The following is a 72,089-nucleotide window of genomic DNA, read 5'->3' as shown; positions in this document are numbered from 1 at the left end:
TATTTCCATATAAATTCACGGATCATTTTTTATCTAAGTTATCATGCTTTTCATTGAAATTACAAGTTCATGACATTTCCTCATATGGAGTCAGTTCATTACGTTGCATTCGGAGATCGACTACTTTTGACTGACACAATTCCAGTCACCGGAAACACTAACTGATAAAGTCGTACAAAACCTTTCTTTTTAGTAAACTTTGTGTACACAAACAATGTAGTCAATGCTGGAGTTCATGTGTAGAGCCCCTGGTGATACTTCAAGCACAGTTTCATGTTGTGTCGAGCCTTCTTAGTGTTTTAAAAATAGCGATTTTGATGCTATCATAGAAGTGCCCCATGCACCCCCATTCACAAGGCAATTTGACCTAAAACGAAAATACGGTCAATCTTAAAAGTGGCGTTTCCATTCTAACTATGCTTTTACACGAAAGTTTGACTCGGGTAGATTAACAAAAAGAGCCTAGGTTCAATTTTGGCGAGAGTTCTCCTTTAAGGCAGCTTTTGGTAAAATAAATATAAGAGACATGCTGATATTCAAAAGTCTCAAAAGTCAGCTCTTTGCCTTTAGAAATTTTCTTGAATTTAGACAAAAAAAAAACAAAAACAAAAAAAAAAAACCCGTATTGAAGAATATCTCTACAGGCTCAAGTTATTAATGTGATGGAAACAAACACCGCAATGTTATCTTGATCTAATCTCTTTACCCATCCAGTAGATGCATCGCCTCACAATGACACTTTGTTACCACCATCCTGATCAACAGTCCCTAACAATAAACCATTCAGCATGAATAATAGCAATTACCTCCAGCTAAGGATCCAGTTATGCTCCATTAAGACGCTTATAAAACCAGACTGTAATAGCTCGAGGAAAGCAGCACTGTCATAAACCCGACTCCCTGTTGCTCGTACAAATTGTACACCTATACCGGTTATTATCCCTTGGCCATGACAATCCCGAGAATTTTTACTTCCATACGTGATCCTTAGTGCTGTGGTAATAAAACGAGCCATGCATACAGGCACTGATGAACAGGAATTCGTGCTGGACTATTTTTGGTGCCACTGTGGTGATACAGTGATGGATTCAGATCAGTACATTGATACTATGCAACTAGATGATTACCATATTCATATACCATTGTACTCCAAATATTTGAGGCCACTAACCTGAAACTTAAGCTTTGGCAAATCTAGCTATTAGACTGCTTGTTGTAAAAAATATTTTCCACCACATAATCCTAAAATCCACGTAGCACCAGCCAGTCATTTCAAATGTTGCCATTTTTGATATGACATTTACATTTATGCATTTGGCAGACATTTTTATCCAAAGCGACTTGCATTGCATTTCAAGGTATACATTTACATTCTTATCAGTTCTTGCTTTCCCTGGGAATCGAACCCATGACCTTGGTGTTGCAAGCGCCAACGCTCTACTGTTTGAGCTAGAGGAAAGCAATGATATGATGGCTACAAAAGCCATAGAAGGCATAGAAGTCTCTCACAAATAAGGATCCATGACACATGACTATTCGTATACAGACCCATTTCCAGATGGACAGTGGGGGGTAAATGTCTTTACACTGGGCTGATAGTGACTCATCTGACAGAACAGAGCATAAAGCCGCACTCTCTCTTGTTCTTCCCCCCTCGAAGCACATCTCCTCTGCCCTTTCTGTGACTTCTCCTCACCCCTTCACCCCCAGCACACACACATTCCACACTGCATGCTGTGAAAAGCAGGCCTGTTGTGTGGCACAGTCCTGGCGGCAGACTCTGTCACGTTTACAAGCCGTTCCGCCGCCCCCCACTGTGAGCCCGTCTCCAAGCCCCTGCTCCCAAATGACCTATAAAACACTTGCCTCTCACACCAACCTGACCTAAACAGCTCACCATGAGCTCTCTAATTGTGCCATTGAGAGCTAAATGTGCTCTTTTGTGATGGCCGGCCATTAGATCATGAGGACTAATTGGCTGAATATCTCTTTCCACTGCGCTGGATGCAAAAATGGAAAATGCTAAATTTACTGCGCCAGTGTTTTGCGTGGGGTGGATGTGGATGTCAGTGTAATTACGCAGGTTTTAATGGATTGCGTATATGTAACCGTGACGTATGTGGTGATCTACAGAGTGCTTGTGCTGTGGGCTGAGTATACTTTACAAAACAAATAGTAAGAGATTACATTGTTAGGTAACACTTTAGTTTAAGGTGACATATGTTATACGTTACTACATGTATTTACTATAGTAGTAACAGTAAATTATTCTTAATTAACTAACCCTAAACCAAACCCTAACCATAACTCAATAGTAAGTATGTTTAGTTAATTAATATTACTCAATACTTATTTGAGTAAGTACAATGTAACTACGTCACCTTATAATAAAGTGTAACCCATTATTAAAACACACCTATCAAATAGTTAAAGTTAGCTTTTAAACATGATAATTGAAGATACCATTACAATGATTATTAGCATAATATGAGTAAAAAATAACCTGAGATCAAACTGATTCGTAATTCTTTGCACATTAATAAATATAGAATCATGTTTAAAAAAAGCTTTTAAACCAGCATTCTTAGAGGTCAAAGGTTAAATGCCAAGAGCTCACTGAGATGGCAATAGGTGATCTGATCTTAACCCATGATTTGCAGCACGTCATGACACTTTACACATTCACTCGATAATAAATAACAACTGTGGAGAGCAGTCACCAAAATAAGATCATCTTCCACTAACAGGAACAGCATATCCATATCGAATATAACAATAAAACAACAGTCCACACGAAAAAAATACCAAAAATGTGCTTCTTTACAAAAACCTTTGACGACACATCATTAAAATAAGGCTGAAGTTAAGGGTAACCACATAATCACATCTCGTACATTTCTAAATCATGTACTTTAGTTGTTGGGAAACTTAAATACTAAAAATGGAATCACAAAACTTCCAAGAAAAGGTCATTTCAACACTGCTGAGAGTGAAAACATTGAAATAGTAACTGAGTTCAAGTAGGAAAAAGGTTACATGCCTCTGGATTAAAATCTCTGGCTGTGTGCATTTGCTTCTTTAGATAAGATCTGCAAGAATATCATTCCCAGAACAGACCATAGTGTCGGCCCAGATCCGGCCCACATCTGGCACACATGGATTCCACACGTACCGGATCTGAGCCGACACCATGTTGCTCTCTGGGGAGTGAGTTTTTTTTTTTTTTTAAGTAATTGCAACAAGTTTTGGCTTGGGTATGTTTACATGACAACAATGTACTAAAAACGTTTTTCGCGCACAGACACAACGTTATCAAAACAATCCCCGTTCACACAGATCCGCGAAAACGGTTAAAAATGCTGTTATGCTGCCAGGCCAGTAGATGGCGATGTCACTTTGTAAAGAAAAACTACGCGCCTGAACACACATGCGCATGATGTCACCGTTTTTACAATATTTTTTTGTAATATATACGGAGATGATAATGGTATTGTTTTCAAAAACTTGCACTTTGAAACCTGTTTTCAAAAGTTTGAGTTTTCAGGCCCCCAAAACGCCGCTGTCGTGTAAACGAACAGCCAAACGCATAAAAAGTTTTCCATTTTTAGTTGAAAACAGTGTTGTGTAACACCAGTTGTGTAAACAGTTGTGTAAATATCTGTCTTTAAATTGCATGTTTGTAAGCAAACAAGTATAAATGTAAGAAAAAAATCTATGAAACTCACATTATTAAATGAAAACTAAAGGCAGGTACATATAAATCAGAAAGATGAAAATTTGTTCAAGTAATTTAATAAGCCTGTTCGACCTTTTACATAAATTCTCAGAAGTAAAAGTTATTATAATGTGACTCAGCCAGAGAGAGAGAGCAAAGGGGCCACAACGTGACATAAAAATGAAGAGTAAAAGAATAAGTAATGACCACGCAAGCAGGGCTGAAATCGACTGATTCCTTTTATAGCCATCCAGCTCAGTGTCAGGTCCTCAGTCATAATTACAGGCTATTTAGATTTTTAGGTGCAACTTCAGCAAGAATTTGTGCCAAAGCTTTGTTTTGATCTGACTGAGATTGGCAGAGACAAATTTTATTTCTGTTCTGTGTTCATAATTGTTCTGCTTCAGCTCCAGAAGTTCAAAACTGAAATATGTCTTTTTCACTTAGAAACCCAAATGCATATAAATTGTAACTTTGGAGATCTCATATGAAATGATAATTTTCTGTTAGAAAATGCACTGTCAGTATATCTCAGCAAGTTCATCTAAGGGATTAAAATATTTGGTGCTAGTTTTAGATGGCAATGTCAGCATCTCTGAATTATAACATCAGTAGAGAGGTTAGTTCCCTACATCTGTGGTTTTCAATTGGTGGGTCACGGGTCTGTTAGAAAAACAACACTAAATACAAATAATAATCATAATTTCATGCAGCTAAACATATAATTGTAAAAGCTAACACTTACATATCTTGTTGTTGATGTCATGCATCTAAACAAACTCCACAGGAATCTAGTGCAAATTCATCGGTAACTTAGTTAAAGCATGTGACGTGTGACACTCTCATATCCAAAATACATGATTAAAACTACAAAACAGAACCGAAATTTTGACCCAGGTTCACTTGCAACATGAACAAACGTGATTTGTGCGACCACAATATGTATGGTAAATTATTGAATGCCGCAATAAATATAATATATATTAAAAGTTTTTTTTAAACAACTTAAAATTATTATTATTTATTAAAATTATTAACAATATCCATTTCAGAAGACTACATATATATAAAATGAGTACTATTAAAATGTTAATTTAAATGAAAATAAATAAATGTATTATACTAAAATAATTAGGACAGACGGACGGACAGATAGAGACAGTGCTATGCATAAGTTTAGACACCCATGCTAAAGTTGACTAAAAAGAGGAATAAAAAATCATCTTTTGGAAATTGAACTTAATGCCTTAATTAAAAAAATTAGGAAAAATCCAACCTTTAAGGACACCAATTTTCTTTGTGAATGAATAATGTATCGTAAATAAATAAATGTTCTTCCTTAAAATACAGGGTGCATAAGTTTGGACACCCCAATGTTAAATTCCCATAGAGGCAGGCAGATTTTTATTTTTAAAGGCCAGTTACTTCATGGATCCAGGATACTATGCATCCTGATAAAGTTCCCTTGGCCTTTGGAATTAAAATAGCCCCACATCATCACATAGCCTTCACCATACCTAGAGATTGGCATGGAGTACTTTCCATAAGATCATCTCTCAATGCAAATCAAACCAGCTATTAGGCTAACTGAAATAAAACCATGCCAATCTCTAGGTATGGTGAAGGCTATGTGATGATGTGGGACTATTTTAATTCCAAAGGCCAAGGGAACTTTATCAGGATGCATAGTATCCTGGATCCATGAAGTAACTGGCCTTTAAAAATAAAAATCTGCCTGCCTCTATGGGAATTTAACATAGGGGTGTCCAGACTTATGCACCCTGTATTTTAAGGAAGAACATTTATTTATTTACGATACATTATTCATTCACAAAGAAAATTGGTGTCCTTAAAGGTTGGATTTTTCCTAATTTTTTTAATTAAGGCATTAAGTTCAATTTCCAAAAGATGATTTTTTATTCCTCTTTTTAGTCAACTTTAGCATGGGTGTCTAAACTTATGCATAGCACTGTAGATAGATAGATAGATAGATAGATAGTATATATACACCACAGTCAAAAGTTTGTAATCATTAAGATTTTTCTATGTTTTTGCAAAAAAGAAAGCAATAAATAATTGTGGCACTGTGTCAAGTCCCACATGACATCCAATGTATAGTCAATGTCCTGAAACAAAAGCTGTTAAAAAGCAACGTCATTACAGTAAATCCTGTGAAGTCATAACAGGAGAGGAGTTGCTATCTCAGATTCCTGGATCTGGTTTTAAAACTTTCACAGATGGAAACCATTGGCTTTCTAAAGTGTGTCAATAGTTTTAGAATGCATCCCAAGATTCTCATACAACACCTGTAGTATTCCTTCACATCTGCCAGTGCTGGCACAAGTATTCTCCTCATCGCTCCTAAAATAGATATCACATTAAAATAGAAATATCACAGCGTTAGCACAGCCATGCTAACACTCAAATGTTACGTGACTTGTAACTGGTTATTGGGCAATGTTAGCAGCTGATGGTTATAATAGAGAGACTTTCAAACATTACTAGATGTCCACTTGTCTTAGTAAGCAGCGTTTAGACTGGATGAGAACTATTGTATGAGGATTAATGGGAACCAGATGTTGCGCTTGTGTCCTCAGAATGAATGGCTCTATTGGGAAAGCAGGCAGAGTCTCATGGGACATTCCATACAGCGGCTCAACCGATTGGTTCGCATTAAAACAACAAGGCCAAGGTAAACGCTGATTTGAAGGAAGGTAGTGTGTGTGTGTGTGTGTGTATTTTGGGGGAGAATTTAGTCTTGGACGGCGGAGCCTAAAATAAATCGTTAGGGCTAAAGGAGGAGCTTAGCTCATCCTCTAAGGAAAACAGAAACTTTCGCAAATGACTGACATGCATGATGACTGTGGCGCCAGGCAAGTGCAGACTGCTGCCCACTTTCTGAGGCTTCATGGGAAACGGGGAGTATTGGGGGAGCCAAACTGTTTTTGCACTGATGTCACAGAGCGCTGCAGCATAATTTGCCTTTTTCAGCACATTGTTCTAAAACTCAGTTTCAACATCAGTGTGCCTGAATTCACTGTTACCGCACTGCGGTAAAAGACCTGCTTTTACTGGCCAGAGCTGCTGTGAGAGAACACGATATCTGAGGATACAAGCGCCACACATCCTGCAGAAACCAATGCAAGAATGATGCTGTTATTGTTAATTGAATTAGAGCTGAAATTAAATTAAATATAAACATTGCATTAAAAACTTAACAACATGTTGCCTGGGCAACTAACTGAATTATTAAAGTTATATATAATTAAAAAATCTATTAAATATAATACAATAAAATGGATGGATGGATGGATGGATGGATGGATGGATGGATGGATGGCTATATGGATGGATGGATGGATAGATAGATAGATAGATAAGATCAAAGGCATTCTATGTGTCTGTTTAGATTTGAATTTTTGACAGTTGGAGTTCAAATTTGAACATTCCGTCAATGGAAGTCAATGGGAGATTTGAGCATTTTAAACAGTTTGTCTATTTTCACCATAATTGAAATGGAACTCAAATCACTAAAGTTCTTTGTAGAATGTCTACAAGTTCACATTTACCTATTTATTTAAATAAAAAACTCTTAGTTTTAAATATATAAAAACTCTTAGATTGCACTAATGAAGGTTTCATATAAAACTAAAATGTTTTAGGTTGAAACAGCAAAATTCCTCAGAAAGCATTCCAATAAATACAAACTACATGGAATAATAATCTGAAAAACATCTAATAGGTCTATAGGTCTAGGTCAATACCATTAATATATATCAGACCAGAGAAAGACTGTAACATCACAGCCTAACTGGGTTTGGAGCCACTCGGAATAATCTCTTTATAAATGAGGTGTGGGGCCGTCCAGACCCAGACCCGAAATGACTGAAGACTGATGCACACGCTCCTTCTAATCTGACCTCTTGCAAGCTTCTTTCAGTCTAAATATATGCACCAAAACATTGTGTCCACAAAGAAGAGATTGTAGTCTGGCCATAATTTTTATAGCACACATAAAACATGACATTATTAGAGCAGCTTGTGGGCAATTTTGCCCAGAGATTAAATAGGGTGGCCGCAAACAGTATATTTGGACATTTAAGTCACAGTTAAAAATGTATGAATGTGATTACATTTCAGAACAAAATGTCAAAATATGTAGCATTAGTTGCTAATACTTTACAATAAAGTAAGTAACATTAACTAACAATGAGAAATACATTTGTTACAGTAGCCTATTTATTAATCTTTGTTAACAATAGTTAATAAAAATGCAACTGTTTACACAAATATACTTTATGTACTTAATCTTACTTTATTAAACAATGTCTTTGTTGCTGACATTCGATGATCCAATACTAATAAGCAAAAAGGACTTTAGATAAACATCACATTTGTTTCTTTCTTTTCATTGCTGAAGAGTGTTGAACTGACTACATGCCTTCACTAAAAATCACCAAAACAGCATCTGGTTACGAGACAGGGCGAAAATAATGAAGAAAAGTGAAGAGAAAAGCTCTTTGCAAATGTGATTCATACATTTTTAAGTGGTTTAAGTGTCAAAACACTTTTTCGGGGCCTTTGTATAAGAGAAACAAAAGCATTCTAGCATTCAGAGAGGAATTATTCATTTTTATTTTCAGCTGATCCTGTTGCATAATCATCCTACATTCTGACAGTTGGCGTTCTGACTGCGCATTCACGCTAATCTGTTATTCAGAAGAGTCACAATTAGGCCCCATTGATTAGAAAGATCCGACGCTCGGAGCGCCTCTTCCGAACTCCACGTCCTGTGCCTGTCCGAGCCCCGCGAGCACAAAAGCCACGGTCTAAATCCAGCCGTGGCTCCCGGAGCAACAATAGCTGGAAAGAAGGAGTGTGACGGAGCTTTTCCTCTGACAGAGGTGCAGACGGCCCTGCTTTGTAAGCACTTCCATCCTGTGAAAGTCCCTCAGAACAGAGAAAGACCTCCACCTGCCATGAAAGTCAAAGGCGCTCGGGGCCGACCACCTTTCCAGGAAGGGACACTGATATCATTCGGCGAAAGACAAAGTACAGATCTGATCTGGGATCAGTCGCTGAGGGGAACGGACGCACACAACGCCCTCGTTTTAGGTACAGTCTCGGAGCCCGGGGCCCCTCCTCCTGTTCGACTGGCGCCAGTACTCAATGGGCCCTGCACTTTGATTATTTGTGTTAACAGTTAATTTAGCACCACAGACACATGTGCCAAAGCTGCCTTCACTTCCTCATGCATCACTAACAAATGTGACTTTTATGAGTTCTTTTGCACAAAACCAGACACCCCCACAACTTCCCCCAAGCCAGCACACACACACACACACACGCACACCTCCTGCTTGTTGGCGTCGCTCATAACCCTCTGCCGACCGACAACTGCCTTTAACGCACATACACAAACACACAGCTAATCGCTTCCACATCTTGCGCGAGGAGTTATTTCTGGCTCCTCTGTTCCCAGTGTTTGCATTATCAGAGATACATTTCATGTCAGAGCGGAGCTGGGTTAGGAAACTTTATGATATCTTTAATCCATGTTTGCTTTCATGCAAGAATAAAAATAGTAAAAACACTCCAAACATTTGCTCTGCATCAGTGTTGGGGGTAACGCATTAAAAGTAACACGAGTTTAGTAATCAGATTACTTTTTTCAAGTAACTAGTAAAGTAACGCATTGCTTTAAAATTTACTGTTACTTTTTCAAATAAGTAACGCAAGTTACTTTGTTTTCCATTTAGTGACTCACACCTGCACTGATGTGCGGAGACGTCGTGTGCGCTGTGTAAACGTGATGGTTAGACTAAATGTGAGCAGGCATTTACTCTTCTCACTTGCACAAAAACACATTCAGTGTTCCTCAAAATGAATAAAAACGCTGAGTATTACACAAACCTGCAATGATTAAATATGTTAAATTACACAAATATACTTTATGTATTTAATCTCACTTTATTAACCACAGTCTTTGCTGCTGACCTTCAACGATCCAATTCAACCATACTAATAAGCAAAAATTACTTTAGACTATAAACTAATAGTATATAAACAATACTAAAATAACACTGGCCTCAAGTCTCTGTAATATCCTGGTCCCTATACATGAATGTTTTTCCATGGTTTATTATATGATCAACAAATTTACCGAAAAGTAATATGCACTAAAGTTTAAAGCCTAACAACACCCTTTAGCCATTTTCATAATAATATTGTACATAAGTACATAAATATAATAACAATAAATAATAGTACCTGCAATAATTAAAATTTAGAATAAACTGAATGTAAAAAAAACTATAAAATATAATTCTAATAAATAAATAAAAATTTTAATAATATGGAAAATGATTAAATAATTACAATAATATATATATTAGTTAATAACATGAATAAATTAATAGTAAAAATTACATGATAAAATATTTAAAACTCTTAAATATTAAATCTAAAAACAGTAGAAAGCTGTGCTAACAATAGTAAGGTCACAGGTTTGATTATCAGGCAATGCATGAACTGATCAAATATGATATTTAATTAATTTAGCAGGCACTTGTATCCAAATGTACATGTATGGCCCTGAATGAAATGAAAGTCATTTTTGGAAAAAGCATCTGCTAAACGCATACAATTGAATGAAAAAAAAAAGACTCTTTGCTGCATAATCTAAATAAATGTATAGCTCTCATTCATAAAACAGCTGATTATAATCACGCATATGAAATATTCTTGATAGGGTGGTATATTGGTCACCCATCATTATTTCAGTTGAAATCACTGCCCAAATAATATGTTTGACAAATATTTATCTCACATACATTTCTAGACTAAATAAGTCAGCAAAGTGAGTGCCGCAGTGAGCATGATCTGCAGGGATGACGCTGTAGTTGGACATGGACAGTGCTGAGAAAGACCTACAGTAACTGACCACACACACATGAGCTCATGCCAGAGCAATGCTGCGTCTCAAGGCCACAGGAGCCTCTGCAACATCCTGACTCCACTCACACTCCGTCTCTCGTCTGGCGGTGGAGAGGAACGTCATCCAAAACCTCAGAGGAAACACCACTGCGGCCATTTCTTCTGCTTTTCAAAACAGAGAAAACTGACATGCTTTAATTAGTCTTTCGAAAGTCAACAGAGAGATGAATGATGAATGAAATCTAATATAGTTAATGATACACACAGCCAAGATGTACCAATAAAAAAACACTAATTTGATAAATCTCCATCATTTGAAGGCCCCATTAGAAAGATTCACCTGTTGTGGATGTTTATGGGGCAAAGTGTACAATTCAGGCCAGAATGCAATCATGACTTTTTTTTGTAGGCCAACTCTGAAATTAGCATCACCCTGGCTGGTTCCCATTACAAAAAAAACAGTGGGATTATGGGTTATTGCAAAAAATATGCTCTGTGGTCAACAAAAGTTTACGATTCTTAAACGTTTTGTTCATCATGATAATCTTCACAAATATGAATTTCGAAGCCTAAACACAATCACCAAAAATAAAGGCTAAATGTAGGCTACAAATGAACTACATCCCAGTCTCATGACTTCAACGTCACCACCATCAAGCGTCTGACAACTCAGTTTTTATTTAAAAAACATTGGCCCTGAAAGTTTGAGTTAGCAGTTTGCAAGAGCACGAGTCTAAACACAAGTGACTAGAAGAGTTTACCTGTTCGGCTGATGAAGTTTAATGTCCCTGACAACCTCTTTAGTCCCATTAGCCACTTGCTAACAATCTGCTTTTTCGAGACACAACACGAGTAAGGTACCTCTCAGCAGTTCAGCAAGAACTTCTACTGATGTATTTCATGTTGCAGAATAAAAACATGAAAAAAAACTTGAGCTTGTGTTAACCACAGACCTTATTTCAGGCATTTAACCAAAAACCCACTGACTCCAAGACGATGGAACCGTAAGTGCTAGAATGCTAATGCGTTTCTGGGTCTGACCTACAAAAATCACTGCAGTACTTCCTGCAAATAAACTTGCGAATACTCGACTTGTGCGTAATTTGTGCTTTTGCATCGTAATAAACCCCAGTAGACAAAGGCTAACTCAAACAATAGTAGGGTTGTGAAATTAACTAATCAATTTATGGACCAAGGTGGAATGCCAATATCTGCTAAATTTGTTTGAATTGTAATTCAGTAAATTCCACTGTAGAGCGTGGCACCAGCAACCATCAAGGACATGCGTGAACTAATAAAATACCTTGAATGCAAGCTTTGGATATAAACATCTGCCAAATGCATAAATGTATAAAATGTTATTAAACTCGATATCTCTTCAGGTAGCTATAAAAATGCCAACTTTAACCTTCTCAGCAAGAGCTTCTAAACTGTTGTTTCACAATAATGGCTGTGGAAGGAGATGGTAATGCTACTTTCCACTATAGCGACTTCAAAAAAATATTGCGTACTTGTTGGTCACAACAACACAGAGCACAACATTTTGACTTTTGCCACTTTACAGGCAAACAATACAAGGACACTAAAGTTAAGAAGGTGTTTGCTTCTTAAAGGAAGCGGAATGCATTCAATGAAGCTCTAATGCTCAAGTCATCCAAAGGGAAACTGTCCATATCGGAGCTTCACAGGTTGGCAGGTTCACGTCCCGTATTCTCCCTGCCTCCTCTTTCCTTCCCAGTATTGTCCTGCATCCTGTGGACTAGTTCTGCAGCCTGTGCCACAACAGCACCAACAGGGAACCAACTGTCTTTACAGCCACTCTGTCACCACAACATTTGTCCGCTAGTCCGACCTGCAGGTTTACGGCTGGGTTCTGTTGTTGTTGAGGCACAGGAAATCCCATTCTGGGCTCCAATGTGGTTGATTCAACAACATTCGGGTATAGGCTTACTATTAAACCTTAATTAGAAACTACAACCAGGTAAATTTATGCTTCAGGCATCAAGTGTGCTAAAATGTTTATCTTCCACAAGGGGCACTAACTCTCTTCTTCTGTGATCAGTTTTCTCTTTCAGGTAATGATTACTGTCATGATGCAGGGTTTGAAGAGAATCTTACTGTGCAATTAAGTTAAGGCCACCCGAAAAATAACAATTCCGGGTTACACTTTATTTTAAGGTGTCATTATATATTTAAGTACTGAGTAATATTAAGCAACTACATGTACTTACTATTGGGTTAGGGTAGGATTAGGATTTGGTTGAGGGTTAGTTGCATGTAATTATGCATTATTTACTGTTATTGCTATGGGAAGTACATGTAACATAACAAGGACACTGTAAAATAAAGTGTTACCCAATTCTGTCATCATTAAGTCACCTTCATGTCGTTACAAAAAAAGATATTCTGAAAAATGTGTCAGTGTTTTTTTCATTCATATAAAAGTCAATGGGGTCCAATGTTGTTTGGGTCGCCAATGTTCTTCAAAATATCTTCTATTGTGTTTCACCACATGAGGGTGATTAAATGACGACAGATATTTAATTTCTGGGTGAACTATCCCTTTAAATTCGTTAAAATATTAAGTAAAAAAACATTTAATTTAAGGGCACAATCATTCTTAAAGGGACAGTTCACCAAAAATGAAAATTCTGTCATAATTTAGCCTACTCACCCTCATGCCATCCCCGATGTATATGACTTTCTTGCCATCCCCGAATAATCCATCTCTGTGAGATAATGCAAGAGAATGGGTGCCAGTTGTTTGGTAAGCCTACTTAAAAAACTACACAACCACTTGATGAACTATCCTTTAACTCCATCGTACTCTTGAGATATTTGTTACCATCACTGTAATGCAAGAGTACACGTTAAGTATGTACAAGTATGTTTCTGTCCATGCACACTACATAGTGAGCCTAGTGACTTTCATGACTCGCGACAGCAAATTTCTGCAATCTTACTTTTGCCAAAAGCACAGGACAACATCATTTGATGGCTCAGTATAGCCTTGAGTTTCATCAAAAGCATTTGAACTGGCTTGACGTGCTGGTCCATTTGTCTGTCACGCCTCACAAAAGACAAACTGCTGATATCGACACCAAAAATGTTTCATATCCTAATAGCGAACAAGCGATTTACTGACTCTCTTTGCTTTAAAGGGCCCTGTGTGTAAAATAAGGTCAAACAAACTTTAAGTAGCCGGGTTTGCTCTGTTTGATTCGACATACACCGCTCCAGAAAATATATGGCACCAGATTTGAGGTTTTAAAAGAGACATTAACAGCAATTCTACTGGCGACAAGTGCTATTACTGATGGCACCGGCGCAGGAGACGGATTACAGCCTGCAGGGCCAGTGAGAGGGACGCTTTGCGGCCGTACATCTGGGATTGCGTTTAAGTCTCCTTAAACAGTATGCAAGAAGCCAAAACTCTTTTAATTTAAGAGCAATTAAGTGGATCAGAGCCCCGTTCCCACCCCGTCCCATTTTCCTTGCTTCCCTTTCTCTCCCTCACTCCGTTTTCACCCTTGTTTTATTAGCTATTTCCTCCCTTCCACCAGCGGCGTGAACGCTCACTTTTCCCTAAAAAAGAGCACACTTTCTAACGCTTACATTACATAAACACACACACACAAACACACACACAGGAAGACCACCGGGACGAGGAGGGACCAGGCTGCCCCGCAGAACTGAAGACAGGGGCTGAGGCGTTTCGAGTGCGCCGTGTTGCTCCATTTATGGGCGGTAATTAAAAACATCCAGCGGTAATTTAATAGCGCTCACAAGCCAGAGACACAAAGTCTGCTGGCTTTGCCCTCTGAATAAATAACTTGGAATGGGATCCGTATACAGCTTATTTGTTCTTCTCCTTTCTCTTCAACATGAACATATATTTTCTTTGCCTTGTTGCCTTTCCTGACAAAGACAAACTTTAGTATTAAGACATCATGCATGGCATGCATTCAAATAATAAAGTCAATTATACATATAAAATGCAATTTTTTATATTTTTTTATACATTAGGTTTGTAAGTTTGACAAATATATATATATATATACAGTACTGTGCAAAAGTCTTAGGCATGTTAATATCCCCACCCCAAAAATGGTTTTAAGTCAGTTATTCATATCTTTTGCTGTAGTGTGTCAGTAGGAACTATCAGTTTACATTTCCAAACATTCTTTTTGCCATTAATTGTAATAATCCAGTGAGATTTGTGTATGCACAAGGAATCTGACAACAGCCGGTATGATCTGATGAAGAAACAGAAAAAACTGAGACAGACTAAATCCAGAAGAACTGCGGGAACGTCTCCGAGACGCTTGAAGAAACCTTCCTGCAAAGCTACAGTACTATGAAAAGTACTGGCACTTGTGTTAAAATGCTGTAAAGTGAGAATGCTTTCAAAAATAAAATCATAAATTTAATTTATTTATGATTTAACTTCTATTAACAAATCTAAATCAATATTTGGTGTAACGACCCTTTGCGTTTAAAACAGCTTTTGTCCAGGTACAGTTGCGCATAGTTTTTCAGGGAGCTTTGCAGGAAGGTTTCTTCAAGTGTCTCGGAGACGTTCCCGCAGTTCTTCTGGATTTAATCTGTCTCAGTTTCTTCTGTTTCTTCATGTAATCACAGACGGACTCGATGATGGTGAGATCAGATCATACCGGCTGTTGTCAGATTCCTTGTGCATACACAAATCTCACTGGATTATTACAATTAATGGCAAAAAGAATGTTTGGAAATGTAAACTGATAGTTCCTACTGACACACTACAGCAAAAGATATGAATAACTGACTTAAAACCAGTTTTGGGGTGGGGATATTAACATGCCTAAGACTTTTGCACAGTACTGTATATATACACTCACCTAAAGGATTATTAGGAACACCTGTTCAATTTCTCATTAATGCAATTATCTAATCAACCAATCACATGGCAGTTGCTTCAATGCATTTAGGGGTGTGGTCCTGGTCAAGACAATCTCCTGAACTCCAAACTGAATGTCAGAATGGGAAAGAAAGGTGATTTAAGCAATTTTGAGCGTGGCATGGTTGTTGGTGCCAGACGGCCGGTCTGAGTATTTCACAATCTGCTCAGTTACTGGGATTTTCACACACAACCATTTCTAGGGTTTACAAAGAATGGTGTGAAAAGGGAAAAACATCCAGTATGCGGCAGTCCTGTGGGCGAAAATGCCCTGATGATGCTAGAGGTCAGAGGAGAATGGGCCGACTGATTCAAGCTGATAGAAGAGCAACTTTGACTGAAATAACCACTTGTTACAACCGAGGTATGCAGCAAAGCATTTGTGAAGCCACAACATGCACAACCTTGAGGCGGATGGGCTACAACAGCAGAAGACCCCACCGGGTACCACTCATCTCCACTACAAATAGGAAAAAGAGGCTACAATTTGCACGAGCTCACCAAAATTGGACAGTTGAAGACTGGAAAAATGTTGCCTGGTCTGATGAGTCTCGATTTCTGTTGAGACATTCAGATGGTAGAGTCAGAATTTGGCGTAAACAGAATGAGAACATGGATCCATCATGCCTTGTTACCACTGTGCAGGCTGGTGGTGGTGGTGTAATGGTGTGGGGGATGTTTTCTTGGCACACTTTAGGCCCCTTAGTGCCAATTGGGCATCGTTTAAATGCCACGGCCTACCTGAGCATTGTTTCTGACCATGTCCATCCCTTTATGACCACCATGTACCCATCCTCTGATGGCTACTTCCAGCAGGATAATGCACCATGTCACAAAGCTCGAATCATTTCAAATTGGTTTCTTGAACATGACAATGAGTTCACTGCACTAAAATGGCCCCCACAGTCACCAGATCTCAACCCAATAGAGCATCTTTGGGATGTGGTGGAACGGGAGCTTCGTGCCCTGGATGTGCATCCCACAAATCTCCATCAACTGCAAGATGCTATCTTATCAATATGGGCCAACATTTCTAACATTTCTACCTTGTTGAATCAATGCCACGTAGAATTAAGGCAGTTCTGAAGGCGAAAGGGAGTCAAACACAGTATTAGTATGGTGTTCCTAATAATCCTTTAGGTGAGTGTATATATATATATATTTATAAGCCAGGATTAGTTCAATTCAGAGCATTAAGTAGATTTTATAAACGCGCCATAGGAAAAAAAAACATTACTGATGTGCATCTTGAGATAAAACAATGGCACTGACATATTTTAAGATATGTCAGTGTAAGTTGATTTCAGTTAAAACAGCTCAAACATGCATTTTAGTCTGAGACTAGGCTTAAACCTCACTGTAAACCCGAATAAGTTGGCAAAACTCAAAACATTTAAGGCAATCAGTTGCCTCAAATTTTTTAAGTTAAGAAATTTAAAGTTTAAGTAAGCAGAACTGGGATTTTTATTTTATACTTATACATTTTAATTGTTCTTAACTTGTATGTTTGAGTACACTAATTCAGTACACTAATGTGAACACTTTTATTAGTATAAACTTAGCTAGCTTTAACAAGTTTGCTAACATACTAATTTGTTAACATGTTAACAATAGTATGTTTTACAGTAGCACTTGCTGTATGAGTGCAGCAATATAAAGGTTTTATTTGCTCTCAAATCAAGCTGCATGCACATCTTCATGCTCACCCAACTAACCTAAAACCAACATTAACATAAATTCTTCTAAGTTAGCATAACAAAACATTAATCACTACTAAATCTCCCACTTAACATTAATCTTGCACAAAAAAAAAGTTTTTTTGAGAGTGCCATCGGCAAAGCACGCTGGGAAATAGACATCCCAGCCGTTTCAGTTAAACTTAAGTTCGTCTAAATTAAAAGAAATTATTTCATACAGCTCAAAACAATGAAACAGTTCAGTTTCCTTAAAATATATCAGTTCTGTGAACTTGAAAGAAAAAGAAAGAGCTAAATACTCATAAAAGTTCATTTGACTAAACTAATTAGTATAATTTAAGTTTGTCCTACTCAAACCAATTAATTATTTTGAGCGTTAGTCTGTGAAACCTGGGGTAAAAGTGTTGATCAACGAGTTTCGATTTAACACAGCCGTCTTCAGGATTGATTATTTGATAATCAATCAATCTTATAATGCTACTAACTTTACGGCGTGGTGCTTTATCGTTCTTATATAAGCATTACGCCTGCAGCATCATATGGATTACAGCGTGACGTCACAGATTTGATGTCATAGTTTACTTTGCAGCTCGGCAGAGCATTGAGTAAACACACCATCAGACTGTCTCCAGCAGATATTTACAACTGCATCTCATCAGTGGAGAGTGAGAACAGACGACAGGGGGAGATTACAACAGCCACACATGATTTCAATCTGACAGAGGTTCTCACACTCAGGAAAGACCTCATGCATATTAAGTGCAAACTTTTGATACTGTGCAAGTTTTCCTGCTGTCGGTTTGGCACTGAACAAGACTTTCATTAAGCTATTAAAAACATTCTAATGCAATCATGCGGTACATGCTCAAAACTCATGGTAGTACAGTGAAGACTATTTGTCAAACATGTATTGTTCTAAAAATGATTACCCTACAACAAAATTGATCAATGGCACATGCACCCATGGTAATCTTTGAAGTATTTACAATGTAAATACCATTTTTATACATTTAAGAGTCTTTCACACTGGCTGACAAAATTGCTCGCACCAATATAAATGAATTATACTGACACATGACTTGTTGGTCACACTTGCCTTGCAAGCTTAATGACAGAGCAATTCAGTTAGCATCCGACACACATAAGGTTCTTTCTTTAATAAGGGACTTTTCCTCTCTCAGAAGTGGTTAATTCAGGATGAAAGGTCCCCTTGGACAGAGACAAACCGCTTACAAGTGTCGTGGATAATGCTCCAATTATACACAGCCTGAGACACAAAGACACCATAACATGGCCAAGAGACGACTGCTCTGGTTCCCGCTCTGTCAATGGCTTTCCCTTTGGCAAGGTCAATAAAGCATGTCGCTTTTGGAAACATAAAAATAATGCATTGCTGCACCACTGGGTTACGGATGCAGAGTCAATGCAGTGCGCTCTAGTGATTACAGTCGATATTGCACAACGACGATCTTCTGAGAAGAATTTGCAAGGGATGAATGAACATCATGGCTGAGCATATAGCGCCTCCTAGTGACAAACTTAAAATGACAAGTAAACGCTCAGGTTTGATCATTATAATTCCTGCAGGGTTTAGCATTGAGCAAGGGTATGATGTGACAGTATGTCAACCTTGGTTAATGCAGGAACAGATCAAAGAACACAAACATATTTCTCTTGAAAGACAGATCAATACAACTCTTCAAGATTAAAATGCACTAGCAGCATTCCTGCAGCATGATACTTCACTAAAGTCATTCAGATCAGGCTGCTTTTGCTCAGGCATTACTTTACACTCTCTCTAGATGTCATTCTGTCCTCAGGTCACACTCACATATCTATAATAGCCTTCATCAGACAGTCCTTATCAACCACAGCCACCCCAAAAAGCATTTGGATGCTTAAATCACATTTAAAAGTATCTATAGGAAAGAAAATGTAATTGGAATGGATAGCAAACATATCAAACCAAGTGGGATTTGTCTTCAAACGTAGCAGGAGCTTTTCACAGATATAAATTCCCTTTTCTGGGACATTTTGCTTTTGCAATTCTAGCAGTCACTTTTGACAAACAGAAAGTGTCTAAGCACTTTAAATGTCTTAATTGGTACTTTTTATGATTTCAAACTTAGCAAACGTTTTGTGAAATGTTTGCTTATGCTGTTTGTCTATAATATAAAACCAATCTGAATTTATCTAATGCAATGACATTTGTAATGTGGCTTAAGTTCCTAAATACTTTGTGATTTGATGTTGTGAGGCATGTGCTTATATCTCAATGCACAATAACTTGTATGAAATGTATTTAAAACCACTTGGATTCAACCATTATCCAGCTAAATCTGAAGAACAGAGTATCTTGGATCTAGCAAGACCCCTTATTGGAAAGAGAATCAGTTTAAGCTCTCTTCTGTCATGTCTAATGATGGACCACCTAAGGCCTAAAACCAAAAGGACAAAACTGATTTTGACAGCAGGACAATGATTGAGAAACATTGCTATGGCATGTAACCATTCAGTTCTCAATCTCTCATATTTCATACAATGACTGAAATATTGCCCCAACCAAGCCATTCAAGCCATTTTACTTACGTAATGTGATTAGATGTATTGATTAGATCATAAAAAGTGTCTCTATATGAAAGGTGGATGAATATAAGACGGCTTGCTGACATAAGATAAAAAGGAATTTCAGACTGCAACAAAACAAAAAAAAACAAAAAAGAATTTTGGAATAAAATGCACTAATGAATTGTTCACAAAAACATGCATTAAGAAAGAGAAAAGGTTCAATTTTGTTGTCTTTCTTAGTGTTGACTTCAAACAAGACATTTTCATTATAATGTCAATCCATCACAAATATGTAGTCAACTACATCTAACAAGCAAACAAAAGTAAATTTACTGAAACTGAAAGATAAATATATACTTCCAAGATACACCTTTGTACTTTATCTTCCTCTAAAGGGTGTATATTTGTACTTAAAGTCCTGGTTTCACAAAAGGTTCCCCACAAACTGGTTCTTTTAAGAACTTTTTACTTAAAGTTTTTTTGTGGGGGAATCCAGAACAGTTCTTCTATGGCACTGTTGTGAAAACCCCCTTTTAGAACCTGTGAATCACAAGCTAAATGTGGTGTGGTAAATAAAACAATTATTTCAACGCATCTTTTTAATATTAATTCCACAAATACTTCAACAAGACATCCTGCAAAAAATGACCAGAGTAAGAACCAAGTGTGTTCCACAATGTTTGTTTTATTATTCTGAACATATCCCCGGTGTCACATATTCAACTTAATTTGATTATACGTCTTTAAAAAAAAGAAAAAAAAAAAGAAAGAAAAACATGAACAGGGAGGAGGAAAAAAAAAAAAAAGTTCCTTAGATGCATTACAGGGTGATTTCATTTGTGGCTCTGAAAATGTAGAGACCGTAAGAAAATTGCCACTACATATATTAATTAGCACGATAACTGCCTATTAGTTTTTGCTAATGAAGACTTCAATAAAAAGGTCGTAGCCAACTGAAGCATAAATGAACAACAGCACAACAAACCCCCACCATTCACTGGAATTACAATTTAATTCAATGATTAACTCTGTTAGAGTACCTAAGGATTATAGCAGTGCTTCTAACGGTATAATTACTGAAGTACTAGTTGGTGTTGTAATGAAAGCTACATAACAGCATGCCGTTGCAGTTACAGGTGTGGAGTCGTAAAGCACTGTGGTTAAGCAAGGGCAAGCGTACAGCAAATCTTATCATTAACACACAATCAGTGATTCCTAATGAAGACACCCTACCTCAAACTCACTTGTAAATGATTTTCACAGTACGTCACCTTACGAAGTGTGTAAAACGTTCAAACGCATCCGATAAACTTGTGATGAGCAATTCAAATGTTATGTATCACAACACACACTTATGTTTAGTTACCTTGCAGTGATATGAGGTCAATGGGAGCTAGGTTTGCTGTATAAAATTAATCTATCACTGTAAAAATAAGGCTGTGTCATTCAAAACGATGCGAAACAGCGAGTCGGACACTCTCCGTATCCCGTCCCTGAATGGCAAGGGTTTGCTGCTTTATTCGTACAGTAACATCTCAGCGTATTTCCGCAGCGTGTGATGGACTCGTGTACAAACAGAGTCTGACAGCGGGTTGGAGAGTCACACTTTAATGCACCCGACAGATCCTTGCGCACGGCTTGATTTCAGAACAAGAACAGAGCGTCCGTTTACAACACGCTGAAACAAACTGCGATTGTGTCAAATACAGACATTCAAAATAAAAACCGAACAGAAGAGAAAGTCCACTAGAAGACTACAGGCACACTTTTAGGACCCTTAACGTTTTTGTCAGTGAGGGGTTCAGATTCACACACAAAAAAGTTCTTTAAACGTTAACTTACAACTTGTTTCTTTTTTTTTTCCTCATTTTTTTTAAATAAGCATGCCATTGTTTATGCATCCTAATTTTGGTGTCCCATTACTTTAACTTAAAATGAACAGATCTGTATAAACCTCACCTAGCATGCCTTCTTTCTGCGTCTATGCTGACAGGATTCAGTTCATCAACATAAAGCTTGTGGTCGATGTAAATGGAACTGGAAGAGAGAGATTTGTGCACTCTTGATTTCAAAACAGAACTGAACATGGTGCCACACAATATAAGCATTTTCCTTTCTTTGCTTCTCAAGCTAAACTATTCGAAATGTCCAATTGTGCTCCTGCAGCGGAGACTGTTTGAGTGTGGAGTGAGCAATAGTTTTGTTTTTTCTTTTTCTAAGAGAGTAAGGTTTAAGACAGAGGGTCATAACAATCATTTACAATTAATTGCTGTACGTCTGTCCTTCCGGCGGTTGAGGAAGCTTCATATTCTCTTTGGACATCATAAGACGCCTTAGCTCTTGAAGAACGACTTTAATGCTATATGAGTTTTGCCATTTTGCTAGAATTGGTATGCTACGTGCATCCACCTGGAACAAAAAGAGACAGAAAGAAAGGGAGAAACATGCAGAAATGAGTTACATGATTTAAGATTCAAGAGTCAATTTGCATTGCACAAATCATGCCACAAAATTAAATAAAGAATAAACAGGATTTATTAAAGAAATGTTTTTTGGGTTTAATACAAGTTCAAATATGTCAAGAGCATTTGTGACAATTTCAATTTGTTCCTCAGTTATAAAAAAAGAAAGAATGGTGGTTATAGTAACCCACAATAAAAATACACGAGTCGGACGGTAAACATTGAATTGAAAAGCCACAAGATTTAAACAATTGTACTTGATGGTAGGAAACTCATTATTATATTGGTAGCACAATCAAAAGTTCATTTGGTGAGAAAAAAAGTCCCATCTGAACTAATTAATAATACCAGTTTCACATTTCTGTTTTCAGACTAACCTGGTTAACTTATATTGGTAGGGTTACTGTAAGTGTGATATTTGCATAAAAAAACTGAAGGATGAGACAAAACTATTGTGAGTGCTAATCAAAATATGCCACAAATGCAATCGATACAGCTCAACTACGACCCGAAACTAGTCAATGGTCTTAGAAGAGATTTTATTGAAAAGAAATTTACCAACAAGCTAAAAAGGAAAAAACAGTAACAGCTTAAACTAGAAAAGTAAAGTGGTTGAAGTCATTGTAATGATATGCAAAAAAACCTGTTCCTATATCCAGGGATCTTACACATATTTAACATAAATGGTTCTTACAGCATTATATTTGGTATATAATTCAGTGATTACTCCGTTTTTTTATTGGTTGTCTCAAAGTGATACCATGCTCTTATATGATGACAAGAAACCTAAAACGCTTTAGAAAATGGCATATATTCACATCTGACACATCGGTTTGATGCTGTAAATGTGGTTTGATGTGGCATGATCACCAAACAGCCTGAGTGAAGTTCAAAAGAGACTCAAGTCACGAAAAAGACTTTTGGGAAATTAAAATGTGCGCCTTGAATTCATTTGGTCATGTTCGACAATCCCTAAATGATCACTAAACTTTTGCCACGAAAACACAGAGCTTGAATGATAAACGTATTTTTAGAAATACTTAATTTCTAAAAATTCTTAATTGTAGAAGCCTTTATTTTTTCCATAATTATCCAGACCTGGAAATGACAAATCAAATTGCATATTTATCCAAACTGCGTAGGAACCCTGTGTAACACTATTCCACTTACGGGATCGGAGTGACGCTAATCAAACTGCCCAATAAAAAACTGATCAAACAGGCCTAAATCTCCTGATGTGCCAGATGATTAAGTTTTATCATGACTATAAAGTTGGGGTAAGATGAGTCACTGGATGTAACAACCCCTTAATCTAGCATCAGAAAACAAGAAACTATTTCCAATGCTTCCTTCTCATTTCAGTTGAAAACAGGCATCCTTATATAATTAGCTGTATGTGTTTGTTTTACTTTTATTTTATTTTTTACTTGCCTAGAGGTATATTTAATATAAAAGTGACAGAGCTGTTTGTTTCAAATAATTAGCTTGCAAAATGACAGCATTTTGGTCTGGGATTTAGTTCATCTTAAACCAATATACTTCCACTTGGCAAACAGCACAAAGATCTTAATTCTACATCCAACAGACCATCGCATATTTGGGCCGATCATTAAGAAAAACACACAGAAGAGAATTAAAAAAATATATCAATCCTCTGTGGTGCAATAAACCGTTTAATTTTCTGCGGCTCCTTTTGTATTCGGTCTCCAGCTGAATCTCATTAGACATGTTTGAGATTCATTATTGGTTCTGCTTAGGCAGGCACAGTGAGAAACGTCCCTCCTCTGCAGTACTGATGTGACTCGAGTGACTCTTTTCTGCATCCGTGTGAAAATAACTGCAACCTCACATTTCTCTAGTTTGCAGTAAAATGATCTCAAACATAATAGACAACACGCAGGGTACAATAACACTCAAAACAGTCAGTTATAAAAAAATGATTCAACTTACCATCCCATTGGAATTATTTATTCCATTCATGCTAATTTTTGTAACAAATCTAACATTCGGTGGTAATTCGGGATATTTAGGTCCGCACTCCACTTTCAGGCTGTATATCCTGTTTTCGTAATTAGTCTGAGAAATAAGGAAAAAGTCAAAGGTTAAAGCCGAAATGCCAAACGGAACATGAAAGTGAGAGGATAACAAACACATCGACTCATCAAAGAGAATAGACCTACACAACTCGAAGAAAAAATACCACACTTCACATGCTGACGTAATGTTTTTCAGTATTCTGTACGACGGCAACACACGATGATGGACTACAGATGGAAACACATCTCACTCAACTTTCAGTTTTAAATGATGGTCTATCAAACAGAAAGGAATTTATCCACTCAAAATGACCCTAGCTGAATAGTTTTAATGCAAAAGAAATCTGAACCAACTATGTTTAGCAAAATACAAGGCTATATGTCTTTATCTAAAATTGTCTGTTTAATAACACTATTATTATGGAGAATCTTAATGTGTAGTTCATATTCCAGCTCAAAATCAACACTAATTAAATTTAATTATATTAATGAATCTTAATAAATATAATTCAATTTAATTAGTGTTGATTTTGCACAGTGACATTATTTTCATAACAATTCAGCTTAATTCTCATTCCTGTAGAGTGAAAACAATTATTTGATTAAAATCAGCATAAATTTTATTTATAACAAAAGTGCTTAATTGTCATGAAAGTAATGTCATTGCAAATGGTGCTAAAATATGATTTATTATCTTTATGCAAAATATATATTTTCTATCATTTTCGGGTGAAATGTGACCTAGACAGGTTTCATTAAGCAAATGAAACAAAATCACAGTATACCACATAGCCAGAAGTGGGCCACATTTCCAGCCCAATAAATAATGTTGCCAGTTTGAACAAATATATAAACCACTAAAGAAGGTTTCTGCTGCTTTTCATGGCATGCATCTTTATCTTTAATCTACACCGCCAGCTGTCATGCGTCAGGCTGGATAGTATGAAGGCGTGCTGTTTACTACTGTCCAAGATTTCAGTCACGCTATAAAATAGTTTGACATCGGAAACGCAAAAAAAAAAAAAGAAGCAGCCTGATTTCTCAACACAACATTTGAAGAATGTAATAATTTTGTCAGATGAGTCATCCGTATCGTTGTCATTCAACTGCTACATAAACATGGTTAAACAGCGGACATACTCGTGCAGGTCCGATGATCATGCCCGTCCACCGTGTGAGAGTCATATCCTCATCATCCTCCAGACCCCAGCTCACTGTCCCATCACCGACACCCTTCTGTCCTTCCTCAAGCTCTTCCAACAAACGAAAATTGCGAGGGACTTTAACTCCTGCAAGAACACAAAGACAATTCATTAAAGGCAGTGCCTCTCGGACTAGTCGGTAAAACTCTGTTCGCAGCTGAGATTTTTTGACTTGAAATATTTTCAATGAAGAATACAAGAGTTGGAAAAATTTATTATAATTTCACATGCAGGTTTTAAGAGCTCGTATTAAAGGTGCTCTAAGCGATGTTGGGTGACGTCACTTCTTGTTGACATTCGAAGTATTGTCAAACAAAACGGAGGCTAGCTAAGACCCTCCCTCCTCCTCATCCATAAATTCGGGACTTTGCACGTTCCTTCTCCTTTTTCCCTCTTCTCTGCTATTTGTTCATCGGAACGTCATCTCTTTGGTCGTGTGTCAGCCATATCAAAATTCAAGAGAATATAATTCTAACGTTAGTCGTTGTCTGGGACATCTCTCCTCTAGCTAACTTCCCTCTTCATGCTTCTCTCTCCTCCACTCCCCACACCCCCCATTCATGTGCACGCGCACTAACACCCCAACCCCCACCCCCAAATCATTCTTGTCGGTTATTGGCTGGAACACTGTTTGTTATGTTTCGTGGTCCAGGCTGGGCCAGTTTGTTTTTGTTGTCGTTTGTGGAGCCTGGGCTGTCTACAGAGACGGCGTTTTTTACAGTGTGTTCAGGGGACAGGCAGCTAGCAGATAGTGAGGAGATGTTTGCTGTATGTGACAAAAAATGTTTCGGCCTAAAAAACGTGTGACATCGCTTAGAGCACCTTTAATCGAGAGATATCTCAATTGTAAAATTCTCTAAAATTTAAAAAGTAAAAACAGAATTGAACGAGGCGGGATAGTAAGGTGAATCTTTAAGTTTTTTGTTTAAAACATTTCAGACAGTTGCGTTTTCATTTAATATGAAATCAACATATGTTTCCTTTATTCGTGGATGAGCAAAACCTCTTATTTGAGGTATATTTGATGCACTGGCTGAGAAAACTATTTGATTAAATTCTTTTTCAAACAAAACAAAGACTGTATGAGGGATCTCACTGTCTTCTTCAATCTTCATAAGCAGAATAAAACAGAACCGTCTGATCAGCCAGAGACAAAAAATAATAATGTAACTAAGCACATTTAAGTGCATGTCACACAAAATCTGTGCAGTTTCAAATATAACATGTTAATAAACTGCATTTCAACGCTGATTAGCGTTTTCATAGATACTCTAGCGTTGACAAAGTGGAGGTACGAGATTTGCAAGTTCAGGTGAGTGTCTAAAGGAAAGACTAAATCACTCATCCGTGAATGATTCAGGAAATGACACCCATTCTCTATCACGGTTTCTCACTTCCTCAAAATCTCAAGGCCAAGACGAATAACTCAATATATTTCTGACAAAAGATCGGCTGATGCATCTGACCTTAAAATATGTGAACATACACATTTTAAACTTCATTTGCATGCATCTTATTCTGTGTCAAGATGTGCAACTGTGTGCAAATGCAATGCAATCTTCTCGAAATATCCAAGTTAACGTTTAAATACATGTTTAAGCTGTTCTTTCCATATAAACTAAAAATGTCATTTGAAATTAATAAATGAGATCTGCTCTAATATGCAGCTACATTCAATAGTAAACAATTATAATGAATTTCTCAAATTATCTGAGATTCAATGGGTTTAAAGGTCTCCTTGAATTTATATGTATAAATCAGCCCCTCATATTATTATGAAATGGCTTTACACGAGAGTGTAAATGAGTGTGTTATATACTAATATATATATATATATATATATATATATATATATATATATATATATATATATATATATATATATATATTACACAATCATCACGCACTTTTCCATATACTTATTATCTTTAAAAGGTTTAAATGACTATGTGAGGCTGTTTTAACCTGCTCAGGTTCTGGTTTGACACATAATTAAACATCAGTTAAAGGCCCGTTTTGTCACGGCACTGGACGGAACCAGCAGCAGCACGCGCGTCAATGCTCCGCCTCGCCTCACATTTGCACCGATACACCCGCTCAACTGCAACATACAGCATTTTATCAATGCCTCGGTACCCTATAAAAGCACAATTATTCTCGATGTGTGGCTATATTATTCCTTAACTGATAACATAAAATAAATCTGATGTTATTTTTAAACTACAAGTCTGTTTGTGGGCCGTTAGCTCGATGCTAACACACACACACACAGTTCAAACTGCACACAGGTCTGTTAAGTGAAGTAAATAAAGGCATTTGAGCACGGGAAACCTCTCGGATAATACATATGGGATTGTGAAACATGTGCTTGGCGCTTCAAGTTTTAAAAAACGGCCGCGGAGGACCGCGAGGGTTGAGGAGATTGTGAGACTAACCTGAGGAGGCCGCCATCTTCTTCTGCCTGAATCCAAAAGCATACGAAAGCGTGACGTCGACGGGTCATGTGACTAATGCGCGCAGTGCTGTAGTAAGAGAGGAGGGGTGTGGCTCCACTGCGAAGATTTTTTAAAATATATAATTTATATGACACTAGACTACAGAATTATATCACAGTGTAACATTTAAAGCCATTTGAATGAAGTTTAAGTAATTTAACTATTATGTCTTTAGCATGTTGTCATGTTTCAGGTGGAGAAAATGTTTTACGTGGTAATTTGTTAATCTCAGTCTCAAATACTAAATGGACACATTATATACATTTCCTAAGATGGTTAAGTTGACACCATTTATTTCCATCCTGCTATGTATCTGGTCAATTTTATTGCCATTGTATAAATAATCCAGCTATATTTGATAACTTCCCGTGTGTCTATTCGTCTAACTATACACTGTAAGCCATTTAGGTTTTGCAGCTTGTTTAAGCCATTCTTTGAGGTTTTAACTTTACAAACACAAGTGGAAAGTCAATGCGACTGATTTAGGTCAGTGAATTGATGCTTTGCATTTATGTAAATAACAGCTATAAACCACACCATTTACAAAATCTTCTCTTGAACAACAAAACTCGTTTATTGCATCCAGAAAGGCTCCATACATATGACTATTAACAATAATTGCTCTATAGAAAAAGAAAACAGGATAAAGTAACAAGTAACAAAAGAGGAAGCAGCATCCAGGAATAGTAAGCATTCACAGAAGCCGAACAGTCTTTCCTGTGACGGTCAGATAATCTTCATCAGCGAGTGCTCTGAGGGCCTCATCAAACATGTCCTTAGTAATGGCCTGAAATTGGAGGAAAGCATTTTAAGTTAAGATTTATAGTTGGATTATCTTATACGTTATTAGTATTATTAAAATAAAAATAAAAAGCATACCGCTTCTGACTGGCCACGAAGATCGTCAAACAACTGTTGGTACTTCATAGCTGGTGTTTTGCCCTTTGATTGGATGAGCTTCTTCAGGGCCTGAGCCACTTCCTCCTTGCGCTTGCGTGCTGTAGCACTCATACCTGTACAGAAACAACCACTCAAAACCATCAGACTCTCTAATTTGCATGACATTCACAGGTACTAGTTAAGAGATGATTGGTCAAACTAAGGAACAGTGCTGATTATCTTACTTTTTTTACAGAATGTTGCAGAGCTTATTATAAATGATTTATCATTGTTATATGCTGTCTTCTTGTCTCGGAGGAGAGTGGGACTAAACATCATCCACAACTTACTGCAAACTTGCACTTTACATTTTTTTTTTCTCATTCCAGAAGCCGCTTTACTCGGATATACGTCACAATAGAAAAGACTATTGCAGATTCCGTTTAATGCAGATTTTAAAAGGGTAATAACAATAATTATTATTTTTAGGGCTGTTAATTTAATGGGTTAAATAACTTAGTTAAAATTATTAATGCATTTACTGCCCCAGACCTTTGTATGTCATTTAAGTTCATGTGTAATAAATTCTATGTTGAATCAAATAAAAAAATTTTTTTTCTAAAGCTACTTTTTGTAATGTCTATTTAATGCCGAAGTCAGAAAGATGGAGAGACTCAAGAAGAAGTGACAACATGTAGACATTTCTGAATGGTTAGTTGATGAATTTATGTAGCTGATGTGTAGTTATCTTCTAGTCATTTATTAGCATATTCTGTCATGATAATCTATAAATCGTGTTCCTGGGGGCGGGTTTATGTAAATTTTAGGGTTTGTGATGTCACTAACACGGGAGGAATGTCGTGTAGTCCCTACCAGCCGTTTGTTGTAGTCCTTAAAAAGCGTTTTCTTTAAAAGAAAATATCTCCCTTTGCTTTGAGCATTGTAACTTTGCACATGTTGTTTATGCTCAAACAGTAACATTACACACTAACTAAAGTTAGAAAAGTGAAATCATAATCAACCACCCCTTTAATCGCTTGACACCCCTATATATCTGCACAAGCATGATGAGACAATGAGACCATGTGACTCAACCTAACCAGTCCAGACAGTTGTCTAACTCGTACCTGTGGTGAGGATGGAGATATCCACGAATCCTGTCCTGGGATCAGTGGCGGACTGTTTCAGGGCCTCTCTGTGCAGTCTCTTGGCTTCCTCCACGTCGATGGTTTCGACTTTGCTTGAGAAACGTACTTTAGCGTGCGCTTCAGACAGTCTGATGAGAGACTCCAGCTGACGGGGGTACGCGGACACCATACCTCTACCGCTGCCGATCTTCCGCATGTCTACATAGGCCTGCAAGGGTCAAAATTCAAAATTGCAAACATTAAATATTACATGTAATACTATACTACTGCAGGTGCCTTGACCTATATGGTGTTTATATACCTCAATAAGGGCCTGACTAGCTTCCTCGTTGAGTCGGGGATGCACAGATGTACGAGCAAAGGCGATATAGTCTTTCAGCACGGCCATGTCCAGATGCTCCTCTTCAATCTGCTCTTCACTCTGATAATACAGAGACACGAGATGGTGTGCGAGACGTCGGTCGTACGCCTCGTCCTGAGGGTCCAGCATCAGGAAGATCAAATCAAACCTAAGAACAAGAGATTTTTCAGAGAAACACTTGTATGAGGCTACAAAATCTGGGGGTTTCAACATTGATAATATTAAGAAATGTTTCTTGAGCAGCAAATCAGCATATTAGAATGATTTCTGAAGGATCATGTGACACTGAAGACTGGAGTAATGATGCTGAAAATTCAGCTTTGATCACAGGAATAAATTACATTTCAAAAATAAGTTACTTTTAATTTGCAAAAATATCAGAATATTAGTGTTTTTACTCTATTTCTGATCGAATAAATGCAGCCTTGGTGAGCCAAAGAGACTTATTTTGAAGGTAGCTCACAATCAAATCTAATCTTGGTGGATAAAACATTTCTCTCCCTACCTTGCATCCCACTCAATTCTTGGAAATTGATAGAAATACATAACATTCTGGACATTAACTGTTGTAAATACTGTTATGTTTTATTTTTTACCTGGACAGAAGTGTGTGAGGCAGCTGGATGTTTTCTATAGTCGTCTTTTTGGGGTTCCACTGAGACTCCACCGGATTGGCTGCGGCGAGGACGGAGGTCCGAGCATTAAGCTGGCAAATGATCCCGGCCTATGACACACAAAAACTTTATTATCCGTCCTAACAAAATCATTCACTCAATCACAAGTTATTGTTTAAGCATCTCACCTTGGCAATAGAGAGCGTTTGCTGCTCCATGACTTCATGCAGCACAGATCTCGTGCTGTCGCTCATCTTATCAAACTCGTCGATGCAGCAGATGCCGTTGTCACTGAGCACGAGCGCTCCGGTCTGCAGAACCAGCTGCCGGGTTTCCGGGTCCTTCATCACATAGGCTGTGAGGCCGACGGCGCTGGATCCTTTCCCGGACGTGTACTGCCCGCGAGGAACGAGGTTATACACGTACTGGAGCAGCTGGGATTTACTGGTACCCGGATCGCCACAAAGCAGGATGTTGATCTCTGCACGGAAGTTCCCGCGGCCCGTCTGAGTGAAGTCCTTACGGGTCCCGCCGAATAACTGCAACAGGATGCCCTGAAAAAAAAAATGCGTGCCATCAACTCACATCCTGAGAAACGTTTAATTGTTGTAAGAAACAAAAGACGAGGCAGGCTTAACCAGTAACAATTAAAACGCACTTTCTTGATGTCCTCGTGTTCGTAGATGCTGGGCGCCAGGGCAGAGGACAGGCGCTCGTAGACGTCCGGTTTTGCGGCTAGTTCTTTGAGCATGGCGACTCTGTCTTTAGTGAAGAGTTTCTGGTCACCGTCCTCATCCAGTCCATGAAGACGCTTCTCATCTGTCTTGCGGAAGTGAATGGCGTCGATGTGGGTTTTGTACACAGACTTCACCTGGCTCTGTCGTGGGTTCAGACGCATAGGGGCGGCTCTGTAAATGCCTGAGGAGAATAACAGACATGATAGTTAGTCTTCACAAAATACCAGTTCTCTCATAATACAAAAGGACTGGTTTAAACTTTAAGCCTAAAAAAACAACAACTCCATGTATTCATGCTCTCTCTCTCTCTATATATATAGTGCATGGAGCATATTAGAATGATCATGTGACACTAAAAACTGGAGTAATGGCTGATGAAAATTCAGCTTTGCATCACAGAAATAAAATTAAGTATATTAAAATCGAAAAACATTATTTTAAATTGTAATAATATTCCACAAAATTAGTTTTTTCTGTATTTTTGATCAAATAAATGCAGTCTTGGTGAGCAGAAGAGACTTTTTTTCAAAAACATCATTTACTCATCAGCTAACAACATTAAAGGGATAGTTCACTCAAAAATAAAAATGCTGTCATTTACTCACCCTCGTGTTGTTCCAAACCTGTAAGAGTTTCAGTCTTCTGTTGAACACAATATTTTAAAGAATGTTGGTAACCAGACATTTGACGGCACCAGTTGTCTTCTATAGACACTTTTTCCTACTATGGAAGTCAATGGCTACCGTCAACTGTCTGGTTACCAACATTCTTTAAAATATCATTGTTTGTGTTCAACAGAAGAAAAACTCATACAGGTTTAGAACAACTTGAAGGAAAGTGATGACAACATTTACATTTTTGGGAGAACGATCCTTTATCACTTACTGTTATAGACCACATAAAGCTTAAATGACAACAGGACGGGTACCAGTGATGTTTATTCTGTCTCCAGGCTGCACTTTGTCCACCAGGTCATTGTGAGCGTAGACGACTGTGGTGTGGGGCGTCTGACCGGCTGGCATGTCCTCTGGAGACTCCTGCAGTTTTATCTATCAGATACATTAAAAAACCCCAGAAAAGTCCCCATTAATGCTTGCCTTCATAATTGGTCTCAATTTTTGTTTTGGTCAACTAGTAAACAAATGCCATTACAGAAGAAACCCTTTCTTAACCAGCATGATATGTGCAAAAAACACACAACAGCACTATTAAGTTAAGTTGATAAATGAAAACAGAACAGGACTGCCAGTACCAGTCACATGGTCTCATTTATAATGTAATACTTGTGGAGACCACTAGTATGAAAAAATACACTAAAAATCCCAACAACAACAACAACCTCACCATTTGTTTGTCGGAAAAGGCCGAGCGGTTGTGCACCAGAGCCATGCTGTGTGTGGTGTTGCAGTTGCGGCAGACGGCAGGTTCAGCGATGCGTCCGCGGTCCACCTCCACACGCGTGTTAAACGCACACACCTGACAGCGGAAAAACGCCTCCTGCATCTCAGGGATCAGCTGAGAGGTGCGGATCACCATCCCACTGATAGTGATGAGCTGGTCAATGTCTGAACGGAAACCAGAGACGATGATGATGATGATGTGACGGGTGCTCTCATTTATCAGTAAACATCGTCCGGCTAGCTGGGTTTCTTACCTTCAGGGTTGAGCGCGCGCATGTTTCTGGTTTTCACGGCGCTGTAGGGACGCACCTGGATCTGATGCTCCAACACAGAGTCTGGGAAACGTTCAAAGAAGAGCTCATTGACGGCCATATCGAAAGTGGGGATGACTTCCTGTAAGGATAAGAGTGAAAGACTTTCAGTAGTCAAAGAGACAATATAATAATCTAGAGGTTTATGTTTTTAAAGAAAGCTCTTCTGCTCACCAAGGCTGTATTCATTTGATCAAAAATTCAGTAAAAACTGTAATATTGTGAAACGTTATGTTTTTTATTTGAATATTTTAGAATATATTTATTCCTGTGATGCAAAGCTCCAGTCTACAGTGTCACATGGTCCTTCAGAAATCATTCTAATATGCTGATTTGCTGCTCAAGAAACAGTTGTGCTGCTTCATAGTTTTCAGGATTCTTTGATAAATAGAAAGTCCAAATAAAATGTATTTGAAATAGAAATCTTTTGTAACATTATATAAATGTCTTTACTGTCACTTTTGATCAATTTAATGAATCCTTGCGGAATAGAATTACTAATTTCTTTAAAAAAATTTAAAAATATTAGTGCGTGTTCAGACCTGTAGAATATGTGCTTTGTTCCGAAACAGGGATTTAAATTGTCACAATGTTGCAATTTCTTCTTGGTTCGGTTCATTTACACAAGGCAACAAACCAACAGCCTGGTTCGTGGGTCAGATTGTTTTCTCACCACAAGCGAACCTCTCCACCTGGTTCAGATTGTTTTGGTGTGAATCTGAGTGTGATTTTAGCATGTTCATATATGCCTAAATGACCTGAACTAATGCAGAAAATGCACCAGGTTCTGAATCAAACGCTCCAAATGAGTCAGGTGTGAAAACACACTTACTGAGATGAATCTTTTGAACGGTAGTGTCAATTAGTGTATATATTGGGCTGATTTCACCTGACGCTGCTGCTCTTACCTGCGGATAACAGATCAGCTGGCGGTAGAGATCAGCGTCAAAAGTCTGAATGTGACTGCAGTTCACATTCAACACCGGCTCTCCAACAACACTGATCTGAGAACACAAACAAATCTTCAATATTATTACACAAGAACTGGATATTAAGGATGACCAAACATGAACTACTTCATATCCAAGCGACCAATTGTTACCCCTTTTGAGCCTTTCTAATGAGCACTGCACTTCTCACCTCATCCAGTTTCTGCATATAGAGAGGCTCATTCAGATCCAGACCAGAATTCTCATCCTCTTTGGAGTTGGGGTCTGTGAAATGCTGAAGGAAACGCTGAAAAAAACCAATACAGATTCTCAACAAAAGGTCATTTAGCCATGGACAAGACAAGCTTTTTGTCAGTCATCTGTGGATGGGTGTAGTTACTCAGACTTCAGCCACACCTGAAACTTCTCCTTGCAGGTTCCCACATTGACATCAGTCCCCCAGATCACCAGCCTCTGTCCCGCGGCTCCGGTCCCCTGTTCACTGCCGGCCGCTGCGTCTCCAGACGGCTGAAAATCACCAGATACACACACACAAATTATACATAATGATTTTTATGGATATGATTGTTCTGTATTTATATGGATTAGTGTTATTTTAGCATAATATATGCTATTGCAGTTAATTTCTGTATACTATTCATACACTATCATATTTATTAATATTTTAAATTAGCTTTATATTTCCAGTGTTTATTTTCAATTTTAAGTAATTTTGTTATTTCGTAATTTTTAATTCAGTTTTTATTTCCTGTTAGCAATTTTAGTGCTTCAAATTAAACATTTAATTTTAACTTGCCATGGCAACATTTCACATTTAAGTTTTATTTATATTTTACTTGAGCTTTTTTTCCAATTAACAAAAATGTTTTTAGTTAATGATAAACCAAATATGAATTTCTGCATTTTTCGACCTTAAATATGACCCAGTACAATAGTATTTTTTGCAATGATACATAATCTGTTTAATTTTTGTTTTTTAATTTTAATTTTTTTATTTAAATAATAAAATTATAATTTTGAATAATACCAACCACCGTTATTTTTATTTTCGTATAGTCAGTCATATTGAATGGGAAAAAAGTTTTAGTCTTTGATCTCACCCTGATTGAAGCTCATGAACAAACCACAAAAATAAGTCCATACACTTAAAACATAGTAAAATATTAACACTTAAGACCATAAAAAAAAAAAAAAATTAATAATAATAATATAATATAATATTATATATATATATATATATGAGGTTATGGGTTTTAAATTTAAAGGGATAGTTAACCCAAAAATAAATTTTAAAAAATGTTAATAATAATTTAATAATAATTCATTACATTTATATAGCGCTTTTCTCAGCACTCAAAGCGCTTTACATAGAAGGGGTGAATCTTGGAAGGCGTGAAAAATAATTTTCCAACTATTTCCTACAACAGAAGACTAAAACTCGCATGGGTTTGGAACAGCTTGAGGGTGAGTAAATGACAATATTTTAATTTTTTGGTGAACTATCCCTTTAACAAATTACATTTATTAAAAACTCACCCAAGGAGTCAAAAATGAAAAGATTCAACTCTAAAAGTAAATGACAAATAATAAGGACTTTCCCTCACCGGCTCCGAGTGCATGTCGACCTGCGGAGCTTTCCGCACAGATCCCAGGTCGGGCCGCTGCCGGGCCGGTGTCCCGCGGATGCCGCTGCGGGGCGTTCCTTCCACCCTGGAGCTGGGAGTGCCGTACATCAGCGGAGAACTGGCGTCGATCTCACTCTGCAGGACTGGGTGAAACAAATCCTGATGTTTAGAGACCTTCCCCCAAATTCAAATACATGAGCAATTCATTTCAATGCAAATATGATGTTGAGTTTGAGTCGTACCAGAGCGTGGAGCCATAGGGCTGGAGAACAGCGAGGCGTCCATGGCTGGAGATGTGGGCATCGGCTGAAGCTCTGTGGACGTGTCATGGGCTCTGGAGCGCTGAGACGGCGGGGAGAGGGGGTCCTCGCTCGCGGCTGCAAACACACAAACCTGGTTAGCAACTGTCAAAGACAAACCTCATGAGAAAATACTAAGAATTAAAAACCACATGCATGCTGGCATATAGTGAACGGTGTGGACTCACGGGTCGGAGGGTCTCTCTTACGGGTCTGAGATGATGGTGAAGACATCTTGACTCAAAACTGAAAAGTTAAAACTCAAAATTAGTGAACTGGAACCAAAATTCATTTAATCATTAAATATTACATTATATAAACAATTTAATTTAAACTTAATTTCAGTTCATAAAAATTCTAATAGTTGCATGATAAGGTAACACTTTATTTTACAGTGTCCTTGTTGCATGTACTTACCATAGTAATAACAGTAAATTATGCATTAATTACATGCAACTAACCCTCAACCAAACCTAATTCTAAGCCCATAGTACGTACATGTTAATTAATATTACTCAGTACTTAAATATATAATTGCACTGTAACAATGACACCTTAAAATACAGTTTAGCATATTTTATATATATATATATATATATATATATATATATATATATATATATATGAAGAGTTCAGATGCAAAAGCCTCTAAGTGCCATCTGAAATTTTCTTCTAGAATGATCTTTTTTTATCAAGCTTGTATATTTAAGTTCAATAATTTCACTTAAATGGCAATGAAAATTACCTATTAATTGTCATTTAAGTGAAATTATTAAATTATTGAACTTAAATATACGAGCTTGATAAAAATGATCATTCTAGAAGAAAATATATATATATATTTTACATGAATGATTTTTGACTTTTATAGTTATTATAAACTGTCAATATTTTTGTATTGACAACAGGCCTCCAAAAGGAAACAAATTGGATCATTATCACATCACTGTGATACCTTTAAGAAAAATGTCAATGCATCACAAAAAAATTGATAGAAACAAATGATCAAAACTCATTTTGCCAACAGACTCTAAAATAATTCTAATGTTTGCATGAGATTCACAGGGAATAAACCAGACACAGACTTCATATTTAAACTACGTGTAAATCAACACAAAAGAACATAACTAAGATTAATTATGTAAACACATCTGGGAAAGGAATATGTGGGTTTTATTAAGAAGGATGAATAGTAACTTTGTAACAGTGAATGCTACCAGCAGGAGCACGCTGCATCTCATACAATGACATTACCGAGTCTTCAAACTAGAATACAAAATAAACATTATTTTAAAACATAACACACGATGTTAACGCCCGGTTGATCAAGATCTTTCTCAGGTCCTCGTGATTACATTTACTTTTTTTAAATTCGGTAAGTTTATAACACAACAGAGCACTTACCGTTCGCACTGTTTCCCTTCCGATGTGAATGGTGGCGCGAAACTGTCTGTGACGTAAATTTCGCGGGGAAATTTTGACCAACCAAGAATAGGCTCCTCACTATCAGTCGAGAGGGGGAGAGAAGTGCGAGACGTGGGTACATGAATCATATAAAAATCGTTATTTATTAGATTACGCAATAAAATTGCAACTACATATGTTTAAAATGAAAGTAAACTCTTTTTCAAACGTTCTTAATAGCAAACTGACAATTATAGAATGGGTGACATAAACGAATCCCATCAACTGTTTGGTATAGTCCGGCGTTTTCGCGGGAAAGAACATCAACACAGAGTAAATAGAGGCAATTCCTCTGACATCCACTAGATGTCTATGTGGTTGACAAGATAAAGTGCCTCAATGTACTAGTATGTGATTGTAGCATGTGACAATGTTGTATGTAGAACTGTACGTCCCTTAGAAAACGATTTTCTTTTGATTCCCTTTGCTTTAATCGGACTCTTGTTCCTTTGTTGTATTTTGAAATATTATTTTTTGTTGTGAATTTGTACGTTCAATGTGCTTCTTAAAAAAAAGAAAAAAAAAAGAAAAGCCCAGATGAAAAGAACAGATGTAGTATAACAGCTCACATCAGACACTACTACTACAGCTAATAATAATAGTAATAATAAACCAAAAATCAATTTTGACTTATTTAGGTATTCTGGTAAATGGCGCATTACATTAGTTTTCTCTCACCGATCCTTCCTTGTACACATGTATACGCATTCAAGCATGTCCTGCAACAAAGTTTTTAAAGTTCGTTTTTCAATGCTTTCATTCGTATTTATTTATATATGTTGGTAGTGGCGCATTAAATGAGTTTCTCTTCCACACATTCATACGCATTCAAACATGTCCTGCAACAACACCAAGTTCTGACAGTTCTTGAAGTGTCTCTTCTCGTGTGCTGCTGGTAGGCGTTCATGCACACCCGACTCTCCTCAAATAGGAGCCCGGGCGGAACATGTGACTGCCTCTGGACATTCACTGGCTTCTGGAAGGGGGCGTTGATGCTGTGACGCGCGCCGCGCGCTAGTACTTATTCACGAGGACGGCAGAGTTTCGATAGAGAGCTACGAGGACTTTAACACCTGTGCGAGAGACAGCCAGACTTTTGGAGATACGCGCTGGGTGCGCGAAACAGGGTGTGATTGCTCGAGACACTTTTGGGTTTTTTAAACTGCCAGGGGGACTCGGAAGGGATCTGCTGATTTTGGTACCATCTGAGTGAGTTTCGCTACGTCCATGTCTGACATATACAACCTGGACTCGCAGTGCGTAACGCCACCATGCAACATGAGCTGGGCCATGGAGCCTGCCAATTTCTATGATAATAAAGTGATGCCAGGGGATGCAAAACCCGGGGGCGAGCATGGCATGCCCCAGGACAATAATAACAACAACAGCAGCAGCAGCAGCAACAACATGATGGAGCTCAGTAATGCTCCTGCCATCTACGACGATGAGAGCGCGATTGACTTCAGCACCTACATCGAGTCCATGTCCACGGTCCCGCTGGAGATCTGCAACGACGAGCTCTTTGCAGACTTGTTCAACAACACCATGAAGCAAGAAAAGCCTGACTTTTACGCGGAGGGCATCGGCGGCTTTGCGCAAAAGAGCTCGGAGAGGCTCCAGCACCAGGACGGGGGGTTTGGCAAGGGCGCGTTTTGCGCACCAATCAAGAGGGAGTCGGACTGGAGCGACAGCGACCAATCCTCATTCTTACCATCTCAGATCGAGACGTGCGCGCAGACGTCCGTGAGCCTCATGCACACGGGACAACCCACACCTCCCACCACACCTGAGCCAGAACCCGTTAGCCACAGGAGGCCGGGCAAGGAAAAGGGCAAAAAGACTGTCGACAGGCACAGCAATGAGTATCGGCAGCGGCGCGAGAGGAACAACATCGCCGTGCGTAAAAGCAGGGACAAGGCGAAGCAGCGCAACATGGAGATGCAGCATAAGATGATCGAGCTGAACGCGGAGAACGAACGCCTGCACAAAACGATAGATCAGCTGTCGCGAGAACTAGGCAGCCTCAGAAACTTCTTCAAACAGAGACCCGAACTTTCGTTTGGGACGGCGGCACGCGCGGCTGTTGACAGTCGGTGACGCGCGTCAGAAAACCTGCCAAAACATACCTCAGTGAACTTGAATTACTATGTTCTTCTGTAGCAGATGTGCATTAAGTTACGCATTGGATGATGGACTTTGGCACCGCACGGTGTCGTGATTATGTTTGTGAATGTTTTTGTATTCTAAATTATTACAGAAAAAAGCTTCATATATGTTTTTATGGTACTTGTTTTATAATTCCCCAAAACTTCGTATTAATGCGAGAGCATGTTTGAAATTGTACAGTGTGTACAAATGTATAATAAAACGACATCAAATTTCAAAAAGATCCATGTGAACGCGCATGTGTGCACGGGGGTGGGTCTGAGGGGGCGTGGTCCTTTGAAAGGTCCAGCTGTCAATCAGTTCAACGATTGTCATATGGGGTTTAAAGAATGGCGATTATGGATTTATGGGTAATGTTTGCTGTAAATATTAGAGAGACACATTCATGTTTTGCTCTAAACATATACTATGCTGTCAGACATCAAAGGCAAATTTCGAAGCTGTTGTTTCTGCTTTTAAAAAGATGTTGGTAAAAAAAAGGGCTACAACTACCACAAAGGTGAACGTTTAAGTGCTTGATGAATTGAACAGCAATTTACATAAAAAAAAATCATTTGTTGTCGAGTGGAAAAGGTGTAGCATTTTATACTAGTTTACAGTCAGACATGGCCCTAGATTCATTAATGTGATCACTTAGGAATCAATTCACTCGCATAAATAATGATAATCATTAACCATAGTACAAATGTCCATAGAGCATTGTTGTAGTGTAATGATTATCAATGAGTCAAGAAGTAGGAATACAATTTTCAGTCAAAATAATCAGTTATCAGTCATTTAAAAATTATCTATTGAAATGGTTGTGGAAAAAAAAAAAACATTGGTTGATCTTTAATGAATATGAGTTCAGTTATTTGGAGACATAACACTTTATTTATATTGAATGTAGGTTATTCAACTGTCATAGAGAGCAATACATCAATAAGGCAGATCACAGCTTGTTTAAACTTTCTTTTTTGTTCAAATAATTTAACTTAAACCATCATAATGTGGCTTGATGCAACTTTTGGCAATTGATTGACAACAACAAATGTATTTTATCAGCTTATACTGGGCATCAAATCATACGAATATTAATGAGATTGTGGTTTCAAAACTACAGGGTCCAGAATGATCGTTCAAAAAGTAATTTGGTTCAGGTGTTAGAGTTATTCTGGCACTATGCCCTTTTTTCCTTTTGTTTATTTACATACATTTACAAGTAAGGCAAGGCACAATATTAACAGATGAGTGTGCTAGTTAGCGCAGGTCAAAGGATAACTCCTCCAAACCCATCCAAACTGTGTGACTTCTGTTCACCACATGGACCAAGGTGCTGAGAGGACCGATCTCCGACCCAAGAACATTTTCCACACTGTAACCCTGTCAAACAAACAGATCACACAAAACAAACAAACAATTAACTCTCAATTAAAAACAGAAACAGAGTGACTTCTGTCTAAGCCAGATTCTTACCTCAGGACACCTTGTCGAGTTCAAGAGAGAATTAATGGTCTTTTGCTGCAACTGAAACATGCACATGAATGCATTAATATCATAATATGATTCACACAGTATGAAGCATTAATATTTTCTGTTAACCTACATACACAGCCAGAAATCAACCCTGTCTGACCTCGTCTAATCAAGCATTTAGAGAAATTTGCACTTGACAGGCGTTGTTTGACAGCGTTAGACCAGATAATCCAAAGGCTTTATTAATGTAAATGCACAGCTTATTTTACACGAGGATCAAACGCATTAAAAAAATAGCTTAGCATAAAGTAAATCAGTATTAATTTAGACTTTATAAGACAATCAATCTTGGTGCTTCTTGAAGAAACAAGTGAAAATAACATTAAAAAAAAACAATCTGACATTTAAGAGCAGAATATATAAACTTTCCCTTTCATGCATCAGTTACTCAGTGGTCCAAAATAGTAGTGTGCTTCATAAGTTTATTCTAGTTCAGTGGGTGTGAAACACATTTCTGATAACATACGAGAGGTATCTTGTTAAATCTGTTCCATAATATGCGGCCCTCCGCTATCGCTGAAATTTCCAGGAAACAAAACAGAATGAAGATAAACTCTCGATGACTAGTTTCTGCACGAGTGATTAAATCATGCTAGCTTCACTTTCTTGAGTGTTTATGTTCATCCTTCTAACGTAATTTGAGATGCAGATACAGAGTTTGTTTTCAAGGAGAGTCAAATTAGAATCTCACGATCTTGAATAGGTCGGCGGCAAAAAAAAGAAGAAAAATATTTGACATAAAAGGCACTACTGATTTTTTGACCCAATTAAACACCCCATTCCCATTACTAACACATAACGTGAAAATATCTCATTAGTTACTATATTTATTCCCACTAAAGGTTTTCTCCATAACGCAGGTGAAAGCATCTCACCTTGACTTTGACGGTACAGTGGCTCAGTGAAGAGCAGCTCAGAAACACCTCCAGCTGCATCTTTATGGTCGCTTCATCCATCACTTCCCCACATACTAAACAGAGGAATCCTTTTCTAGAAACCAGCAAACCAACACAGATGCAACTTTTATTGTTGTTATTCAAATGTTTGAGTCTTTTTCAGTTCGAGGGCTCAAAGGCACCATGATTTATCACTTTGGCTTTACTATTACACTGGAATGTGAAAGCAGTTTAGCCGTGCAGTGGGTTGTGATTAAACTCACACTAATGGAGGGATCTAACATATTAACTCTGAACAGACACAGGTCAACAACCTTATGGACCGTATAAGACGAACACATGCATCCGGCATTCCATGAAGTCGACATGCAACGGTGTTCACGTCCTGTTTTACTTCCATAATCTGACATGTTTCTGAGTGAAACAAGACATTTCATGTGTGGGATTTGAAGAGTTATTTCACATGCACATAAATTAGCCAATTACAACCAATCATAATAGAGCTCATTTAAATACTGAAGTTGTAAAAGCACACTATAAGAAATGTGTTTAAATAAATGATTTATCCATGCACATCATTTTTAATGTTTAATTCATGTGCCTTATAATCTTTAATCAAAGTAACTTCCTCTCCCTCTTGCCATCACTTTTCTCCAATGACGCGTTTACTGGCGCGAGGGCGGGGCGACCTGTCACTCACGTGAGATCCACCAATAGCAAACCACAACCATCCAACCAGCCAATCAATTCCACACAAAATCAGGTCTTGCCCTACATTTCTTTTCTTGGTTGAGAAGCCAATTCACTAGAATATATGGAAGAAAAGACTCGCAACTTCCGTTTCATAACGACTTTAATCTTAAGGGTAAAAGAGAAGGGAGAAAAATGGTCAAGTCAGACTAAATCATAAGTGTTTTTTGTGGCTTCAGGAACAAAACAAAATGCCACAAACATGTCCCCTAAAATGCACTTTGGGAAAATTAAATTTCCCAACTTAGTAAAGAAAGCATTTGGGACTCAATAAACACTTCATTTTATAAGATGGCACAAGAAGAAATTTGCAGCTGTAATAATGTTTCTAGGCATTTCTACACAACATTAGTATTAAAGTTCTTCCTTACAGTGCTTAACACTTTTTTTTATTGTGAACAACATTTCACTAATCTAAAGAACCTTTTGTGTAATGGAAAGGTTCTATGGATCTTACATGTTCTTTATGAAACTGCAGATACCAATAAAGAACCTTTATTTCTAAATCTGTCCGCATATCACTGGTTTGGACTTCGAACCGGTCTAGCACAGAACTTTGGACTTACTGTTGTTCTCGAGTCTCTAAACGGCAGCTCTCACACCGGCTGCAGGTGGGCCAGGAGAACGCTGTGCTTTCGTCCACTGCAACAATCACACCTGCACATTAACATATGCAAATCACACATTACAATTATTTCATTGATATAATTGACTAAAATCACTTTGCTGGATGATTGCAGGATAAAGAATGCATTGTGTTAGTATCTAACAAAGTTATATCTAATAATAAATAGTTTACTAGTTTCCATTTGCTTCTTATGAATACGCCCATTCTGTTATTTTTACTACTTACTGAGTAAATTAGCTAATTACTGCTATTTTTACACTTCTGATTTAACCTCAAAGCCAATACTACTGTGGAATTATGAAATGCTATACCCAAAGAATGATGGCACATCAACATAAAAAGTTTGTTTCTTCAAACTTCTGAGAACTTTCAAATTTAGGACATTTTCTGGCAAATAACATCATACAAGCAGTAACACGCAGCACACAAGGACACATCTATGTTAGATAATACACAACAGGCAGAGTGATAAGACCCCTGCATGAACCTCTGCTCTCTGGAGAATCCTCCGGCACGCAGCCAGGAGCTGAAGTTGCTGACCACTGCAGAAGATTATTTGTGCTTGTTACACTTTCGAGTCAGATGATTTGTCTTATCTACAGGGTGAAAGAGATTCAAAGTCTAACATGGAGTGTCAAATATCACATTTCTGTTCTTCAACAGAACATGGAACAACCTGAACATAATGCCAGCATGAAACCTGTGAGAGCGTCACTGTGGATGACCATTACATAACATAACATAACATAACATAACATAGCATAACATAACATAACATAACAACATAACATAACACATATAACATAACATAACATAACATAACATATAACATAACATAACATAACATAACATAACATAACATAACATAACATAACATAACATAACATAACATAACATAACATAACAGATTGGTTTTAGTGATTATGCTTATTCTGCATTCGGAAAGGCAGTGAAACAAATGATTGGCAAAAATGATCCATAATTGGGGATCATTTACAGAATGAAAAACAATACAGTGAGATTGCATCACTTTGCATGAGTTAAAATAATATAAGAGAATGAACAGAGCACTTTGTAACAAAATGAGACTTTTATATCTCAAAACCGGGCAAAAAGACAACTTTCCTTCAATGTGGGGGAGAAAGATCTTTAAAAAGGAAAAGCACATGACAAACCACAAGAAGGTCCCTAACAAAGCATCAAGAACAAAGCCTGAGCCAACAAACAACTGGTTTCGTTTAAGTGGACAAACATGTTGTATCCCCCGGAGATCTGGTTCTGTCAGGCTGGACCGCACCAACTCCTCAAAAACAGGGGAGGCTATGGGGGGAATATACCAACCTGTGACAGAGCAGAGAGAGTATGGGAGGGTTTCTGGACCCAGGTGATCCAGTATTATGGGCTGTGGTATGGAGAAAGACGGGTCCTCTGGTTCCAGTTGGATTACTGTCTGATCCCAGCAGAATATCTGACCTGGTTTAGTGAAAGGAGCATAATGTCACAGAACGTTCTATGCGTGGTTTTAAGGAAAGACAACATGAAGATTTATGTAGGAATCCTCTAAATCTCAAAATAGTTCAGATATGAAGAAGCAGAACCAGAGAGATTTTCTGCTTGAATGGATTCCATTCAGAAGTGCTGAACTTTTCCTTAAAAAAAAAAAAACCGACAAACTGAACTTTTCATGCATTAAAATCTCATGAAAAAATGTCCAGGTCATATTTCAACCCCCCAAAAAAAATCAAAAGGGGAAACAACATTGCATAAACCAAATGAAGCCTATTTTTTTGGACATATTTTGTGACATTATTTACAATTAAGCACAAATTCCAAAATGATTTATTTTGTATTTATTATAAATAATTAAATTACTTGCCTAAATAAATACTACAATGACGCATAAATACATTATATACAATTATTTATTATAATTTATAAACTTGATAAAATAATATTTTCACATTACATTAATAAAAATTTTCATGAAAATGTCAATGCAAAGAAATCTTAACGGTCCAAAAGTTCTAATACTATCATTGTGATTGAATGAACCAGCAATTAGCAAGTCACAATAAAAAAGCTGTGCACGAGACACGTGATGCATTCCTGTATGTCTGTGTGATGAAATACCATGCTCCTTCACTGCATCTCTGAACTTCAGAACGGGCTGTTGCTGCAGGGCGTCCAGGGCTTGTGTTACTGAGCCCCGGATCAGGCAGGACGGGCTCAGACACACGGCTACGGTTCTCCCGTTTCCCTGTGTGTTTGGCTCCGTTTGGAGACTGGGATCTGTCACAAACAGCAGCATCTCCATTTCGCCTGCATTTGAGCTCTGCAAGACCAAGATGCATGCGGCAATCAGTGCATTATATTGAGTAAATTAATATGAACCGACTGGAGGGTTTGAGATTAGCACTGGAATATACAGTAAGACTTTTAATGCGTAATGCACATTTTCTCTTCTCAAAAATTTGGAGATAATTGATGAAATGTGCGAATTCTACATAAATACTGCAAAATTGTGTAAAGTTTGAGTACAGAAATTCAAGGATAAAACAATTATATTTCAATATGAATTTTTTTTTCTATATTAGGATTATACTATAATATTTATTATAGTATATTTCTTTAATAAATTACATGGATATTGGCCCTTAACTACATTATTTTAACATTCATTTGTAAATAAAACTGTTGTTTGCATCACATAAATCTGTCGTTATTACAGGAATAATGCATTTCCCTGGGAATTTTCCCAGACAGACTGTTCATTCATACACCTACACAAACAAAACACATTAATCTACTGTTTATCTACTGTTCACATTAGTATGCAAGCATGACTCTTAACCTCAAATAAAATAAATCCCAGATTATCAAAGTCCAAAGTCAAAGGGTTTGCAAGATCAATCATGTAGATTGTCACTGGATGATGTCACTTACGGTAAGCTAACGTTAAACAGTGCGTATAGTTTTCCAAAAGCTTTTCCAAAGGTGTACAGTTTGGAAGCTTCCCTGAAGGGGGAAAGACTTGGCAAATGTGCTGGGAAAACAGCTATGGCGGGTTCTTAAGAAAAGACAATCCAAAGGGCAAAGCTAAGGCATAACCAGGCATGCCAAGGTGCTCCACAAAGATATGGCTATGATGAAAATGATTATCTGATTTATGCTTTTATTGCTAAAAAATAGTTTAAGAAAACATTACCAATATATGTTTATGGACCACAGTGGCCCGAAAGCTGCAACGAAATCTCAACGATTCATCCTAAAAAACAAAGACAGAACAAATCATTAGAAAATCAACTTAGATTAAAAGAACATTATTTCATGGTTTGTACACAAGTCTTCTTGTTGTTAACTAAAAACAAAACTAAATCTATTAAAATATGTAAAGCTGAAATAGAATTTAAACACTAGATGAAAAATGAAAATTAGAAAAGTTGAAGTGCTAAAATTGTTAAAACTGAAATAAAAATAAAGCTATATAGAAAAATAGCTTAAAAAATGACTAAACACCTAAACTAAAATGAAAGTGAAAACTGAAAATATAAAAATAAAAGCTCATTCAAAATATGAATAAAAAAACATAATATTGTATAAAATTACCCTGTATATAAAATTACACTCTTCCACACCTTTTGACCATTTCCAATACATTTTTTTTTTTTTATTAAAATGACTGGATAAAGATTTGTTTTATTATAATTCATTTATAAAGACTGCACTCACAAAGACTAATTTCCAGCCAATTAAATATTTTAGTGCTGAGCATTATAGAAAAACATATTTATTGACTGTAAAAATCTTCAACACTTTTTAAAGAAAATCTCATGTCTGGAAATGGAAATTCTTTGAAGAGGCCATATTATGCCCTTTTACAGAGTCCTGATTTTGTTTTTGGGCTCTATCCCACTCTGTCAGTAATGCTCTGTTTAGTTCCTGTCTCTATGAAGCCCCTCCCTCTGAAAAGAAATTATTGTAATTTATACAAATTATACGTTTTAACCACTTGGTGGAATTGGCAGACGTTGTGGTAGCGTGTCAAAGCATTCTAGACTAGAGTATAAATATGCATTATAGGTGATTTCGAATTAATAAATGTCGATATACAATGGTTAGCTACATACTATTAAAACTAATTGTGGTCTTGATATATTAAGACTGCTGACTCTCTAGAACAATGACAAGGAAAACTAACTTTGTCGTGCTCCGAGAGCCCTCTAGGGGTCGGGAGCATTTCCGTTGTGTTGCGGCTTTATTTCGTTGTGTTGTACATTTTCCGTTGTGTTTCATTTCGTTGTGTTGTGAACTTATGTTTGCTTTTTAAATTTCGTTGTGTTGTGCTCTACTGGGCCACCGGAGATAAAAGACATTTCTGCCAATCCGTTAGTAATGATGACATACTTCTGAGTGCTGTACTTGAAGGATCTCTCTTAGCGTCTGAAGCACAGGTGGTCGGTACAGTGGAGAGTCAGCCTGTCTTGATACCGGAACCATGTGACCCTGCTGGATGCTCAGCTTATAGCAGAAACTGGGTGGCGGGACTCGATCCTGGAATGCACAGAATGCCCTGATTATTTAAAAATCAAAGTAGAGAGTTCAGAGGGGTCATTTAATGGAAATAAATATCATTTACTTGTTTCACTCAACATAGTTGCCTTCAACTCAGATTTTATTTAAAGAAAATAAACAGAAAAAGACGCTCATGAAGAAACCTCTATAAGCTCATTAACATATGCCTGCCCACATTTGCATAATCCCGCTCTGGAATAAAAACAGTGCAAGCAAGCACCACTAACAGTTAAAGTTCAAAAGAAGTGTCTTTCAAGACATAAAATACTACGAATAGTATAAAACAGTCCCTTTAAATATGCTTAAAGTGCTGCTTTTTTAAACCCAAGGTAGAAAAGAAACAGTTTTAGGCCTAATAAAAGATGTAACTTCTACTTATCTGTCACGAGCAACACAATATGTACAAAACAACCAGATCTTCTAGGGGAAATTTGAAGATGCAGTTAACATTCATGATATTCTGATCTCTAGGTCAGTGTAAAACTCTATGGGATTTGTTGCCCATGTTATCACCAGCTAGGTGAAAATCTGACGTATAAAAGCAACAGCCGCATGATTTATCATTCCCGTCCGTAGCACAAACGATAATGAAAGAGTTGTTAGTACTGTTAGTAAGAGAAACTGCAGTAATGTTTGTCTAAGCAACCACCGCTAATAAGTAATTTTGCATCTTTGAGCTATGAAGGTTTATTTATATGTACTTTGGTTAAGTATCCAGCGTGGTGGTTGTTTTGACATGATGAGCCACTACCCAAGTGGAATCTTCCAGAAGCAGGAGATATGTGCGATAAATATGAAGTAAACACGGCTGTGATTTATGATGTGATCTGAAGACCTACGCTGGGAGACTGTGGCAGATCGTCATGAGATTTTGGATCAACCGGAGGAGGCCACAAACTGTCAATCATACTGAAGAGCAAAGAACATCTGCAAAGAGAAGAACAGAGGAGGGGGGGGGAAACAAAGTTTCAATCTCTGAACGTTCATATTCACGGATCCTTCCAGAAACAGGGGAGCTATAGGTGGAGTGTTTACAATGTCAGTCTCATTAGCTTCGGTTAGACTGACGTGCTGCCAAGTTGAGCTTCTATTGCAGATGAACAGTGTCTGCTGACAAGAACGAGATCAGTTACACTAGCAGGCTGAGGCTTGTTCACACACAAACACACACACGCACGTGCACGCAAACATACACCACAGAGGTAAACAGTCTGTCATTAAAACATTCCAGAATTAAATTATTTCTATTGAAAATGGTGATCATTTAATATTTGGTAGGCTAGGTGTTATGTTAACACTCCAATTACGAGTTTATGCATCTAAAATAACATTTCAGACAGACTGACAAACAGAGAGATCAGCTTCGTCTGTGTTCGATTTAAAAGATCGGCAGATAAACACTACCACAATCCCACAATTATAATGGATATGGCATAAGTAGGTAACAGGGCTATTATCGTTAACTAAATCATTAAAAAACATTTTTGTTCATTGGAATGAAGCTGAAATAAAATAAGGTTCTGTCAGGACCACTACCGTCAAATACGATTGACAATTAGCATACAGTTTGGATTGGCGGTATGGTCCCGTTCTGGGCGAGAACTCCCTGCGCATCCATGCAGCCTAGCATGGATAAGAGCAGGGAGAGCAGCAATAACCCCCCTTGGGGTAAACAGAACTGAACCAACATGAAAGTTTGCAAATATATATAATTCAAGATTTTAAAGTACAACATAATTGAGAATTTATTCTGATTCAAGGGGAATCAGAATGCCAAATCCTGACTGGAGACAGGAGGAGCTGGGGATGGAGGAGGGTAATCAGCTCCTGAGAAACACGATAGCTGCTGATAATACTGAAGGAGCTTATATACAGTATGTATACGGTGATAGGCGTCGTATTCCTATAGGTAGATGTGGATCAGCTGAGGGTCAGCTGATGCGAGCTTGACTAACGTGACCTGCCAGAACTAACGCTACGCTATGCTTGATTATTAACATTAGGTGGAAAAACTAAACGGAAATTAGAAATATTGCCTTGGCAAATAACTGAAATAAGTTTGATCTATTCTAAAGCAAAACTTTTAAGTTAAAGTTAAATTACTAACTGCAAATAAAAACAGACTAAAACTGAAATAAAAATAAATGAAATAGTAATATAATCCTAATATTTAAAAATTAAACTAAATTGAAAACGTAAAACATAAAGCTAATTCAAAATATTAATAAAAACTATAATAGTATATAAACAGTACTAAAATAACACTGAAAGCTCATTTAGCTAAGCTTTAGCGTATGTGGGCTTCAAAGGTTCTAGAAATTTAGTTAAGAATAAAACTGGGTAACACTATTCCGATGGTCCACTTTAGACATTCTAACTATAAGCAACTTTGCAACTACATGTTAACTTATTCTACTAACCCTAACCCTGAACTAACAATCTTCTGCAGTCTACTCATACTCTAATGAGAGTTAGTTAACATGTAGTTGACAATTTACTTTTTAAAATTTGGCTAAAATGTGTCAAAATAAAGGGTCAGGTTCATTTTAGCAATAAGATCCTCCTTGCTGTAGGGTTCTCGAGTCGCTATATCAGAAGTTCTTGATGTTTCATTACAGGTTCTTCAGTTCAGCATAAAGATTCTTAAAAGCTCCCATACATAGTGGAGCTTAAAAAACTTTTTTGAACCATGTGTGTGCCTCAGTGCTGTATGATCTGATCATCCACAACCAGTTCCACAGCTGTCTTAATCACAGTCTAGCTCTCCTTTTCCTGTGACCCGCTCAACCGCCCTATCCAGTCCAGCGGGGCGAGAAACACGGCCGAAACACTCAACAGAGAAGCAGACTGAAATTAAGATAGACATTTTAATGTCTTGCAGTACAGACAATCGCACTGTTCCTTTCTGGAGAAAGTCCTGAGCATTAACTCTAAAAACACTCACCTTTTCAACCTGAGAATTTAGATTTTCTTGAAACAGCATTCAGAGTAAACATACCAGATGAAACAAAGAGAAGATGAGCAAGATGACTGTCAGAATGTGTTATGCAGAGACATGTTAAACAGATCCAAACATGTACAAAATGATTTATTTGTTGTTCACCAAAAATAAATAAATAAATACAATTCAGCCATCATTTACTCACTCTCATGTCATTCCAAATAGGGTTATTACCGTTAACTAAAACAAAAACTATTAAAAACATTTTAGTTAACTGAAATAATGCTGAAATAAAATATAAATATTAAAAGAAAACCGTAAACAATACACGGCTTTAGAAGCACTAAAATTACTGATTGGAAATAAATGCAAGCTAAAACTAAATAAAAACTAAAACTGTAATAGAAAATAAATTCAACCTAAATAATGATATATATATTTAAAAAAAAAAAAAAATAATAATCATATGACAAAAGTAAAAAACTAAATTACTAAAAATGAATTATAATAGTATATAAATAATACTAACACTGGTTTCAAAGAAGTTTCTTCTATGGAAGACAACAAGAGATCCAGGCTGCTCTTTTCCATATAATGAAAGTGGATAGAGACTCAAAAAAATGATAAAATTACCAAGAAAGTAGTTCATTCAGTAGTGACATATGTACTAAATTCCAAAGGTTCTAAAGCTGATCACTAGCTTTATGTGAGGAAAAGACCAGAAGTTAAGATGTTATCCACTGAAAATCTTCCCCTTTACTCTGGATTTGATTGTTTTAAATAGAATATGACAGGAACAGGGGCGGAAGGGAATATTATTAGTAAATGATGACTTAAAATGCATACTTTTCTTCACAAAATGCTATCATATGGCTTTAGAAGCCATGTTTAATGTGTTTAGCATCTTTTTGGAGCTTGGCAGTCCCAGTACCCATTCACATTCATTTTATGGAAAAAAGCAGCATGAATTTTCGCTATGCTTCTCTTTTTGGGTTCCATGGGAAAAAAAGCACATTGTCTTGAAGTTTTGAAATGCATTAGGGCAAGTAAATGATTATAGAATTTCCATAAATCTCTATTCACCATATAGCCATATATACACCATGAGGCCGTTGATCCCACATAAGCTGTGCATGTAGAAAAGCATCTTGAGTATTCGTGTACATGGCTCATGTTCAGATCCGTGGAAACACGTCACCAGAATTCCCATCACATGCCATCTTTAACTTAAACAACATGGATGTTAAAGGAGTGACCACGCAGACAATCTTGAGTTAGTGGACACATGTAGCGAGATGCCAGAAATGCTTTTCTGCGGCAGACACTCTGACACTGTGAGCTGCTAATCTGAGCCAGCGAGGGTGGAAACAGTAGCTCATATTAACTTTCAGTTCAATGGAGTGCAGTAAAGCTCACTAATGATTTACAAATAGTCCAGAAAACAGTGTGTAGGTGAGACAAAATACGAAGAAGGTAGAAACTGTTAGAAATACTAAAGAAATAGACAAAATAGCAATAAATAAATCATTTTATTTCTGACCATATTTGGTATACTTTTTAATAGTTTTATTTATATTCTAAAAATGCATATTACTATTCTATAAATAAATATTGCTTTATTCATAAACTTGATTTATACAATTGAATATTTATTTATAAAAACATTTTTTACTTTTTAATAGTTTTATTAATATTCTAAAAAAAACATGTTATTATTCTATAAATGAATATTCCTTTATTCATAAACTTGTACTATACAATTCAATATTTATTTATATAAACATTTATATAATTAATGATTTTGAAATATTTATGTGCAAAATATATATTATGTGAAAATATATATTAATAAATATATATATATATATATATATATATATATATATATATATATATATATGCATGCATAATTAATTACTGTCCATATTTGCTTTTTAATTTATTACTCTAATTTTTTTATTACTATTATATGAAATTAATTTAATAGTGTGAAAATATATATTATACATACAATAAATAATATAATGATTTTATATTATATTGTGTGTGTATATAAATAATTTATTCATTATATACATATATAGACTATATATGACAAAATTATATCTATATGTATTTGTTTTATGTATATATATATATATATATAATTCATTTATATAAATAAATATTGCTTTATATAATATAAAGTTATGAATAAAGAATATTGTCAGAAATATATATTTTTTTTATTTATTGCTGGTTTTATTGCTGGCTACTACTTCAGTAGTCTATCCATTCCCTAATATCTAGATGCATACTAACTGCTAAGCTGTGGCTCCAAAGAAAAGAAAAGAAAAAAAGTAGCTTTAAGGAAGAGGAAATTAACTTGGGTGCGTTATTCTGGACAGACTTCAATTAATACTCATTAAATGAAAATTATGTTTTTCAGCTCAGCAGGATGTTTTTAGTGTCATGTGACTTGATCACGGACTCACTTGTCACGTGTGAGACGCTGGACGACCCTCAGGGCCTGGAGGAGGCACACACAACCCTCCAGATGCTCAGAGTTCAGCTGGATCTCTGACTCAGTGGACACACACTGCAGAAGAACCTCACCAAACATCCCGTAACTGTCCTGAACGAGAGCACACAACCTGGCACACAAAAAGAGAAGGACAACAATCATTTAACTGCCAGTAGTAAATTATTCCTGACTCATTTGCTTTGCTGCTATTCAGTTTGAGGTTTTTTTATATCGCTTGTTTACTTTATTTGCACTGCTGTTATTTTACTTCTTTTGAACAATTTCTCCTTGATTTTGCAATGCAAATGTTTAGTCTTTTTGTTATGCCAATAATAAAGCATGCTAAACTGAAATCAAAATGGCAAGAAAGACAGTGGTTGAGAAAGACTGAAGTTTCCAGCAGGCATTTGAGTTTATTTGGACAAACTCTTAATGACAAACTATACTCATAAGTAAACTGCACAAAATTAAGACCTGCAAATGAGAGTCTCTGAAGCTTTATCCCAACAACAAACACTCACATAGATACAGATATCGTCTACAGATTAAATGTTGACTTTGGCACCAGACAGGGACTAACTAATAACTTGATCTATGGCCTGACTCGTAGCGGTCACATGGCGGTGTTTCTATACTCAAAATGATATTTTTGCAGGTATTAATAGTCTCTACAGATAGTCACTTCACAGAGACTGGCGACTTTTTTGGAGCCAGTAAACCACAGGACTAAACAAACAGGCTGGGATTTAAATATATTTTCACATGCTAGACAGTGATTTGATTGCACAGTAGAGATAACTATAGTGGAATACAAAAATAAACACAGTTGATTCGTACATTCTTCACACTGATTTAGTTGAAGACGTGTTTATTTGAAAAACTGCTTGCAAGGCAGCTCCTCAAAATAATCTACATTTACTATTTTTCTTCTTCACATTTTCTGCAACTAATTCAGCTGAAACCACTTAATGTGCAGACCATTAACAAACATTGTTCAGTTTAGCACAAGGGTTCACAAACTTTTTGTCAGCGGAAACCATGACCAAAAATATTTACTTAAAGTTCTCCCTGAGATTTTAGGTTAATATTTCAATAATTTTAAAGGTACACAATGTAACTTTTGGCCCTCTAGTGGTTAAAAACAAAACTGCATGTATTTTGCATAAGAACATTGTTTTGGTTGTGCTTCGGCTCTGTGTAACTGTGCGGATGAATATGACACTATGATCCTCTGTTAGAAAGCTACAAATGGCAATTTATCTGTTCAATAAATACCGAGTAATAAAAAACGCCACCTCCACGTATATGACGAGACACTCACGGGTGAGTGACGCATGTATGCAATATCCCGCCACGTCTAAAATATAAACACTTACAATAGGCTTACCATAGTCAATCAGGGTAAGACAAGAAAAAAAAAAAACTTTTGGAAGTATTCATGTATTTGGGAAACCAAAAGATCGCACAACCAACACTAAAGGCCCTTTTACACCAAGGATGATAACGATAACAATATTGTTCTAAAAATCTTTCTAAATATTAAAGAAAAGCAAAGTCAGTCCACAGCACAACTATAACAATAAGGGCACAGAGAAACAATATCGTTGGAATCACTTTCAGAACGAAATTTTACAGCCGATAAACGATAAAAACCTTGACAGCCAATCAGAATCCAGCATTTAAAGCGGCAGAGGACAAAACTGCAGCGTTACTGTCTGCTGGTGTGGACACTAATAGTTATCGGTTTTGGTGTGAACAGACTTAAATCGATCTAGTTCATATAAAATGTGAAATAAAAATTAACCATGAAAATCATACATCTATTTGAAATCTAACTGATATAATTACAATATCTGCATACTGAACTGTGATTGGTCTTTTCTGCCTATTTTCTCATCTATTTCTGTCTATTTATCTCAACCTTTGCTGTATAACATTACAAAAGGCAACATTGACGTTTCGATTCACACGCAGAACCGACAGAAAACAAGATTCTCTCAAGCATCTTTTTATCTGAATTCAGTCGGGTTCGAATTTCTTCTCGGACTGGTTCAGTTTCACTTTTATGACAATCATTTAATACTTATGCTGTCCAAGAAAAACTCTCAAAAAACCGCTTTGTCCTTTACAAGACATTGTGTCCAACTCGGGCCAGATCAAGATAAAACTATGTTGTTTCATGTTTCACTAATAAATGTCCAAAAGCGAATCTGCTTTCAACATAGATTAAAAGACTGCATAACGCAAATAATTTGACTGTTAAAGCTAATGATGTTTGTGCGATGTGAGATGACCTTTGATGAACCATGACTGGCATATCGGGATTCGGGAATCATCCTGAACTGTGGTTACCCTGTTGTAGCACTGCTAAAGAACACGGGGTTAAGTAAGTGTGGTTGTGAACACTGAGGCTTGTTTAGACCCGTGTGTCTATGAAACCAAAGAACAGGAGGGGTGACTGGGCAGTAGCACTTTGTGGTATATGGCCAGGTTGATATGAACAACCCCCTTCTTTATTCCCTTTCCATTTGAGGCGCTTCCTCTAACGGAGCAGGACAGAGGGCCGATGTCCCCACCGGGTTTCTGTCATTGGTCAGAGGCAGTCACTAGCTACTTTCAGGAATCTGTTATTGTGAGTGTTCACAGGAATTCGCAGCAACTTGGAGGCGCTTCCAGGAACTGGGATCCATTGAGCTTGTCCAAACACTCACACAAGCGGCGCACAAACACATACACACACACACACACACACACACACACAAGCCTACTCGATGTAGGTACCCCACTACCCCTCCATTTCCTTCACACATGCACACAAACTTCTCTGGCCGCTGATTGGTTAAGGCACAGTGGGCGGGATTCCTTCCGACACGGTGCCGGCCAATGGGAGCAGAGCTTTTGATAAACAGGTCTGTAATTTGACACGTAAAGCACATTGTGTTCCACTTCTTCTTGAAAACATCCAACCCCTCCTGTCTGAGCAAAGAGAACTTCTTCAGCCTGTTTATACTGCTCTGAGTTTTTACTGGAACAACATATCTTCTTGGACCAAAAGTTAAATGCTAATTATTGTCTGGAAACTGGCCACAAAAACGAGGAGGAGGAAGGGAAAGAAAATGTATACAAAAAAAAGTTTAAAGAGAGAGAAAGAGGGAGAGGGAGAGGGAGAGGGAGAGAGAGAGAGAGAGAGAGAGAGAGAGAGAGAGAGAGAGAGAGAGAGAGAAACTGCAACGTAACTGCAAACTAACAGTTGTAATGAAATGGGTGGCCTTGTTGAAGCACACCACACGTGAAAAAAACAGATATTGTCAACATCTACGCTGCATGCTGGAGGCTATAAACAGGGAAAATGAGTTTCAAACATATGCTTATAATCTTATTTTAAACCTGTTTTAGTGAAATTATAAACAGAGCCAGGACAGCTTGAAAATAAGGAACAATACGTCCATTTTGCTAATGCTGTTACTGTTAACTAAAACTAAAAATATTTTTTGTTAATTGAAATAAAGCTGAAATAAAATTAAATCTAAATGTTGGATAAAATTATAAATAAATAAAACTTATACGAAAATTAGAAAAGTTGCCTTGGCAACTAACTGAAATAAATTGAAGGTTGAACTAAAACTAAAACTGAAATAAAAATAAATTAAAAGCTAAAAAGAAATATAATTAAAACAAGCAAATAAAAATGATAAAGCAAATAGTACAATTACTAAAACTTAAATGAAATTAAAATGAAGAGAGCGAGTGTGCACGCGTCGTGGACCCGCCTATAGGTGCACATTACTAACGCGCTCGTTAAATAACACAAAAAAAATATTGCAGTCTATTTCTGTTGCCTCAAAATAGCAACGCGACACAATGTGCCAGAACACACCTCGTTTTCAGACCAGCATGCCCATGGGCGCACAAATGAGCGCAAATGCATTTGCTATTTAAACAATGTGGCGCAGGACGTGAAAATGATAACTGCGTCGGGCTGAAACTAGCAAAAAACACTTGCGTCGCGCCGGGTGTAAGATAGGACCCTTAATGTCTCATCTGAAGGAAGGTGCTTGTTACAGTATAGTGTCCCCATCACTATACTGGGGCGTTAGGACCCACACACACCACAGGGTAAGCACCCCCTACTGGCCTCACTAACACCTCTTCCAGCAGCAACCAGGTTTTCCCAGGAGTCTCCCATCCTTAGCTCCAGTGGGCACCAGTCTTGGGCTACAGGGTGATATGGCTGCCGATTATGGATGGCATAATAAACTGATGCTGTAAAGAATGTCATGCATAACTCTGTATATTCACGATAGTGTTGAAAGTAACTTACTTTATGTATTGATAACATAAATTACTCATTACATCATAGCTATTCATTCTTGAGTAGCGTTTTAAGCTTAACAGTAAAACAGAAACCAAAACAGAGATTAAACTAATCTTGCAACCATTCAGATTGTGAAACAATTTAGCAACATAAAAAATATTTTAATATTAATTATTATAAATAATTCATACATAGTAACAATAAATGACAATTAATAATATTTTTACTATTAAACAATTTAGGAAAAGCAGTATTTTCTTCAAAAAGTGAAAAGGAATATTATAAATAATTAATAATAATAAATAATGTCAACATATTAATTATATGAATATTAATAATATTTATAGAAAATATTTATTATTATTTAGCAACAACAACAATAATAAATGTATATTTTTTCTGTTTAATGATTATTCAGAACCAAAAAAATGGTTCTGAAACATTTGCACATAAAAAAAAAATACAATATTGGTCTAACTGTATTAAAAAGGAATGTAAACATCCCCTTTTTATTCCCTGAGATCATGAGGCCTGTCCAAAGGAAGAGGATTTAGAAGCATGTGAGGTTGCGAATGGCAGCTATCATGTGCTGGGGTCTGCTTAAAATTCTATGCATTATGTGTGTATGTGTTTGCTTCATCTTTGTCAGTGGCCTCACTCACACCAGGTTTGGTCCAGTCAGGATTTCCCCGTCAACACACACTCCAGAGCACAGTGTCTCGTCTTCCTGTGTTTCAGTGTTTACGGCATGCAGCAGCAGCGTCTGACAGGGATCTAGTTACCGACAGTCAAATGACTCTTTTTTTCCAATCACCCTTCATCAACACAGCACCACGTGCATTTTTGACAACAAATCAATGTGTCTCGGAGCGGGGCAGAGATCAGAGCGTGAGGGAGGCGCATGCTCTTTACAACTGTATGACAACATGCTACAAAAAACTCAGAACACTAGAACTCCATAGCAACATGCAAAAAATTCATACAACCTAAGCAACTGCACATCAATGTGCTAAAACCCCTCTGAACACCTTAGCAACTACATAGCAACATACTTAAAACAGCTTATTAACTAAGGGAACAAGCAAAAAGCCACTCAGAAAACTAAATTATAAAAAAAAAAAAAAAAAAGATTGAATGAATGATTCAATGACTCACTCATGAATACTTCACTTGTTTCATTACGGGATGAATCAGTGTTTTTGAAAGAATCTCTTGAATGAATGATTCTATGACAAATAAATGTTTTACTTGTCGCCACCTACTGGTGTAACAATGTAATGATACAATATTTATTTGAAGTAGACTGTAGACTATCCAAACTATAAACTTCTGTGATAATTTGAATTATTGTACCACAGAAATAATGATACTGTGTGGTTGAAAAGAGTGTTTGTGAAGCCGTTTCATGCATGACAACTGCTCTCTCTGGCTCAGCGGCAGCGAAGACGCAGATGTGATTGTTCCGCTGTGATCGTACTTGTAAAGGTTTAATAGACATGAAGCTTTAGCAAATTTACAGCAACGTGCTACAAAACACCTCAGAAGACTATAGCGCGCAAAAGTCGGCTTCCGGAAGTAAAAACTCCATTGATTTTCTCCATAAGGACACTGATTTTGAACGATAACTTATAAACCTTTAAAAGACAGACCTACTGTGAGCAAGGTTGTAAATCCATGGTATTTGCTTTTGCTGAAGCCGTTAGCCCACATTATTTCATCTTATTTTTAAAATAAGTGTGTTTAACAGTGCAATTCCTGGTGGAAAAACTACATTACCCATGATGCTGTACAGTCAAAATAGCACTTTAGCTCCGCACACTCCCATGAAGCACTGCGAATGATGTAAACAAGTTGATCTCTCCACACTCTTAAAATACTTAAATGTTTATATATATCATGCTGTTCGCAATGCTTCATGGGATTGTAGTTCTTTCCCTTGCTAAAGCCGTTAAGTACACCATCTTGTACCTTTGTCCTTTTGTCCGATTTTCAATAACTTTTTTGCTTCAAAAGTTTGTAATGCTGTGATTCACCTCGTAGCTGATTTGCTTGGTTCATGGCTTATAACTCTTTAACGAAGAATTGTAAAAAATCACTATGGGAAAAATTAATTGAAAAAATACTTTCGGAACCAGCGCCGCTGAAAAAGTGGGCGGGCACTGTTGCACTCTATAGCAACTACCTAGCAACACCCTGGCAACCACTCATGGCGATGTGTTTGCACAGGCAAACAGGTTTTCTTCAGCTGTAGTTTTTTTCCTTGCAAGGCAAAATCTCACTTTCTGTCCTTTATTTTCCTTTTTTTCTAGATCTGATTATGGATCACTGACATTGCTGGGCTTAATTAGAGATGTTTGTAGAGCTTTACCATGTGGTGCAAATAACTGTGTGAGACTAGAGAGAGAGAGAGAGAGAGAGAGAGAGAGCAAGAGTACTCTATGTACTGGGAGGGGTTGTTTGGTTAGTCATTGACAGAATATGGAGCAAAGTTGTGCTCTCTCACCATTTATCACTCCATGAGGAGATTGACCTCTTGGAGCTTCAGCATTGGAGTTTAGAACAGACAATGGCCTAATTATACCACACTGGAACACCGAGTGCACATCCACACAGAACAAACACACAATCTGTCGACGTATTGCATTCAAGAGATATCTCATAAAACTACTATACACGTACAGATCATCTTATAAACGCATACTAGATCTACTGATATTCATGCTGTGTGATTTGAACCAGTAATATCAATTAATGTATTTTATCAAGTCCCCAAGCACATTCCCAATCAATTCAAATACATTTTATTAGAAGCTAATGTTTTGAGATGTAACTGGTTTGCTAAACTGGTTTGGCTGGTTACTGGGGAAGGAGAGTTGCTGGTAAACTGCACGTCGTATTAACTTACATAGATCTCAAGCCTCTGTGCTGCTAACGGCTCCAAACTGTGCTTAAAACCCAATAGTTTGTTATTGCTTTTAACAATAGCAAAGCAGAAGTGTAAAAGAAAAAAAGGAAGAGAATGAAAAAATATTTGTCAATTCTCTTTTTACCGTTTGAATAAATCTTTAACAGTAAAATGTCATGCACATTATTTATCTGTATTCATATATACACCAATATATACAAAAATTTGGGGTCAGTAAGATTTTTTTTTAAAAATTATCACTTTTGTTCAGCAAGAATGCATAAAATTTATCAACGTTGTTTCCACAAAAATTTTGAGCAGCACAACTGTCTTCAACGTTGATAATAATCAGAAATGTTTCTTGAGCAGCAAGTTAGAATGATTTCTGAAGGATCATGTGACACTGAAGACTGGAGTAATGATGCTGAAAATTCAGCTTTGATCACAGAAATAAATTACATTTAAAAAAATATACAATTGATCAAATAAATGCAGCCTTGGTGAGTATGAGAGACTTCTTTCAGAAATATTAAAAAATCTTACCAACCCCAAACTTTTTGAACAGTACTATATTTTTTGTTCTTTAAGTATATTTATTAAACAACATCAATTTCTTCAAACATTTTAGAAGGTCTTTGACCAAAATGAGAGTTTGTTTTTGATGCAACAGTGTGCAGGACTTTTTACATTTTCCCTATCCAAAACCGAGAGCAACTGAAACCCAGAGGTCAGTACCTGCCGATGTGCTGCGGTGCCACTGGTTCTGCTGGTTTGCTCAGTGCTCTGTGCTGGAGAGAAGCTCTGTGAAGGGATTGGGTGATGGGGATGCAGTAGACCCTCTGAACGACCACCTCAACAGGACCGCTCTGAGAGGCCGACGACCCACAATCCTCCACTACGTCCAGTAGAGACATCCGAATTTCACTTCTGTTCAACTCGCCGACCTGAGGATGGAAAATTGGAAAAGTTAAAATAAATCAATAAAAAAAATGTTCAAACCACACCAGTCAAAATTTCACGACATTCACGTAATTTCACTACAGAGCAGCACAATGGACAATGACACCCATATCACCTGAAACCAGCAACTCTCACTGAAAATAAAAGGCTTCCGGTCTCTTTGTCACTGCAAACATGAACGCTCTGGGGTCAAGTGTCTTGCTCTCAACGCTGATGGCCTTTGAAGGACCACACCAAAACTTACAGATCAAAACAGCACCGTTTTGGTTACCAACTCTAAGCCTTAACCACGACATCACAACAATAACTAGTGGAATTTTACTGTAAAAAAAAAGTTCATTAAGAGTTTTTAAAATAAATTAATACTATTATTCAGCAAGGATGTATTAAATTGATCAAAAATGATAGTAAAGACATTTATAATGTTACAAAATGCTGTTCTTTTGAATGTTCTATTTATCAAAGAATTCTGAAAAAAAAAATTACTACTACAAAAATATTACGCAGCACAACTGTTCAATATTGATAATGTTTCTTGAGAAGCAAATCATCATATTATAATGATTTCTGAAGGATCATGTGATGGAAGACTGGGATTAAATTATGTTTTAAAATATGAAAACATTTAACAATTACAGTTTTTACTGTATTTTTGTCAAATAAATGCAGCCTTGGTGAGCAAAAACATTAAAATATCTTACTGACATTTTGAATAGTAGTTTAAGTGTTGATGACAATATGATAATGCAAATTTAAATTGATTCTCCACCCAAAAATGATACTATTTAAAATATATTTTAAAGAATGTTGGGAACAAAACCACATTGGATCCCACTGACCAATAGTTACATTATACTTTTAAACCTGTGGTGTGTTTACAACCAACATAAACTTTGTATAGACAACACTGCACTTTGGTTATTTTGAGTCGTAGACGTTGCATCATGAATTTGTTACATGTCATGTAGGAAAATTTGGTTTTATTTTCACACTTAAGCAAATATTCATGCATAAAAACACCACTCATTAATCATTTGCACACAGTGTCACACAGGAAATGGCAGCTGTCTCCATTCCAACAGCACGCCAGTGCTTTCACACTGAATTTGAAATCTAGACGGTCCCTTTTCTGGGAATTTCTGTTTTCTTCCCGTGATCACATGAGAGGGAACAGCTGACGAACCTGTTTACAGGGAATGGATTTCTCTGTTGACACTTGGCTTGTCCCTGCCCGCCACAGGCTCCTGGTTAACGGCGGAGGTCTGCATTTCTCCACGGCGACCGCATCTCTCGGCCCGCCTGCGTTATCCTGCTTAATCTCCACGCAGATTTTCTGACTGAAGTGGGTGTTGAGAATTATGGGATAGCGTTCCCCTTCCACAACCAGATTCTGCCTGGAGGGAGACAAAAATGGAGTTCTGCTGCTTTTAATGTGTTGTTTTTGGAAAATTACTTACAGTACGAAAACATCCCACCTTCCTTTATTCAGCTTGACGCTTTACAACATTTTCACAAAACTGAACAACATTGATTGACAGCGGACTCACTGAGCAAAACCACCTACACACTTCACACACACACACATAAAAGAGTCTCAAAATATTCTCTAGTACACACAAAAGCTCAAGCCCTTCCCTCCCTGGGTGGAAAACGACTGTTGGTGATAAAGAGCGACAGACTGATCAACAAAGATGCTGTTTTCCATTTCACAGGCAGTCTGAAAGCGCTGATTTTAAGTCGACATAAGTTCTTTGTACTTGGCGTCTAACAGATCAACCGCGAAACACGCTGTGCTCTTTGGTGTGCCTTAGTAAGAGACCAAGATGTTGTGTGCTAAAAGAAAGAGTTGACTTTGGCCCTTTGCTATGATTCCTCTTTAAAGAGAGTGGCATCTAAACATGGCTCGTTCTAAAACACTTTTCAAATGGATAAAAATGAGCTGCAAAGTGGGTCAGACTTTATGCTAATGGTTAAAAGTTACCTAGGCTGTGCATCATGAGTGAAGTTGATATTAGAGACCATTGGTTCTATGATCTACTTAGGCTTAAGGCCTGTTCACACCAAGAACGAAACCTATAAAGATAACTATAACAATAACTACCTATGTAAGCGACCACACCCGTAGACAATGTCATTCTGTTTATTCTAAGCGCACTGGGCTGTTGTGTCCTCTGCCGCTTTAATTGTTTGAGCTCTTTAAAGTCATGTGGATTCTGATTGGTTGTCAATGTTTTTATTGCTCATCAGCTGGAAAAAAAAATCATTCTGAAAGTGATTCCAATGATATGACATTCTTGTTATAGTTGAGGTGTGGACTGACTGCTATTCTTTTACATTTAGAATGATTTTTAGAACTATATCTTTATTGTTATCATTATAGTTATCTTTCTTGGTGTGAATGGGCCATTGCAAGGCTTTCGAGAAACACAGTCCTGGCAAAGATCTTGGGTAAATCAATAATTTAAGAAAAATAATGTAACAATTTTTTACATTACAATCATAAAATTACAACACTAATATTAAGGGCTGTCTTAATTTCTTAATTTTTTAAATTAATTTCTTCAAGTTTTAATTTGACAGAAAACTGCAGGAAGCCTTTAAAGCAGGATTCCTCAAACTCGGTCCTGGAGGGCCACTGTCCTGCACAGTTTAGCTTCAACCCTGATCAAACACACCTAGCTGTGAGTTTCTAGTGATCCTGAAGACATTGATTAGCTTGCTCAGGTGTGTTTGATCAGGGTTGGAGCTAAACTGTGCAGGACAGTGCAGGACCGAGTTTGAGAAACCCTAAAGCTTCTCTTTAAAAAGTACTTCTCATTAAAAGTATGGGAAAATGGTTGGTACATGTGTTCACAAAAGCACATTAAAGTGCTGTTTCATTCTGTTTCATTTTGATTAATCATGCATCCCAACAAAGACCTATGATCAGTTTCGTTATTATGAAAAGATCTACACTTCTAGGCAGGAGTCACTGGAACGGAACATGTACACAGGAAAGGGTTTTACATCTAGTTATTGATTAGAAGCACATGGGGACAAAAGCCTGCAAAATATATACACACTTTTGTGAAAACATCTACAAGTTGGTAAGCACATACATAATACCCGCTGTCAATGTACCATTCGCAGGGCCTCAGAAGTAGGTTACAAACAGCCTGATCAATCTTTGCACTGGATGTATGGTAATGTGTCACAGATCTGTTCCAAACAAACGTGTCTTCAATAAGCGGAGACCTCCACTCCACTACAAGCTGGGGCCTGCAGAGCTCATGTCATGAGACGTAGTATGTACGTCAGCATTTAAATCATCCTGCCCTGAGAGAGAATTGAACAGGTGCCAGCAAAGGCAAGTAATCTCACTGAACCTCATGAACTTCAGCCAACAGCTTCAGGGCAGCCAGCAAAGACAAGTTTACACAGGAGGGAGGGGGGTGGGAGGTGGGGTGGTCTCCACCCTAATGCAAACAGGCGCTTTTTCAACATGCTGTCAGCCTAGGAAGAATAGGAAAGAAAATTACAGTCTTTGACAATCCAAGACTGACAGGTAAAAAAAAAAATCACCACCAAAAAAAAAAAAAAAAAAAAAAAATCGGATTTTCATTAAATCTAATTTTTACAATGTGCAAAAACTAATAATGAATCAAATAATTGTAATATTATAATTTATAAGCAACATTTTATGTGATTTTGAAATATTGTGTATTTGCTCGTCTGCCACGCCAAGCGGAGTGATGCCAAAGAGTGAAACGGTTCCAGTGCTGATACAGGGGAATAAGGCTCTCAGCCAATCAGATTCGAGAATCAGAAAGAACTGATGAATAAATAAATAAATATATTACAGCTCTAAACTAACTTCTGTAATATATCACACAAACAAGATATTTGTTTAATCTTTTTTGGTCTCTACATACTTTATGCATATATTAAATGATAAACTATAATATTATGAACAATTTCAATAAATAAAAAAATAAATAAAAATTAAGTACTCCCGGAACAACATAAATGTAATTTCTTACAAAAAAATGAAGAAATATCCTTTCTCGTAAATGATATACAAATAAAAATACAAAGTGTTAGAGATCAGTTGCACAGGAAACAAAGTCTTAAGAGAGATTTGTTAATCTCACTGCAAATAGTGTCACGTGACGATCGGGACATACGTATGAATGTATTTCCGGTGGTTTGGAGAAGGAAGTTATGTACAAACTTAAGAGTGTGCTGACGTCAGAGCTGACACAAACAGGTGAGGGTGCGGCACAGGTGTAATCACAACCTAGTGATGACAGGTATTTCCTTCATAGCTGAACCATGAATGAGCTGGGAACAACGTGTATGTGTGTGTGTGTGTTCTTGTGTGCGATGGAATTGGTCATCAGAAATACACCAATACAGGCTGTACATAATTAACCAAACTGCTTTGGATTTTCAATTTTTGACTTTAAAGGGATAGTTCACTTTGAAATTAAATTTTGGTATGTTTTAGCTTACCTCAAGGGCATCCAAGATGTAGGTGTCTTTGTTTCCGCAGTAGTTTCAATTTTGATATTTTTAGGTCAAACCGTTCTTGTCTGTTAGTCATATAATGCAGGTCTATGGTCACCACCTCAAAGAGCATGCACAGAGAAGTCCAAATTAAACAATTCCCCATCGTAAGTACACATTGATGGCCTAAGACACGAAACGAGCGGTTTGTGTGAGAAAACGAACAGTATTTATATCGTTTTTACCTCTTGTACACTTTCTGGCGCTTGCGCAGACTAAGCCAGAACGCACGCACACGTCACACACCAGGAAGCGCGCGCGCCCTCAGATCACTTGGACGTGGCTGTGTATAAGAGGTAAAAACGATATAAATACTGTTCGTTTTCTCACACAAGCCGCTCGTTTCGTGTCTTAGGCCATCAATGTGTACTTACGATGGGGAATTGTTTAATTTGGACTTCTCTGTGCATGCTCTTTGAGGTGGTGACCACAGACCTGCATTATACGACTGACAGACAAGAACGGTTTGACCTAAAAATATCAAAATTGAAACTACTGCGGAAACAAAGACACCTACATCTTGGATGCCCTTGAGGTAAGCTAAAACATACCAAAATTTAATTTCAAAGTGAACTATCCCTTTAATGTATGTCAAATCTAAGACGGTAGTCCTCAAATGGTGGTAAATGCAAAATATAAACTGAGACTAACTATATATGCAGAGTTAGGGGAGCCAAATAAGTATTTTTAAAATAACAATGGGGTTATCAGTTTGGAGAAGAAAATGCTTCACATATCTTTTGTTGTCATTGTTGACAGCCATGCATCCAATCATTTTGGTTCAAATTCCCCTGTCACTTGGACAGGTTAGAAAGGACATTTGATTTTAAGGACATTCTTGTTTACTTTCGTGCGATGAATCTTGATATCCAATGTAAAATCAGAGTCCTGAAGCAAAACCAGTTGAGAACCAATTATACCACCATAATAGACAGAAAATAATTGAAACTATGATCAAATTGATGGGAATTCTAAAAGCACAAAATGTTCAAGGTTCATCTGTGATTTAATTCTCGATAGCCTTTTTAAGAGTTTGAGCATTTAAAGTGGTAGATGACAAAACTGCAGCACGCACTTATAATAAACAGAACATTATCGTGCATTGATATGGACACTAATATAGTAATCTTTATAGTTATTGTTTCTGGTGTGACCCGGTCTCAACAGTCATTTTAAATTAAAAAGGTTTGTCAAAACAAACTTGTTTGAAATTAAGTTGTGTCACCATTAGCTATTTTTAAAAAATATTATATATTATACGATATAAAATATATATTATAAATAAATAAATATATTTAAAATATAAAAAAAACATATTATATTATAAAATATATTATAATATTTTATATTATATAACATTTTTAATGGAAATTAATGCCATTACCTTTTGGATTACTCTGAATCATTTAATTCCAATTCAACTTCCTGAGAGGTGTGGACAAATCAATTAAAATTCCAACTGATGAAATGAATGGAAGTCAATTCTTACTTTTGGAATTTTGCCCAACACTGTGTCACACTTGCACAGGTATTTCATTGAAGTGAAAAAAGCACACAAAAAAAATAAAAATGACTAAACATTAGAGTTTAAAAAAAAAAATGTCTTGCATTCATGCGATTTGACATAAAATAAAATAAAACCTCCATGTCTACATTACTCAACTACCCACAGGTTTTTAAATATATTTGACGATAAGTAAAGTGTTATCATCTGCCGCCCATTTTCTGCAAACTATGGGGGCCAAATTGGAGTCAATCTGGTGGACTTTCCAGGGTAAAATGAACTCTTGGACTTTCCAGGGTCAACTAAGCCTGCCCTTAAAGCAAACACTCCGCAGAGGGAGAGAAAAAAAAAGAGAGCAAATGAGACAAGAGGAGAAACTGTGCCAGCAGCACACTGTGCTGCATGTGTTTTCTATTCAGCTCTCTGGCCTCTGTCACAGTTATTGTGATCCGCAGCCTAACGCTCCTCACAAAAAAAAAAAAAAAAAAAAAAACCCAGAGAAAGAAAAAGGCAAGGGAAGAAAAAGGATCCAGCAATGTTTTTTCCCAGCTTGCTGGAAATGAGCTCAGAGCTGCCAGGAAGAGGTATGCAGGCCATTCCCTGGAGCTGAGGAATGACGTGGGAGCTACGCTACATGGGGGCGATACGGGGGAGAGAATGAGAGGGGCGGGACTCTGGCTTCCGGTGAGTCCTGATCCGGGGATCTGTGGTCCTCCCACACAGATGGAGACTGGCTCGTCTGTCTCTGTCACCTTCAGCCCCACAGGCCTCTCGCTCTTATCAGCTCTGTGCAAAACACACGGCTGCACACAGCAAGACCATTCCTGCCAACCTGCGGCTTACTGCTCGAACAGTGATTCATCACTAATTATCATAGAAGAAATTATAGGGAAATGTGCATCAATGCTACGTAATACAAGTAATCTTGAAAAAAAAAAAAAAAAAATCCAGCTGGCAAAACAAAGCAGAAAATGAATTAGAAATGAAGCTTTGAAAACCAAAAAAATTGAATTAAAAAATTAAACTAACTATATGAAATATTAAGAAAATAAACAAATAAAATGTAAACAAACAGGTTGTTTGCATTAGAAAAATATCTAAGAATACTGTCGCCAAGAATGACACCACTGTTTTAAAGATGAAATTAACTCATTTAATAATTGATGGAACTTCACAATGGAACTGAATCAACACTGAACTGACTTCAGCTGAACAATGACACAGAGCCGAACTGAAAAATGAACTTTGTTTGCATCATTGAATCATTTTCATGTTATCACTGTAAAGCTGCTTTGAAACAATATTGCATAAAGCGCTATATAAATAAAGGTGACTTGACTTGAATAGAAATATAATGTTTAATACAACTATATTGATTATAATCAAAGTATTTAATAAAGAAAAAAATGTGTTCTGTGTGATTACTAGGAGTTGAAAGTGTATTTTGTGCCAATTTTATAGATTTCTAGTTGAAAATTAAAAGTCCAAATCACAAGAGTAAATAGTGCACCTTTCTTCAACAATCCACACAATCTGAAGCATCATACATGTCCGTAGTACAAGTTTGATAATTATAGTTAAAGTTTGTTCAAATGCTTGAGCAAGCACTACTGATAATACACAAAATTTAATACATATATGTATTTAAATGACAAAATCTAGTGTATTATGTCAGTAATCCATAAATTGCCAAAGATTGTTTGAACAAAAAAAAATAAAAGTATCGACTGTGATTGTCAGAGATAATAAACGAATGCTATTTCTGATATTTTATGGCGAAATGTTAAGGAACAGAACCGACCATGGTGGGTAGATGTGGACGATGTCTCCGGGCACAGGTTGTAGCTGGGCGGCCGTGGCTTTGTTGAAAAGAGCCACACACCTTTCCCCCTCTGGCAGCCTGTCACACACTGTTGCCTGCATGCCACATTCCTCTCGAACTCCCAGAATCCTCAGCGTCAGGACACCTGGCCTGTCAGCTTGGGTCAAACAAATGTATGTATGAAACTGTACATCTGTACATGGACAGTATATTTGTCCATGTCACAATTTAAGTCCAAATTTTGGCTTAAAGGAGAACTCCGGTCAATTTTAACATTGAGCTCATTTTTTTGTAAATTTGGAGTGCTGTCAGTACAGAGAACAACGACAAAAATCGGTGTTGCCTACACCGTGTTATCCTCTTTTTAAAATCTGCACCCTGTTGACTTCAATGGGGCAAGTTTTAAACCTGCTTTTAGCCTCTTAACATCCTTGATGTGTCATTACAAGTGCACAGCCAATGTGAGTGATTCCTTCAGAGTGAACACGGTGAATCTGACTGCAGTAGATGTGAAAGATATGAATAAAAATGATGTTAATTCAGCCAGCGCACATACCTGTATTTATTTCCTGTTTTCGGTCGAAGTCCAAAGTAGTCGATTATCGAGTTCACGCGCATTGGTTTAGTTACCTATTATCACTCGACAATCGATTACTTTGGACTTCGACCGAAAACAGGAAATAAATACAGGTATGTGCGCTGGCTGAATTAACATCATTTTTATTCATATCTTTCACATCTACTGCAGTCAGATTCACTCGTGTTCACTCTAAAGGAATCACTCACATGACCTGTGCACTTGTAATGACACATCAAGGATGTTAAGAGGCTAAAAGCAGGTTTAAAACTTGCCCCATTGAAGTCAACAGGGTGCAAATTTTAAAAAGAGGATAACACGGTGTAGGCAACACCGATTTTTGTCGTTGTTCTCTGTACTGACAGCACTCCAAATTTACAAAAAAATGAGCTCAATGTTAAAATTGACCGGAGTTCTCCTTTAACAACTAAAACTATATTTTTAAATACAGTTAAGTACTATACTGTATACATGAACAATTAGCATATAAGTAAGCTTTACATTTTATTAGATTACCAGCATCTGAAAGATCGTTTCCTTCTCAAAGTCATTAAGTTTTGCAAAACAACACAGATACGATACAGGCCCAGTAAATTAATAACAGCAGCAGGATATTTTGGGTTATGCTGTGAAAACTCACACTGGCGCGGTCTCAACTTTTTCATTTCAGTCAGTTCTGAGGAAATGAAACAAAATCCAGCTCTCTGACGGGATATATTCCCATGCTGACTGTTTGAGGAAAACTTGGCCCCCTCGACTGGACACATGAACACAATTGACTCAGCTGAAATCATGGCGAGCACAGCCAAGACTTCAGAGAAGAACTTCTAAACGATGTGTAATGGAAATTTTAGCGAAAAATTTAAAGCAGCGAGAGAAACAGGCTATGTTTACTCCATGCAATCACATGCAAAACAAAAACACAAGGAACACTGGCTTTTTTCAGGGGGAAAACAGTGCTAAAAACAGTAATGGAAAAGGAAATTAACAAGTTGTTAAATGCACATACTGATATGTGATTTATCAGCTAATATGTTGTGCGTTAAAAATAGATAATAATAAATCTTTCAACGGGCAAGAAGTGAGTGGGAGATGTGTTCCTCAGGCTGTGGAATTTTCTAAAGGAATTATGCCAGTTGCAAAGCTGTCCATAAACTATGTCCAGTCACCCTAAATCATTTTTCCACAAGTAGAAGTGAATGGAAATGGCTTGAGAACTAAATTCAGAGGTCATCTTAGTCAGCTTGCATTACATCCACAAGCATGCAATGCAATGAATCAGTTAACATGGAAAGACAGACATTCAAGGCTAGAATATCATTAAACCACTACATTTCCGATAATTATTATTTTATTTTTTTAGATGAATAACAACTGTATTTAACTAATTATTTTATTTATTATACTATTTATTAAACAACTTTGCAGTGCATCACACACACGTTTAATTTCCTCATAAGTTTTCTCTTGAATTTCCACTTTCAACTGGAACGTTAACTTCTTTAAACCTCCACACAAACAAACTACACATGCTTGAAGACCCCTTAGTAGGGCACTGTTTGAAAAGAAATCCGTTATACCATGGAAAATGAAAACGTAAGGTGTGTGACTGTGTCTGCATTGTGTTTGTGTTTGTGGTTTCCTGTCGCTTCGGC

General features: G+C 37.1%; 4 protein-coding genes across 4 annotated transcripts; 1 reads left to right on the top strand and 3 right to left on the bottom strand.

Annotated features, from left to right (window-relative positions):
- Nucleotides 1-20,517: 20,517 nt before the first annotated feature.
- Nucleotides 20,518-28,064, bottom strand: ube2v2 (ubiquitin-conjugating enzyme E2 variant 2). The gene is made up of 4 exons (XM_079863192.1): nt 27,988-28,064; nt 25,491-25,639; nt 24,265-24,390; nt 20,518-22,261 (listed from the first exon to the last, which is right to left on the bottom strand). Exons 1-4 carry the CDS (start codon nt 28,001-28,003, stop codon nt 22,115-22,117), a joined length of 438 nt encoding a protein of 145 aa, XP_079719318.1. The 5' UTR covers nt 28,004-28,064; the 3' UTR covers nt 20,518-22,114.
- A 526-nt stretch (nt 28,065-28,590) lies between these two features.
- mcm4 (minichromosome maintenance complex component 4) lies at nt 28,591-38,606 on the bottom strand. The gene is made up of 18 exons (XM_079863075.1): nt 38,532-38,606; nt 37,776-37,870; nt 36,560-36,617; nt 36,315-36,449; nt 36,052-36,215; nt 34,844-34,954; nt 34,638-34,733; nt 34,406-34,501; nt 33,441-33,579; nt 33,131-33,351; nt 32,715-32,835; nt 31,708-31,967; nt 31,238-31,603; nt 31,032-31,159; nt 30,376-30,583; nt 30,054-30,282; nt 28,927-29,060; nt 28,591-28,834 (listed from the first exon to the last, which is right to left on the bottom strand). The coding sequence occupies exons 3-18, from the start codon at nt 36,603-36,605 to the stop codon at nt 28,742-28,744; spliced, it is 2,547 nt and encodes an 848-aa protein (XP_079719201.1). The 5' UTR covers nt 36,606-36,617; nt 37,776-37,870; nt 38,532-38,606; the 3' UTR covers nt 28,591-28,741.
- A 58-nt stretch (nt 38,607-38,664) lies between these two features.
- On the top strand, nt 38,665-40,222 carry cebpd (CCAAT enhancer binding protein delta). The gene has a single exon (XM_079863101.1). The coding sequence runs from the start codon at nt 39,063-39,065 to the stop codon at nt 39,930-39,932; it is 870 nt and encodes a 289-aa protein (XP_079719227.1). The 5' UTR covers nt 38,665-39,062; the 3' UTR covers nt 39,933-40,222.
- A 627-nt stretch (nt 40,223-40,849) lies between these two features.
- LOC307153710 (DNA repair-scaffolding protein-like) lies at nt 40,850-71,228 on the bottom strand (the record flags this gene model as incomplete). Its single annotated transcript, XM_079863331.1, has 14 exons — nt 40,850-41,363; nt 41,457-41,507; nt 42,392-42,506; nt 43,729-43,819; nt 45,132-45,263; nt 45,921-46,122; nt 46,996-47,055; nt 48,195-48,341; nt 49,202-49,289; nt 53,778-53,936; nt 61,762-61,970; nt 63,170-63,380; nt 69,837-70,014; nt 71,075-71,228. 14 exons carry the CDS (start codon nt 71,226-71,228, stop codon nt 41,241-41,243), a joined length of 1,920 nt encoding a protein of 639 aa, XP_079719457.1. The 3' UTR covers nt 40,850-41,240.
- Between the last annotated feature and the right edge of the window lie 861 nt (nt 71,229-72,089).

This window comes from Squalius cephalus, assembly GCF_949319135.1.
Source record: "Squalius cephalus genome assembly, chromosome: 25".
NCBI classification, from domain to species: Eukaryota; Metazoa; Chordata; class Actinopteri; order Cypriniformes; family Leuciscidae; genus Squalius; species Squalius cephalus.
This window is presented reverse-complemented; position numbering and strand designations above follow the sequence as displayed.

What these genes read in the sequence shown, in the direction of transcription:
- mcm4 (XM_079863075.1), bottom strand. Translation starts at nt 36,605, where the DNA reads ATGTCTTCACCATCATCTCAGACCCGTAAGAGAGACCCTCCGACCC. An exon ending in TAAGAGAGACCCTCCGACCC is followed by an intron (nt 36,450 to 36,559) that starts GTGAGTCCACAC and finishes GTGTGTTTGCAG; the next exon opens with CCGCGAGCGAGGACCCCCTC. An exon ending in CCTGCAAGGAGAAGTTTCAG is followed by an intron (nt 34,734 to 34,843) that starts GTGTGGCTGAAG and finishes GGTTTTTTTCAG; the next exon opens with CGTTTCCTTCAGCATTTCAC.
- ube2v2 (XM_079863192.1), bottom strand. An exon ending in TGATCATCGGACCTGCACGA is followed by an intron (nt 24,391 to 25,490) that starts GTATGTCCGCTG and finishes CTTATTTCTCAG; the next exon opens with ACTAATTACGAAAACAGGAT. An exon ending in TAAATAATTCCAATGGGATG is followed by an intron (nt 22,262 to 24,264) that starts GTAAGTTGAATC and finishes TTTTTGTTCCAG; the next exon opens with GTGGATGCACGTAGCATACC.
- cebpd (XM_079863101.1), top strand. Translation starts at nt 39,063, where the DNA reads ATGTCTGACATATACAACCTGGACTCGCAGTGCGTAACGCCACCATGC.